The 50846-nt window shown below is 40.2% G+C and overlaps 2 long non-coding RNA genes across 8 annotated transcripts; one reads left to right on the top strand and one right to left on the bottom strand.

Annotated features, from left to right (window-relative positions):
* Window positions 1-3525: 3525 nt before the first annotated feature.
* Window positions 3526-8921, bottom strand: LOC129435322 (uncharacterized). Of its 5 annotated transcripts, none has more exons than XR_012368708.1 (7): window positions 8784-8920; window positions 8568-8667; window positions 7865-7904; window positions 6407-6475; window positions 6229-6266; window positions 4102-4155; window positions 3526-3780 (listed from the first exon to the last, which is right to left on the bottom strand). It is a non-coding gene; the product is annotated as an uncharacterized lncRNA (long non-coding RNA). The 5 variants fall into 5 exon arrangements; XR_012368705.1 differs by having other exon boundaries at window positions 8599-8667; XR_012368709.1 differs by having other exon boundaries at window positions 8568-8707; window positions 8784-8907.
* Window positions 8922-9577: 656 nt separating this feature from the next.
* LOC141363206 (uncharacterized) lies at window positions 9578-15587 on the top strand. 3 transcript variants are annotated; one of them, XR_012368703.1, is made up of 4 exons: window positions 9578-9798; window positions 11075-11245; window positions 12613-12672; window positions 14200-15097. It is a non-coding gene; the product is annotated as an uncharacterized lncRNA (long non-coding RNA). The 3 variants fall into 3 exon arrangements; XR_012368704.1 differs by lacking the exon at window positions 9578-9798 and adding an exon at window positions 15099-15587 and having other exon boundaries at window positions 10956-11245; window positions 14200-14385; XR_012368702.1 differs by lacking the exon at window positions 9578-9798 and having other exon boundaries at window positions 10960-11245.
* The last annotated feature ends 35259 nt before the right edge of the window (window positions 15588-50846 follow it).

Raw genomic sequence — 50846 nt, 5'->3', positions numbered from 1 at the left:
TTAACCATGAACATACCTGATAGGTTTTTGTAGATGAATTCTGGTGAGCACGTCAACGCAATTTAACACGAAAGTGCATCTGTTCCTATTAATAACAGATTTTAATTGCTCTTCTCCACATAGATTCATGTTAAGAATGTTGTCCCACCCAAGTTTTGATTCCTACTTAAACAAATGAAGTAATATAACCACACTTACAAAAAAGCTACACAATAATCCCGTAAAGCTGCTCTCTGTCCATCCTGACTAGACCCTGAAGCCGCCGCCAGGCGCTGACATTTCCACCATTTAGAAGTTCAGCTGCCTAATTTCCTAAGCCAAATTGAGGTGATAAAGTTTGGCTGAGCCGGCTAGAATTATTTGCATCAAATAATAATTCTATCACATAGAGACATACACACACAAAATATATAAACCAATACACGAGATCTATTTTCCGACTGGTTTCATAACAGCACAGTCTTGTGCTCGCTCGTTGCTACGATACACAGAGGCCATTTCTCAATCCAAAGGTTGCAGCGTGCGGAGGGCGCATATGCAGGCTGCATACGTCATCAAGCCTGGTTTATTTAAGTTAACTGAGCATTACATTCGCAAGCCATACGCATATTACAACAATTTATAATTAACTAAGAATAAACTTTATAATTGTTAATATTTTGAAATAAGACAGTCTTGATGACGTATGCAGCGTAAAAATGCGACCTCCGGAGGCTGCAGTCTTCAGATTGAGAAACGGCCAGAGACTCACAGGGATGACGACCAATTAAAATTGCTACAGAAGAAGCAATGCATTTTTTTCCTAATTCCTACTTACTTTTTTTTTTAACTTAGACCTACCCAGACTTTTGTTAAATCTTCAGGGCACAGTTGCACAAACCTGAATCAAAGATTGATGTTATGAACCAAATATTCTGGAACGGAGAGATTTATAGCACTGAACGTGATATAACTGCAGTAACAAACCATCGTTTCCACATTGCTAATTCACGACGCATGATTCAGTGTACATTGAAGTGAAATGTGCAAAACTTAGTTAATATATACTGATAAAATAATACTGATAACAGTGTGTGTTTATATTACAGTTTTTCTCAGTCTCATTTTCTCATTACCTGGAAAGATTGAGATCTAGTTAATCAGTATAACATAGACATCTGTAGACATGTAGTGGCAGCTTCAGTCATTTGCAGCTATGAAAAGTTTGGCTGCTGCAGTCATTAAGGTTTTGTCTGAGCCGGCAAGCCAGCCAATAACTTCATCAGCCAGCCATTATTCTCAAAACAAATGGCTTCGGGCTCTAATCCTGACAGACCATTTAAGCAGAATCATAGAAAATAAACAGATGCACTCTGAGAAATTAAAGGAAAGTTTACACACACATGACTTGTATTAACAAAGTCTGGTTCTTTTGGAAATATTGCCTTGTGTATGTGAACTGAACCAACATTGTAGACATGTAACCCCGGTTTCAAAACAAAGCAATCGATCTACAGGTCTGAAAACACCCTAAGATGAACTTTTATGATCCACTTTCAATGTTGACTATTGTCTATAAATCCATTACAGATGTTATGATCTCTATATAGTCTCACTATAATCTATATGTGATTTCTGTCTGAACATCAGATCACAATCTTACTTCAGTATCTTCAGTTTACAGTCAGGATTCTTCAGTACATCAGAGATCAGCTTCACTCCTGAATCTGTGAGATTATTATAAGACAGATCCAGATCTCTCAGGTGTGATGGGTTTGATCTCAGAGCTGAATTCAGAGCAACACAACTTTCATCTGTGATATCACAATCACTCAACCTGTAGAGAACAGAGACTTTATGTGAATGATGCAAAACTACAAAGTTTGTCCACAAATCTCTAAGCTCCATCTCTTCATGTAATGTTCCTCTTTCAATCCCTCAGTAACTGAGACACTGTGTGTTTAAATGTCAAATAAATCCATCACACAGCTGACTATTAGTGTTAGATAAACCACATGAACATTTCTTCATAAATCTGTATTGAGTTCATGACTCACACTGAATACTTGATCTTATTTCCTCAAGTGTTTGTGTTCATAATGGACAAGATATTGTCTGACTCTCAGCTAACAGAAAAAAGTTCCCTGAAAGTTACCAAAAATGTTCTGCCAACATAAAGTGTTCAGTTTTCTTGATGTTCTAAGAATGTTTCTGCCCAGATAGCACACGTACGTCGCGGAGATGTCTGCGCGATGTCTTGTTTTTCGTCTGGAAGACGTATTATTTAGGGCGTTTGCTCATCTGGAAGGCGTCGCCGAGACGTCCGACCCAGCTGTTTGCAAGACACCCAGCAGATCTTTACAAGATGTATGTGATTTAGAACGATGGCGAGCCGCCGTTTCCCAGATCTTTACAAGATGTTAGAACGGCAAGCCGCTCTTTCACAGATCTTTAGCAGATCTTTAAAAGATGCGGAGCCGCTCTTTCACAAATCTTTAGAAGAGCTTAGAAAGACGGTAAGCCGCTCTTTCCCAGATGTTTGTAAAATTACAAGATCCCTCATTAACAAATTAAATTGCCCTAAACTACAGCAAATTATTTCTACACACATCTACACATGCAAGCTGTGTCATCGATATTAAGTAATTAAAACAGCATTTTCAATTGATCTTAAAACAGGCAGTTGTTGATTTTATAAAACACATTTATTCAAATTAAACAATGAAAACTTTCATTCATTTATCTTTAAATATATTTTTTACATGACAGTATGCGAAAACAACAACATATAAACATATTTAAAATAATCAAAACCTTTCCGCGTCTGCTTTATTAATCTCCATTCTAAAATAAAACATTTCAAAAAATTACCAGGAAATAATCGTGAAAGGCTGTTCTTTCTTTATAGCTTTAATTAGGATCTAGAAGATAAAATTACCCGAAAGTGTTATCATTGTTAAATAAATTACGGATGTGCGTCTTTACGTCAAGGTCGTGATTCTACATAACAACATCCGCTTGACCTCGCAATGCCAAGAAGAAGAAAGGCGTGGAACATTTGCTTAAGGTATGTAGTAATAATGCATTTAAATAATAAACTGTTTGGTGTGGGATCATTTAAATAATACCTTGAAATTGGGTTGATAACAGTTATTCATGCTTTAATATTGATATTTCGCCCACCTGTCTGACGTTAATTTATTTTGATCGTTCATGTAACTGAGTCTTGTGTAAGATTCTAGAAAGATATAGTGGCTTACTTTTTTTTAAAACGATCAGTGTTATGGTTGATATTTGTATTGCACTTGTTAAAACATTTTTTGCCCCCATTTTTCATTTCATGAGCTGAACTTAAATATTTTCTATCTCCCCAAAAGGCCTATTTCTCTCAAATATTATTCACAAATCTGTCTAAATCTGTGTTAGTGTTGCGTTTATAATTGTGGTTAGTGTGTGTGTAAGGCACTGCCTGTGAAAACCCAGCTAAAGTCTTTTTTGTGATGTATTGTTTTCTACATAAAATCATCCTAAACAATGAAAAGAACATTTTGTAAAAATATCTTATCTTTAATATTGGCTGAGTAAGATTCTTTGTATAAACCCTCAGTCTGTTAATTTTGTCTCCAGCCTGTCAAGATCTTCAGCAGATGTTTGAGAAAAAAGTCATCATCCTCTTCGTCACTCTTCATCCGTATTTGGGGTAACAAACAGCTGCTTCCCACAAGAGACTGGACCGCTGAAGTCAGGTGGTCAGTCTTTATTTGCATTCATCCTAGAACCGTCAAGACTGCCTTTTTGCAGCTGCAATAGCAAAGATAAATGAATTAGGAGTGTAGCTTTTAAAATGCTTTTACTATTAAATGCATTATTTTGATTTATTTAAACTTAAGAATCAATTGGTGTGTAGTTTAGGTAAAATTCTTATAACTGCATTTGTCTGTTTTACAACAGATGTAACTAAGTATAAATTTACTGTTTTTTTTTTATGTTGGATGGATCATCAGACCTGCACCTTCCTTGAACATGTTGGTAAGGTAACACTTCATCTGAGTAAATGATGATGCTTTTTTATAAGAACTTTTTATAAATAAATATTATTATTGTTTTTTTTAGGTAACTTACTCTGTATTTGTTCACGGTGGTCACCCCAGGGTCTCAGGACTCAAAACGAGTGCTCTATGGATTAAACAGAAAATGTAGTATTAACAAGTGTTAAGTTATGTCTTCAAATGCCACTACTAATGTGTTTCTGTTTTCTTTCTCATTATGCTAACAAACGCTCTTTTATCCCTCATGTTAGGTGGATCAACACTCCAACCATCTGCATTAGGGACTGAATAAAGGATGCCCTCTGTAGCTGGGAATGTTAGATCAGGTAATTTGCATTTGATATATTTTTAAAGACACACACTAATGCTGCTTGTACACCGCCAGCGACTAGCAACACAATCTCATTCATTCCAATGGAAGCTTTGCCCCATTCAGCAACATGAGCAACTGTGACCATCGACAACAGGAAGTGGGCATGTCCAGCTATGCCACAACGTTGAGGAAAGTTTAACTTGATGAAGGACTTTTGGGAGCAACTACCAATGAGAGTGAAGCAGTGAAGTTCGTGTCATCACTCTTTAGTCATTTACTGAGAGGATTGTTACTCATTTATTTGTAGTTTTTACTAGGACAACCAGAATTGGGAACGCCTTCTGATAAACTCATTAAAAGAAATGGCTGAGACACAGTGACTAGGTTGTTGGCGGTGTGAATGCAGCATAAGGCCTTAAACGGTCTGTGGCAAATATTTTAGCACCCAAAATAAATAGGGGTGATGCTTTTAAAGGAAAACACCACAGTTTTTCAATATTTTACTATGTTCTTACCTCAACTTAGATAAATTAATACATCCCTATCTTTTATCAATGCATGCACTTAATATTTGTACAGCGTGTCGTGAATGTGTTAGCATTTAGCCTAGCCTCATTCATTTTTCAGAGCGCAGTAACATCATCACTCCTGACTACTCCCCCTCTTTTGAGTTTGAGCGAGAGGTGGAGTAATCAGGAGTGATGATGTTACTGTGCGCCGAGGTCGAAGTGCTGCAAACTTAGTGCTCTTTTGCCATACAATATAGTTCTCATTTTTAACCGCTTAAAAAATTGCCATGTTTTATTTTGTGCCACCATACTTACTCGTGTAACTACTTATGTAACAGTCTTTAAATAGGGAAAACATGAAAGGGTTGGGTGGCTTCTAAATTCATCCCTGTTTGGATCCTAAGGAATGAATGGGGCTAGGCTAAATGCTAACACATTCACAACACGCTGTACAAAGATTAAGTGCACGCATTGAAAAAAAATGGGTATGTATTAATTCGTCTAAGGTAAAAACATAGTAACATTTTGGAAAGTGGTGGTGTTTTCCATTTAAAGGGATAGTTCACTCAAAAATGAAAATAATGTAATTAATGACTCACCCTCATGTTGTTCCAAACTTGTAAGACCTCCGTTCATCTTCTGAACACAGTGTAAGATGTTTTAGATTTAGTCCGAGAGCTTTCTGACCCTCCAAAAAATGTATGTGCTGTATACTGTCTAATTTCCAGAAAGTTAATTAAAACATCATCAAAGTAGTTCATGTGACATCAGTGGGTCAGTTAGAATTTGTTGAAGCATCATTAATACATTTTGGTCCAAAAATAACTATTTATTCAGCATTGTCTTCTCTTCCGGGTCTGTTGCGAATGCGCGTGCACAATGGCGCTGCTGACGTGTTATCCTCAGAAATGTTTGCGAAGATTTTGTTTGCGAAGATTGTTTGCGAAGATTTTGTTTACAGCGTCTCCCTCAGACTGTAAACGAAAAAAAAGCTTGGGTGCACCAGATAACACGCCAGCAGCGTCGTACGGCAGCAGTGTCATGCACACGGTTCACAACAGACCTGAAAGAGAAGACAATGCCGAATTAAGTCGTTATTTTTGGACCTAAATGTATTTTTGATGCTTCAACAAATTCTAACTGACCCACTGATGTCACATGAACTACTTTGATGATGTTTTTATTACCTAACTGGACATGAGTATATTGTACAAACATTTTTAATGGAGGGTCAGCAAGCTCTCGGACTACATCTAAAATTTCTTAAACAGTGTTTCCGAAGATGAACGGAGGACTTTAGGGTATTATTTAAATCAACTAAAAGAAAAACAATCTTTAAATGGTTAGTAAAATTGAGGTCAGATTTTTGAAAACTTACTGTCTTGATGGTCATCCAAAGTTCTCGGTGCAGAAAATCTGTTTTGTATGGATCAGAGTTAGACATTGTCATGTAATATATAACAATGTAATAGCAAGTGTTATGTTGTTTTTGAAAATGCTGTGAAAATGAAAAAAAGCTATTTGTTTATCCACTATGCTATCAAATGCTCTTTTACCTTGCATGTTAGGCGGATCAACATTCCATCCATCTGCATTAGGATCTACCTTAGAGACACTCACTGGAGCTGTAAAGGGAAGCAGGTAAGTTGCACAACCCATCAAGCCTTTGTGGGGAACAAGGTTTCTTGTAGAATTCTTAGACTAGCAATTTTTGTGTGAGAACTTTAACATGATAGAAATTGTTAAACTACAAATATGGTCAACCATGAAGCCATCTGAGTCTATATTGTCTTAGAGAAATTCTTACTCAAGAATCTGCATATGGACTCTATGCACGCTTAACTTCCGCGTTTGACTCACGGCTGCTATTCAGTTTCCGGTACGGGATATTCAAAACGGATTGACGGCAGAATCGCTCAAATGTACTCGGTTGTTTGCTGAATTTACCCAAATTTACAACCTGTGGTTTGTGAAGAATTGTCCAGATGTGCAAACTCGAGAAAGGTTACAAGTTTTATGTGTCGTCTCTGTATAATCATTAAGATATGTTCAGCTAGCCTGTACTAGCAGAGCTTACATTGTGCTATTTTTACGATTCGAACAGCAGGCTAATCACGCTGGTAATATATTACGTCTTTGTAATGTTAAAGTATGTTAAAGTAATGTTAAAGTGTCAGGTTAAATAAGAGATTCATGTACACATCGATTGTCAAAACATTTTTACTTGGTTATTTTTGAGTTTTGTATCCTGACACATTTGAGAATCAAAAGAACAAAGCAAAAAAGGCTTAACTATTGTAAAGTCTGTTGTAGAAATCTATATTTTTCCCATTATTTGTTATCCCGTTTATTTAGTTTGTTGTATGTGTGTGTGTTTTTTTTCTTTCACTTAAGTTATTCTTGTTGTCATTGATATTATATTTCCATTTGTCTTTTGCATTTGTTATTAATAAAGAATACATAAATATCGAAAATATGAGTTTCAACTGTTCTAACATTTAGCTTGTATAACCAAAGATGTTATCTTTGCTAGTACTGATAATAACAGTTATACCAATTTATCAACAACAGATGAATAGCACTGTTATCAGTGCAATTTTTATCTAAAAGTATTGGTAATGCAGATACAGGGTAGCAGTGTAGAAGTTGGCATGCTTTCCAGTGAGTCGCTGTAAACGCTATGACACAGCAGTGGTGGCTAGAAGTTCGGTCCTAAAAAATATACTTTCATACGTTTAAATGTCATTATGGTATTAAGTGTGGAGTATAAGTTATTTCTATGTAAAGTAAACAAGCATCAACAAAATTTGCTGTGTTATTTTGGCTGTTTGTGCAACCAAACAGCCAAAATAACATAGCGCTCTATGACTGGCGGAAGTAGTCCAGCATCCTGAGATATCCCCGGAAACACGTCAAGCGCTGCCGTGCATAGAGTCCATTGCTATAGATATGCAGAGTACTTATCTTGAAACAGTCGTAAAATATTAATGTTTTTTGTTTTGTAGGTCACTTACTTTTCATTCGTCCTTGTCTCTAGAGTGAAAATTACTCAATCTATGGATTAAACAGAAAATGTAGTTTTATGAAGTGGTATGTTGTCTTTAAATGCCATTAAAAATGTGTTTCTGTTTTCTGTCTCATATAAAAAATACTCTTTAACCTGCCCACTGGAGCTGGGATTGGTTAGCTGCATTTTTTACATTAACAAATAAACACACTAAATCCTAGGCTTGAACCTGCCTTAGGTTTTAGCATCCAAATTAACTAGGGGTGCTGATTTTTAAAGGAACATGCCCACATTTTGGGAATTTAGCTTATTCACAGTATCCCCCATAGTTAGATAAGTCCATACATACCATTCTCATATCCGTGCATGCTGTAACTCTGTCTGACGCAGCCCCCGCTAGCTTAGCTTAGAACAAAAGACTGGTAGTGAATTTGACTATACAAATCACAACACATAATAGGAAAATGTTTGCGTTATTTTGTCATGTTTGGAAGCCGTATGCTAGATGGAGCCATTCACTTCCGGTCTTTGTGCTAAGCTAAGCTAGCGGGGGCTGCATCAGACAGAGTTACATTACGCACAGGGATGAGAAAGGTATGTATGGACTTATCTAACTCTGGGGGATACGGTGAATAAGCTAAATTCCCAAAATGTGGGCGTGTTCTTTAAGGATTTAGGGGTATTTTTGAAGTTAAATGAAGCCGTTTTACCTTTTAAACTGTCTCTTTTATAAGGACTTACTGAATTTCTTTTTTCAGCAATTTGGGACATTCTTCCAGTTGTCGGCAACTTTGTGAAAAAGGCTGGAAACTAAAATGCAGGTACTGTTTCATTCTTTTGTTTTTTACAGCTATGAAAAATAATGTGTTATTAATTGTACTGTCTATTAATTAATGATTTTATACAGTGTAACTGATTCTGCTTACCTGACTCATGCAGAATTCTGGCCTGGTGTTTGGTCCGTGCTGTCTTTGGCTCTTGCATCTCCATCATCCTGACCCTCTTTAGCAGCCTGTCCATGTATTTTTTTGGAGGCCACCATGAGCAACCATCTGCATAATATCATGACTTTGTTACTCAGTTGTCCATGCTCCTACAAATTCTACATTTTTTGTAAAGCTGCAACAAGTTGAAACCCTATAATTAATAACATTTGATTTTGAATTATGTAATTCAAATACATGAATAAGTAACAAAAGCAGAAATATATTAAGACATTACCTTTTTTGTTGATTGTTTACTGATCTATAAATCCTTTTGCATTCTCATAATTGATCATCATAACTTGGTATACAGTGGATGTGTGGCTGTAGATAACTTTCTGAAGTCAATTTAAAAAGGCAAAAGTTAATAAATGCTAAATTGGTCAAATATACATTGTTGTATTTTCACCATTTTGATCTTATTTAGGCATTTCATAACTTGAGGGAAATTTACGTATACTGATGTTTCAAATCAAATATTAATTTATTAATGACAGCTAATCATTTATAAAGATTTTTTTATAACAATATTTATTTATATAATATCAATTTAATACATTTATATCGTTACACCTACATCACTGAGCGCAAGGGAGTGCAGCCAACAAATACATTCAGGTGTGTTTAACACCGAGATGCGCAGACAGCACGTGGTATGACATCAAGTGCCGCGAGAGTTTGGGAAAGCCCCGGAAAAGGTTTGAACTCGCGGTACTTGATGTCACGATCGGTTTGCGCGTAGATCAGCATGAAGTCAAACACATCTGAGAGATGTGTGGGCTGCCTGAACTCAACGCTGCGATCATTCAATAGAGTGTAACCTCAATCGGTTTTTGCAGCTTCTGGGTCTCGTGTAGAACGATTTTTTGTTCTTTTCCAACTCGATTTTTAACTCCCTAAACTAGTAGGATGTTCCAACGGGTGAAGCAACAGTGCTGACGGCAGTTTCAGTGTCAAGGTAAGTTAATATGTAATGCGTGCATGTAAGTTAGTCGATCTACAGAATCATCGTCTTATATTAATGTTCTATACGCGATTAAAAGCTTATTAACGTTTATCAATGCAATGCTATTCAGGTCGCTGCAAAGTCCCGAAGCCACGTTGTAACGTTAACTTTACATGTTACGCACTGGTGTGGATAAACCAGCCAGTTTAATAGAGTTATTAAATGCCTCAAACCTTTCCCGCCCTGTAACGTTACGTTAAAGTGGCCCTTATACGGATTACGTTCATTTCAGTCAGACCTTTTCCTAAAAACCACTCAAAACCGTTAACGTTGTTCTATTGGAGTGGTTGAATAATTGTATTTATTAATTGTTTCAGTTATATCAGTTATATCTGTTCTTTAATTCGTATTTCTAACAATTAAAACCAGGAATGACAAGCTATAAGTTACTTACCAAGATTTTGACGATCAAACTGACAGAAAAACTAACTTAAAGCCGACTATTAAACCAAAAACATACTATTACAACGTGAAAAGGAACGTAATGTGTACAAATTTTATTATTTACAGGTTATTAATAATGTTATTTGCGACAAAAAAGTTGAGGGAACTCGAGCAAATAACGGTCTTCTGGTAAATATTGTGGTCACGTGATGGCCTCGCGACATATAAGTCGTTTCCGGTCGTTTCTCAAACGCACAGCTGCGTTCTTTTAAAAATATTTTTAATATATATTTTTTAAATAATAAGAAATACAAGTTCAGTCAGGGGGTACATTATACATATATAAAATAAAAATAAATAAGGCTGCGTCCATTTTTTTTTATTTTTAATAAGGCTGCGTCCTAGAATGCTGCATGTCTCGGCTGCCACGTCATCAAGCATCGTTGAAGGACATCTCAATCTGCTTGTTTTCTCTTTTGTTGTTTTAATTAAATTACAAAATGTTTAACTGTCCATGTTGTAAAGACTGTTGATACATGACTTTTATTCACTGTACTACAGTATTGGATTTTTTTTTTTGGTGATGCATTGCTAATTTTCAACTTCTCTCTTTAAAGTTTTCATGCCATGACCACTGGGGCGGAAACCATTATGACATTGCCTTGGACATCAAACTAAACCATCTCATTCTGGCTTTTGAGGTGGATTCTAACCATTTGTTGCATTAGGCAATAATATCAAAAGACATAAATTCTGAAAGAAATAAGATAATTTTCAAAGCATTAACATGAATATAAAAGCATTAAGTCATTAATGACCATCTTTTATTATTGTTTATTTACAGCGTCTTTTATTCTGCTTACCTGACTCATGCAGAATTCTGGCTTGATGTTTGGTCCACCTGTTAGCTGGCTCTGGTGCTTGGTAGTCTTCTCAAACCTCTGAATCAAGACCACCATGAGAGGCCTTCTGAAGACCATCATTACGCTTCAGATCCAGTTGTCTTTACTTTGAGGTAAATCTTTTTTAACTGCAGCATTGAGCGTTATGTGCGTCGTTAATGGCACTGAACGCCTTGCATTTTTGCCCCCTACTGCAACATGCTTTTTTGAAGGAGCGCTAAGAGCAGAAAAGCACCCGACGTCATTTGTGTCTTTCCATTGTCCAATTGAATATGGGGAGAGGCAGGCCTTCCGTTGTAGGACCGATGTTTACAGTTATTTGAAACAAACATACTTCAGTTACTAACTGTCTCCTGTGTGTTTATGCACCTCTCACCTTCGATCAAAGTCAGTGCAAGAGTCCTCTTTTTAAAGTTTCTGCTTATATGACAGTTAAGAGCAAAAGAGCGCTCACGCTTAGATATTTGATTGACAGGACAGCTGCCTCGGTGGTTGCCTAGCAATATAAAAAGCTGCGCTGCACTGCACTGTTTTTTATAAAGTGACCAAATAAAGGTGCACCTTGTGTTTCCACGTCTTTAAAACGCATTTGGTGTGATTGGCCCCCAACAAGGGTTTTTTCTGCCACTTTTTATTTTTTTCAGCTTTTGCCTTGATGTTGTATTTTACATTGGTAAATGCCTATGGACATTGGCTACTAGCGTTCTGCACGTGTAAATGCACATCGATGCGAACAACGACGCAAACGTGTAAATGAAAAGTGCCGCATAGCCTACTTGTGTAGAGGCATTGAGGTAGGTCTGACAAAATCAGCCTTAATGACAACTGCATCAGTCTTCAATGTTGGTTTGACTTTTACACAGATAAACACTCACTTTGTCTATCCAGACCTCAATGTTAGAGTTCAGACAGATTCAGATAGTTGGTTTTGTTCATTTTCTAAGTGTTTTGTTGAAATTTTAGTTAGGGATGCACCGATATGGAAATTTTGGCCGATACCGATAACTCTTTATAGTTAGGGGCCGATAACCGATATATATATAGGCCGATAAATATTCCTATTAATTTCACAATGAAAAACTCCCAGACTGCGGACATCTTGTCTTTGCGCTAGACTAGCATACTCTTCTTAAGCCTGCAACATGTGTCATCTTCGTGCTATGTCACAGAAAGCACCAATCAAAACTCCACATGGCCAGCAATGAGCAAGTGAAGTGGTTCAACAAACCAAAATAATCCATAATTTATCGGCTTTCATTTATCTGCCTAATTTTGCTATCAGACCGATAACCGATAATATTAAAAATAAGCAGTTATCGGCCGATTACGATATGTCGGCCGATATATCGTGCATCCCTAATTTTAGTCCTAATTGATTATGACAGATTTGTTACAGCCTTATCTGTCAAAATGAAAAAGTTTAATTCAACCTCTGTTGTAAAGCAGATTTTTAACTAGTCTTCTTCAATTGTGTCACTAGCCTACCACAATCCCTGTGCACCAGCTATGGAAAGTGCAGACCAAACTTCTACCTCCACCTGTGAGTCTCTTCCCATATTTAGTAAAGTAATGAATGCGGTCTTACTAATGAAAGGTTTTTTAGGGTACATTATTTTAATTACCAAATGATTTCTCGGATGAATTGGATAAAAAGACAATATTTTATTTTTCATTTATGAAAACTGGTTGTTGCTGCATGAACTCAAGCACATTTATTTCAAACACATCAACGCAACGTCATTGCTAAAAACCAATGCAGCTATTTTGGATAAAAGATAATGCGCCTCAGGTCACACAAATCAAACACGAAGAGTTGTCATACACAGTGTGTACAGTCAGTCATTCAAATTGGATATACACAAAAATCAGATTTAAACTGACAGTGTAAACATAGTCTATGAGATAAAACAAAAATGTTTAAATGTAAGCCTTGCTAAATACCTTATTACCCATAGTTTATCCTCTTTATACTATGGTCACTTGCTTTTGTTTATTTTGCAGTACAAAATAGGACAGGGCAGATAAGAAAAGAACATTTATTTTTATTAATTATTTTATCTAGGGGTCAATAGATCTAGTTCAATCAACACCCTCACCATGCTCTCCCAGCTTTAGGTGCTTAGACCTGTTTTGCTAATCAAACAATACAAGGGCAGATGTTTCGGCGTTATTGCCTTCATGGCATGAAAGATTAAAATCTGCATTTAAACCCAAAGGGGATATGATCTTTAAATAAAATTGCATTGTCATTTTCTTGATTACAACCATAATACTGAACAACTTTAAAGGTCCCGTTTTTCCTGTGTTTTTTGAAGATTTGATTGTGTTTACAGTGCGCAATATAACATGTGTACATGTTTCACATGCGGTATTTTTCACACAATCTACATATCTATATAGTCCTTTCACTGTCCTAAAAACGGACTGATGTATTCTTTGTCCTATGAAGTCCCTCCTTCAGAAATACGTAACGAGTTCTGATTGTGTAGCTTGTTTAGTGTGTTGTGATTCAATAGCAACTTATCTTAGCCAGGACGGAGTTTAGTCAAACACACTTGCTTTGACGTCATTCAACCGGGAAGTAAAGGGCTGGGCTGTAGTACAAACCGGCCGTTCGCTGTATTCTGTTAAAGAAAATACATCGCCTGGCTGGCAGTGAACTTTGAGCTTTATCATTTACAGGTATTATTTATGCTATTACAGCAACATTACACACTAACTAAAGTTTGAAAAATGGGATCAGGAAAAACGTGACCTTTAATGTTTAAGTATTGAGAAAGAAAGAATTCTTACTGTGGTGGAGATATTGAAAACTCTTAAAAAGAGGGGCATTTTGGGTGTTTTATTTAAAGACCATGTCCCCTTTTAGCCTGACTACATCAGACTTTGTACTTCCGCTCAAGCAAAGTAGCAGAGAATGGTATTACCAGGCTAGTCCCCTTTGGGTTTAAATGAAGATTTTGATCTGTCATGTTTTTAATATTTTGGTTTTTCTTTGGGTGCAATTTATATAAATGAAATACTTTGTCTGATGTGATGATGGTCTCATTGTGTTCTTTTGTTACAGATAGAACTGAACTGGAGTCTATGAACTAATGCTGTGTTCGAGACAACTTGGATGTTGGATATTATTGACCTTAAACCCGTAAGAAGTCAGGAACAGGAAACAAAGTGGAGTATCCGACCTCTCAACTTGGAACAGATCGATCAACACCGACCTCAACGAGATGCGTCATTTGACATTGCAGACAAGGTGGTGGCTAGCCTTTCACAGCCTTACATGAACCACAAACAAACTTTAAACAGCACGTAATATAGATGAACATGAATGTTAAATTATCCAGTAACCGTTTTCTGCCATAATTGGCACAAGAGCACAAACTTCTCCTGGCGTCTCATTATGTGGTAAACATGCAAATGTGATACGTGATTGACTGGAATGCATTGAGGTCGGAGGTAGGATATTTAATGACATAACATCAGAAATCAGAGTTGTCTGTAACACTGCACAATATTTCACCTAATTGTTACCACCTGATTATCATGTTTTTAACACAACCATTGATTGGTCACACGGATGAAGGCAGCAAGCAGAGACATTTGTCCTTTGTATCTCTCTCAAAAAAATTAATCTATATTTAATGTTAAAAAACACTTACAGTAGACTGTGTTAGATAACTGTGCTCTTGGAAGTCAGCTTAAGTGAACAAATGGTAATGTTAATGAAAAGTTCATTTTTGTCACTGTTGCAAACTAACCACCACACAGAATATGAAGAATAGCCAGAACTGTGGTAATAAGCTAGCCCTAAAATGTTGGGAGAATCTTGATGTATTGGACACAGGTGTGTAGTATCTGTTATATATTGACGGTTGACAGGTTTGTTTGCATGTAATTGCATTATTAATTTGGTGTTGATAGTCCAATGTTGATTTGGGAGAAATATTTAATTTCTTTTCTTTTTAGATCCTTTCTCTTTTTAATGCAGCACTTAAGGATGAACCACCCTGATCTACTAAGATGCACAGATTCAACTCTGGTCCAGCATCATCCCCATACCTCATCTGCCATCAGTTCAATTTAATGTCTGTCAATTGCAAATGGTATTTATTTCAGTTATATTACAACTTAATATTAAAGGAATAGTCTACCCTTTTGCCATATTAAACTATGTTATTACCTCAACCTAGATGAATTAATACATACCTATCTTTTTTCAATGCGTGCACCGTACAGCGCGTTGTGAATGTGTTAGCATTTAGCCTAGCCCCATTCATTCCTATGGTACCAAAAAAGTTTTATTTTGTGGCACCATACTTACTGGTATAACTCCTCATGTAACAGTCTTAAAATAGGGAAAACACGAAAGTGTTTGGTGGCTTCCCTGTTTGGTACCATAGGAATGAATGGGGCTAGGCTAAATGCTAACACATTCACGACGCGCTGTACAGTGCACAATAGATATGTATTAATTCGTCTAAGTTTAGGTAATAACATAGTTTAATATGGCAAAAGGGTAGACTATTCCTTTAACTTTGACAAACTCCAAGGCTAAGGATTTCTACGGGCTTGACACCAATTTCATGAAAAGGCACAAGGAGTCTCTCTTATACCCGATTACGCATTTGGTCAATCTGTCCTTCAGACATTCAATCGTGCCATCAGCTTGGAAGGTGGCCATGGTCAGTCCCATTTTCAAATCAGGGGAAAGATCTGAAATGGCCAATTACCGGCCAATTAGCATCCTACCTGTTGTGTCGAAGGTAGCCGAAAAATGGGTTGCTAAGCTAATGATTGAACATCTAAACACAGGCTGTAATCCATTACATCCTATGCAATTTGGGTTTCGAGCCCATCACTCCACTGAAACGGCAAACTGCCTTTTCTTAGAAAAGATCAAATTCTATCTGGATAAGAGCTCTTATGTCGGTGCTGTGTTTCTGGACTTGAAGAGGGCATTCGACACTGTAAACCACCAAGTTCTTTTATCTAAATTAACATATTTTAATTTTTCTGAGCAAGCTCTCCGCTGGATGAATTCATACCTGTCCAGCAGAAAGCAATGTGTCTGTGTTAGTAACATCAAATCGCCTCTTCTTGATTGTCCAGTAGGGGTCCCTCAAGGCTCCACACTTGGTCCAATTTTATTTTCACTCTACATTAATGATTTGCCTAATGTATGTCAAAATGTTAACATCCAGATGTATGCAGATGATGCTGTAATTTATACATATGGCAAAAATTATCATGAGGTTTCATCCACTCTTACATCTGCAATGATACAAATTGATGATTGGCTTACTAGGTCTTGTCTTCATTTGAACACCAACAAGACCGTTTGCATGGTATTTTCAAAACAAAACACAAAGGTGATACAGTCTAATGTGTTTCTTAGAAGAGAGGAGTTAAAAATTGTAAAGGAATTTAAATATCTGGGGCTGACATTGGACTCTACCTTAACATTCAAATGCCACATAAAAAGGGTGGCAAATAAGGTTAAATTCAATTTACAGAACTTCAAACAAATAAGGCCATTTCTCAGTCTAAGTGCTGCTAGACTGTATTTACACACAATGATATTCTCACACATTGAGTACTGTTTTACAAATTGGTCACTAACCAATATAACAACACTTAAGCCTATTGAAGTACTCTTCAAAAGAGCCATTAAAATATTTGATAAAAAACCGTTATCATTCCATCACTGTAGCATACTGGAAAAACATAAATTATTGAGTTTTGAAAATTTTATAAATTTTAAGTACGCCTGCTTTGTTTACAAGGCTATACACGATCTTGCTCCTCCCCCACTGAATGACTTTTTTTATAAAACTGAGAGTGAGGGTAGAACAAGGGCCTCTATAAAAGGGGACTGTGTAATACCCTTTAGGCGCACCACATTTGGACAAAATGTCTTGTCAGTAAAGGGAAATAAATATTGGAATAGTCTGCCCTCCACAATAAGGGAATGTTCATCATATATTAATTTTAAAACACATTTAAAATTCTGGCTTTTAGAAAACCAAAGCTGCACGCATTTTTAAACTGCCTCATGAACTTTATTATGTGTGACAATTATTTGTTTTGGTATTTTGCTGTTATTGTTGTTGTAAGTGTTTTATTGTGTCCCTCAAATTATTGAGGGTGTGTATGTTTGTATTTGTTTTTATGTTTTTATCTGCCTAGGGACTATAGATGAAAATTAGCTGTGGTGCTAACTCTAGCATATTTACATTGTGTACGTGTACTGATGTTCATTAATATGCACTGTCCCTATCTAAATAAATAAACTAAACTAAACTTTAATTGAGACTAGTATTGTGTAAAGCTGGGGTTTCCAAACTTCTCATTTCAAAACCTATTAGACAACTGTAATCTATTCTAGACCCACTAAAATATTTTTAAATATAAATTTTTTAATGGGGTAAAACACATTTGTTCTCTTTCAGTAGAGTCATTTTATTTTCATAATATTTCATAATGTAAAGTAAATATAAGTTTATTTGCAATACCAAATATTTTATGGTATATTCTTTCAAAACCATTGTCATTGTTAATTATTAATTTGGCCAAACTGTTGTTGCATCATTACGGTGTGCAACACACCTTAACCTACTGTGTGATGGACAAGTGGGTCCTCCTGACACACAATTTAAAATCCCCTGGTGTACCGAATGTTGTATTGTAATTAAAGTTGCATCTAAGTCTTGTGTAACAGTCTCCATTATTTGTGATTATATTCATAGTGTCACATGGTACTTTCAGCACTTACTACATCACAGTGTTTTTAATGCTTTCATTTTTAGGGTTATTATAAATTCATTCATTTTTAAAGAATTCCTTCTTTATGTAGAACATGCAAAATCTAAAATGTAAAGTGTCATGATCAGCTCTGGGTCTTGTGCAGTGATTAAATGAGCAGGTAGTAAATGTCATAGCTTTAAGTTCTGGATGTAATGAACATTCAGCACATAGGTTTCATAAATTGAATTTGGTAAACAAACTTGTCGAAACAATTCATGCTGTGATGCTGGATAATACCTGGTCAAATGAATACATGTATAATGTGTTTTAACATTGTATAAGGTTTCTTCATGAATGGTGCAGAGACTGCTGTCCAGGTTACAGTGTATTTGTTAAAATGTTGCCAGTAAGATTATTTCTGTGTACAAGGTACTTTGAGTACCTTTATGTGTCTTATTCTGCACTTAAAACATGAACGCAATTTATATGCAGGCGTCTCGTCAGAACTGCAAAATATGCAAGTGAAACTGGACTAAACGCAAATAAGGGTATGATTTCATGTTATATTACACGTGATATGAGGTAGGGTATATAATAATTATATTTTATGAATGCAAATTAAATGCAAAACTCTTAAAAAACTGGCTAATTATATGCAGCTGAGGGTTTTTTTTTTCAATCTTTTGTTTGTGTTCAATACAATTAAACAATGAAATGAGTTGAGCATTTCGGTCAGCTGATTCGTCTGCGTTTGCTCGGATTCAAGATCTCCAGAAGATGTATGCAGCTCGTAAAAATTTCGAATGTTTCAAGACATCGCCAAGACGTCTTGCAGAGATATTGCAGACGTCTTACTTTTCAATGTTCGCGGCCGATCTACAGAAGATGAAGCGATATTTAGCAGACGTCTCCGCGACGTACGTGTGCTATCTGGGAAATGATGATTTTACTTAAACACTGAAAACTGAAAATAATGTTGAAGTCTCTTAATGTTTTTAACGACTTTAAATATTGATAGATCAACTTGTTGAGAGTAATTTTAAGATAAGAAATGATTGAATTTAAAAGAGTGAATCTGTCCTTCAAAGAAACTATGAATGAGGAAGTGAAAAGCGTCTCATCTCACCTGAACACACCTGAACACTCGCTGTCATCACAATCTGACTGGATTCACTTTCTCAAAATACTACAACTTTAACATCAACTACACACACAAAAATACCTGTAAAGCTGTTTATACATGTTATATTAATCACTTTGATCATCGATTTGTTAAGAAATCAACTCTACCTGTTAAAATGGCGGAAGATAAACACAAAACAATTTACTTTCACTTTCATCTGTGACGTCACTATTGTATGAGGAAGTGTTTGAGGTGTTTCTCCGTCTGCTGACAGTAAACAAACATTAAACATCTGATTACAAATAATTTAACAGATTTAATTTATAAACGAGACTTAATCATTAATGTGAGTCAATATGTTTACATTCACTGCATGAAACAAAGAGCACATCAGCATTAACAATAATTAAACTCAAATCAAAATTACTCCTCTTTTGTTGAACTAATGTAAGCCTTATAAAGTCATATGAGTTTAATATAATGTAGACTAAGTGATACTTTATTATTTTGTTAACTACATTTACATTCATGTATTTATCATAGTGTGAACTTTATCAAGTGTTTGGTTTAAAAAACACAGCGAGGTCTTTAAAAAACGCACACTTTTAGTTTAAAAGATTAATTGTGGATAAAATATATTTGTGCTAACATAAACATTTCATTGAATAAAAAGACAAAATATCAAGATAATTATCAGACTTTATACATTAAAAGATGTAAAGAAAACTCCGCCTCCACTGCCACCTACAGGACATTTGTGTTATTACAGTTATTCTGCAGTGTGTCATAGACAATAGAAACATTATTCACAGTTTCTTTATTTTCTCCACTGAAATCTAAAGTGTGTGTTGAATGTGCAGATGAATGAAATGTATAAGATAACTGATGGTGCTGTTCTCAGATCAGATGCAGGGACACTGAGAAACATCAGCACCAGCACATCCGGCCTGTATCAGTGCACTGCGTCAAACATCATAGGAAAGAGCACCTGTGTCCTTAACCTGCAGGTTGTAGCACGTAAGTGTGTAAGGAGAGACATTACAGACACAAAGACTGTCACATGATCAGATATGAGGTCTGATCACAGCTCTGTCTCGTATCACAGCTCAGACACAGAGTGTGGGTCTGATCACCGGCCGACACCATCGACACGAGCGTTCTGGCTGTGATCATCTGATGTCTGCTGGTCACACATGTGGATTATACAGGACCCTTGAGAAAGATTTTGGTAGATTCTCATTCCAAATGGTTGGAAATTTATCCTGTAACAACTTCACAAACTACCATCATGAAAATGAAACTGTGTTTTATCACACATGGACTGCCTAAAATGATAGTGACCCCCGTTTCAAATCTCGACCTTTCCTTGATGAGACCACCCATGACACAATCTTCAGGAGTCTAACTGAGAGAATTCTGGATGATTGTTCACAGACTGTTCAGGTATTTGATTGTTTTAATATTAATATAATGAAATAAAGTGCTGTGTAAATCAGTTAGGCCTATTTAATTAAAGTCAGTATTTACTATAGTATCCTCTAGCATTAACTATAGTTAACTCATCAACTGGAGTAAATAGTATAGTAAATGTTTGAATTTATTCTAGTAAAGAAATAGTAAAATGTAGTTTGCTGTAGAAAATTTGTAGTGTGAGAGTGCAGAAATACAAGTTTACTGTTAACAGAGTAACTTACACAGACAACACACAATACTGTTTCACATCAACCAGTTTCTCTTTTTGACTGGCATACTTTATTTAAATAGAAACATTCTGCATTCATTCAGTCACTGATTAGGTCACATGACATACACTCTGCAATGTGATTGGCTGGCTCACAAAAATAAAAGTGAAACAAATCAAATATAAATGAGAGCACAATACTTATAAATCTTAACACTCACATTTCTATTTGATCATTTCAACAGAAGAAAATTCATACAGCAAACATAAATGAGTTAAATGTCATGATGTTTGTTGCTGGTTTTGTTAGTATATCTTCAATCATATCATCAGTTGGACAGTATCTCAGACTAATTCTGTCCTCCTTTATCACAGACCTCACAAAATGACATTTAATGTCCACATGTTTACAGGATTTGTTGCTGACGCTGTGACACCCTGACGGCGCATTCACACGGGGCGTCAGCGTTAACGCTTAACGGAAGGATTGTCTGAAGCGTGGCCAACAGCCAATCACAGTGGCCGCTACACATGCTCCGTTCTACCATAAACGTAATTGGCTGGCTCTGTCTAGGTAATTTGCATAAGGCGATCTGATTGGCTGACGCACGCGTTGCCGCGTGAAAAGTTGAGAAATGTTCAACTTCTGCCGCGAGCAACGGCACTGACGCGGCGCCGACGGATCCACAATTCAGTTCGGCAACGCATGACGTCACCCATTAAAAGTGAATGGGAAGCGTTAACGCTGACGCCCCGTGTGAATGCGCCGTGATTGTCTTCATAAAGTCTAGATTGATATTTCAGTCCATCAATGTTTTCTAACACTCGTGTACAGTCACAGTTAATGTCATAAACTCAGCTTCACATGTGGACAGTGTAACAGTAGACTGTCTTTTAGTCTTCATGAGATTAATGGATCATTTTTGTTCATGTTAATGCAGTAACTTGTAGTACTTCTTCTATCAATTATATCAGCTGCACATACAGTGATTTTTTCAGTTTATACACATCAGTTTTGTATTACTTTGAGATTTTACCTCGTAATCCTCTGGTTGTTTCATATAAATGTCATTCTATTGGCTCATGTAAATATTCTGTCTTTACATCCATTTGATGAACAATCATATTTTCCTGAACTGTTTTCTGTTTCAGTATCTCGTCATTCTGGCAGTTGTAGTAAAAGTCTCGTCATGGTTCACATCTCTCTCTTGACTTTAACCTTTGACATCATATCGTGCTTTGTGTTTGTCTCTTCATCACTGTTTTTCTTAATAGTGTAGACACACTTACCCCTCACTAATTCTTGACCTTCATGTAGACTAGTCAGGGTAAACGTTACACTTTACTTTAATGACTTCATCTCTTCATCTATAATCTTAACTCACTCTTCTGTCTTGATTGATTGATTTTATTTGACCACTTAAATATAAAAATATGAAACAGTACTCCGAGTCATACATTAAAATACATAAATAGTCAGGGATAACACAATAAAGCCCAAAGACTTATTTCCATTGTGGTCCCATAAGGGCAAAGGGGAAAAGACAAGTGGCAACATATCTCACAACAATGGGTATTTTGATGACACCCGGTGAGAGAGGACGCTGGCGTGACCTGTTCGCCGCTTCTCAAACCGAAAATTCGAAAATTCTCTGTAGTATAACGATTGTCGCTACGGTTGTTACAGTATAGCATACAGTAGAACGTTTATCGAACAGTACTACGCCTAGTAAGTTATACTGGCATCGTTGCTCACTAGCGAACATTGTGGACTTATTTATTTTGCGATACGGCTCTGTTGACTCTAGCGGTTGTTTACTTACCAGTTTTTTATCGCTTGGAGTTTACCGTATCTGTCCATCGCTGCTGCCGTGAGGCTTTCATCCAGGGTCACTGCTGACGATCCCGAGGTCTTCAGACAAAGTCGCAGTTGTTTGTTTGCTGTGTCGTATGGCTCTCCACTGTGCACCATTGACATGGCTAATGGCTAACAGAAAACTGTACACGACTGGCATGAGGATGTTGAAATATTCCGCCACACAACTGAAGAATCTCAACAACTATAACATTCCAACGTGTATATCAGTCATTAAACAACTTGGACTTCTTCGCCGGCCCCGCTACATTCACAAAGGTTGCAATCGAAAGTTTGTTTTCTCGCGGTCTGATCATCATAACATCACATCTCTCTGGTCTAGCGTGCGCACTGTCGCATCTCGAACACGTCATCAGAGCGCTTCCGCTCCTAGGACTAAAAACGTTGGAAAACGTGAAGTGGATTTCAGTCTACTCCAGCCAATACAGAGATTCACTGCTGCAACAAATATCAAGATTGGACTTTTTAATGCACAATCCATCACAAATAAATCTTGCCTTATACATGACCATATTATGGATGAGTGTTTGGATATGATGTGCCTTACAGAAACCTGGCATCAACCAGATGTTTATTTTTCTTTAAATGAGACCTGTCCTCCTGGCTACTGTTATTTACAGAAAGCCCGCAGCACAGGGCGTGGCGGTGGTCTGGCTGTCATCCACCGAAGTGACCTGATGTTGTCCCCTATAACCCTGCCTGAGCACTCTTCATTTGAATGCCTTGCATTTAAATGTAAGCACCCTCTCTCCACGACAATACTTCTTATCTATCGGCCACCCAAACCAAACTCAGCTTTCATCCCAGAGATATCGAATCTCCTCTCAACCATCTGCACACAGTGTGACAATGTCATCCTACTTGGAGATATGAATATTCATGTAAACTCCTCCACCTGTTGCTCTGCAACAGAATTTCTTCAATTACTTGACTGTTTTAATCTGACACAACTTGTCGATGCTCCCACCCATAACAGGGGCCACACTCTCGACCTAGTCATCACAAACTCTGCTCATCTTAGCGATCTCCTGGTGTATGACCTGGGCGTCTCTGACCACAAGGCAATCTCCATGAAGATGTCCTTACCAACGGTCCTCATCAAGCCCAAACGCCAAATCTGTTTCAGAAACCTGAATAACATCAACCCGGACATTTTGGCATCCGACCTTCAGCATTATCTTTCTGTACACAGTTTATCAGCTATGGATTCATTGGACTACTATAATAACACACTCAGAGGTATTTTGGACTTTCATGCCCCAGTCAAAACCAAAATTGTCACTTTCTCCCGATCAGCACCCTGGTTCACTGGTGAGCTGCGTAAAATGAAGACAGCTGGGCGTGCTATTGAGAGGAGATACAAAGCCACAGGTCTCACTGTACACAAGCTCGCCTTTCGGGAACACCAGAAAGGCTACTCAAAGGCACTCACAGAGGCGCGATCACAGTTCTACTCAAACATTATCAGAAACAATCCTGGAAACTCCAAAAAACTGTTCTCCACCATAAATCATCTTCTCAAACCACAAACTTCATCAATCACAGAAACTACAGAAGAGCACTGTAATAATTTTCTGGACTTTTTCAAAACAAAAATAGACTCAATTTATTCTACTTTTCCTGGGCACACTACCCTGACTATCCACCCACAGCTTGCAATATCTGAGCCACTCCATCATTTCCCAGAAATATCACAACAAGAGGTTGAGATGTTAATAAAAAGGTCGAATCCCACCACCTGTGCCCTCGATCCCTTTCCTACAGCTCTAGTAAAAGCAAACCTCTCTGCAATAAGCCCTTTGATTACCAATATAATAAACCACTCTCTTCAGTCTGGTAATGTTCCATCTGCCCTTAAAACTGCCATAATCAGACCACTTCTCAAAAAACCCACCCTTGATCCAGATGTTTTTGCAAATTACAGACCCATCTCAAATCTCCCATTTCTCTCCAAAGTTCTGGAAAAAGTTGTTGCCATCCACCTCCAGGAACATCTGAAACACAACAACCTTTTCGAAAAATTCCAGTCTGGCTTCCGTTCTGCTCATAGCACGGAAACAGCCTTGTTGAGAGTCACAAATGACCTACGAATGGCAGCTGATACTGGTTCGCCTTCCCTTCTTGTACTCCTCGATCTGTCTGCGGCTTTTGACACTGTTGACCATGGAATACTTCTAAACCGGTTACACCAAACCATTGGACTCACTGACACTGCTCTAAACTGGTTTAAATCGTACCTCACTGGCAGAACAGAGTACATTTCACTTGGAAGTACAAGGTCCCGACAACACATAGTCACCTGCGGGGTCCCTCAGGGGTCAGTCCTTGGCCCCTTACTTTTCATCACTTACATCCTCCCCCTCGGCCATATCATCAGCCGCTATGGAGTCTCATTTCACTGCTATGCCGATGACACACAATTGTACATGAAATCAGGAACACACAACTCTGCAGCTTCATCTCTACCATCTCCGTCTTCTGCACTTACTGCCTGTCTGGAGGAGATAAAAGCGTGGATGAACCTCAACTTCCTCCAGTTAAATAGTTCTAAAACTGAGGCAATTCTTGTTGGCACCTCACACCAGACCCAGTCCTCCTCCATAACCGGTATAACCATCTCTGGTCATGTCATTCCCCTCTCCACAACTGTCACAAATCTTGGTGTAAGATTTGACCCACAACTCACCTTCGAAGCCCACATCAAAAACCTCTGCAAGATTTCCTTCTACCATCTCAGAAATATTGCAAAACTCTGTTCCACACTCACATTAGCAGATGCTGAAAAGCTGGTCCATGCCTTTATCTCCTCCAGACTGGATTACTGTAATGCACTTCTCATCGGGATCTCTAATAAAAACCTGCAGAGACTGCAATATGTCCAAAATAGCGCTGCAAGGATCCTGATGAGAGTGCGAAAATATGATCACATCACACCCATTCTTCATTCACTTCACTGGCTCCCCATTCACGCCAGGATTGAATACAAGGTCGCGCTTCTCACTCACCAGTGCATTTATGGAAATGCTCCCTCATATCTGAAAGAATTAGTCACCATACAAACCACAACCCGATCCCTCCGTTCAACAAACTCAAACCGCCTCCTCCCTCCCAAGACCAAGCTCAGCACCATGGGTGATCGGGCTTTCTGTTCTGCAGCTCCTCGGGTCTGGAACGCCCTCCCCGACCATCTGAGGGTATCTCAACATACTGAGACTTTTAAAAAAGGACTAAAAACATTTCTGTTCAGCAGAACCTATGAATTTTAATTAACCTTTTTAAACTGTACAAAATATTTGGGAGTGTTTTTTTGATGTTTTTACCTGTTTTTTATGATATTTTTATGACATTTACTGTAGCACTTTGAGATTTGCCATAAATGTAAAGTGCTTTACAAATAAAATCTATTAATCATTTCATCATACATTAACACAACTATTAATATTATACCACAAAAACAATAAAAGCATAAAACCTATGTTTGGCACCTAAGCCATACCTTCAAACCCTGTTTAAAACTGCCTGTGCTTCTAACTGTCTTAAGTGTACTAGGTAACCCGTTCCAAAGGGTAGCTCCAACATAAAGAAAAGACTGTTTGCCCAGATTGGTCTTGACTCTTGGTGGTATAAAATCTGTTGCATTACCCCTTGTGGAATACCTGTGAACTTCATTTACTTTATTAAAATAATTTCTAAAATTTGGGAACATCCCCATAAACAATTTTATGTATCATACCCAGCTGCAACTGATGTACTCGATCCTCAACTCTCAACCATCCCACCCTTTCAAAGTGGCATGTTTCCAGGTGAGTTCTTATAGGGAGGTCTAAAATAAGCCTTATTAATTTATTTTGAGATGTCTGAAGCCTATGTTTTAGGTTGCTTGTGACACCATTGTACCATGAGCCACACGCATAATCAAAATAAGGCTGTATTAACGCTCCTGCCAGAATTATCTTAGTTCTTTCGTCCAAAAACTTTGATATTCTGGCCATATAGCGGGCTCTCTGGTTTACTTTGGTGATAACCTTTAAAGCCTGACCTACCCCAGACACGTGGCAATCTAACATACATCCAAGGTAACTGGTTGATTCTTTGGCAGTAATTACTGTTTCTCCAACACGAACCTCAAAACTTAAGGCTTTCTTTAACTTTATCTTTGTTCCAAATAATATGGATTCCGTTTTCCCTAAATGAAGGGATAATCTGTTATCCGCCATCCATATACTAACATTTAGAAGTTCTGCGCTGAGTATGTTTTCAATCATATTTTTATCTTTATGAGAGACAACTAAAGCAGAATCATCTGCATACAAAAAAAGGTTACATGAACATGCAGACTTTAGGTCATTTATATATAACAAAAAGAAGAGTGGACCCAAAATGCTTCCCTGAGGTACCCCACAATCCATGCCTGTTGGTTGAGACATTTTGCCTCCAATATCCATAACTTGCGTTCTATTCTCCAAATAAGAGCACACCCATTTCAATGCTTGTCCACTAAAACCCATAGCTTTCAATTTATACATTAAGACACCATGGTCAACTGTATCAAAGGCTTTTTGCAGATCTAACATAACCATCCCACAAAGATTTCCATTATCTACCTCCTTTTTTATATAGTCAGTTAGAAATAGTAAACAGGTATCTGTAGAATGTGATTTCCGAAAACCCGACTGAAACTCATAAAGTAAGTTTTTTGATTTTATATACTTATCAATCTGTCATCAATAATCAATGTCAGCTACATCACCTTGAAAACTACAAACATAATCACTTAAATAATCTGAACTTTTCCTCTCTCTGGCAGGATTTCTTCTTTGTTCAGGTTCATCATCTATTTGTGTTTAGTTTTCGCTTATTCACTGTTCACTACCTATGAGTTTTGTTTTTACATTTATTTTGAATTACATAGAATGTGTTGTGTTTTATTGTAAATTTATTATAAAGTTTGTGTTTGTCCACTAGATGGCGCAGTTTGACTCTGTCGTTCAGAAAGCGTCTGACAGATAATCAACAGCGATAGATCAAAGCTGAAATGTCAAGTTTATCATTTTATAAAACTTTATGTCACTCTATTGAAACTGTAAATTACGCTCATTTCATCTTTACGGTCATCAGTAGGACTGACATACAACTGATGTCTGCACAATTAATATCAGTAATATCAGATTAAACATTTGATTTGTTTTCTTTGTTAATAAGATTTAAAAATGATTGCATTGTGATTTTATTTACATTTCATTCAGTGTCTCAACTTTTTTGTAATTGATCACATAATCATCAAAAAGTCCTGCAGTCAGATCCTGAAGAACACAAAAGCAAAGACGTCCAATATTTGGATTTAGAGATAAATGAGCTGCGACTCTTCAATGTTGTGCTGAACTTGAACACATTTCAGTTTAAGATGAAGTTAAAAACCCCAACAGTGTAGAAGAAGAAGAATCTTGTCAGTATTTACTTCAGTTTATGATCCTATGAGATTTCTTGCTCCTCTTACACTGACTGATAAATCGCTCTTATAGGAAATGTGTAGACAGAAGCTGAGTTAGGATGAAGATTTACCTCCAACACTTCAAAGTCAGATTTAGATAAAGTCACATATCAGATCCTGTACTGAATAATCAACTCATACGGTTAAGAGGAAGTGATATCACTATTGTGTCTTCTTATTCACCAGCAGATCATACTGAAGATCAGACAGACATCCATTTTGGGATCTGTGGATAAGTCCTGAATAAAAATGAAAGACAATCAGATATGAGATCATCATCAGTGTCAGATGAAGAGACAGAAAAACAAACTATTAGTGCTGTCAGTCAGTGATAGAAATGAAATCTTCAACATAATAAACATGTCAACAATCTGTTTATCACATACACATGAGCTACAACAATACAAAAACACATTTCATCTATTTCCTCTGAATATTTGATGTCAATGTAAGAGATGAATGTATTGATATGTATGTAGTATAATATAATGACACACTGACAGTTTTATGAGTTCACACACAAACAGTAAGAAAATGAAGGTGATGCTTTATTTTAAAAGTCCTGGAGGTTGACAGTCGTGTAAATAAAGAGAAACAGCATCAATGTCAAAGCTCGACAGAGAGTTGTGTGAAGTGTCCATCAGATTTTAAGAGTTGACTTTCTCTTCTTTTTTCTAATCTTCATCTCTATCATTTATCATCTGTACTTTGTGTTTATCTGTTGTGTATATATTGTGTTTGTGTTGTTATTTCTGTCTGTATTCTGATGATTTAATAAATAATGCTTAAAACATGAAATAAAAACCAAGTTGTTATAAAAAGAGTTTAAGATGAACATCTAGTCAAGTGTGCATAACAATAGAGGTGTCGGCCTATCAAACAAACCACATTAACAAACATCATATATAAAGTGTAAGAAGAGTAAGATCACAGTATTAAATCCTGGAGTGAACAAACTCAACATCACAGTTAGTAAACAGACTCAGACATTGGATTGAATTCTTATTGTGTTGATCTGACAAAGCATCAAGTGTTGTTCATGTACACTTCATATTTTTTGTTTGTTGGGTTTAAAGGATACACAGCCTATAACAGCAGCAGATCAATTTACATTTATTTCTAATATTTATATTCTAGGATTTAAATGACACTGTATGAGTTTATTTTAAACATTTATTTAAATGAGCTCTACTCACCATACTGTCTGTAGTTTATAATGTGGATCATCTTTTAGATCAGAGATCAGCTTCACTCCTGAATCTGTGAGATTATTATGAGACAGATCCAGATCTCTCAGGTGTGATGGGTTTGATCTCAGAGCTGAAGTCAGAGCAACACAACCTTCATCTGTAATATCACACCAACTCAACCTGTAGAGAACAGAGACTATGTGAATTATGCAAAACTACAAAGTTTGTCCACAAATCTGTAACCTCCATCTCTTCATGTAATGTTCCTCTTTCAATCCCTCAGTAACTGAGACACTGTGTGTTTAAATGTCAAATAAATGCATCACACAGCTGACTATTAGTGTTAGATGTCCTAAACCACATGAACATTTCTTCATAAATCTGTATTGAGTTCATGACTCACACTTGTAATTCTCATCAGGTATTTGATGGAATATCAGCTGGACATAACATAACTCTGATCTTACATTTAAAGATGTTACAGTGTTTAAAGATCAATTTCACTCAAACTATAAAAACATTATTAATGTGTGTGTCAGTGTCAATGATGGATCAATGTTTTTAATCATCTTTATAAAAACAACACGACGATGAGAAAAACTCTTCATACACAATAATATCAGCAAAGATTTCATCAAAAGAAACACCAAACTACATTTTCTGACATTTTAAGAGGAGTTTTGTTGCATGTTGTGAAGGAAATTGAAATGAATCATAAGTAAGGAATAATTGACGACGGGCCATTGAATTATAAGAAAATAATGCACACCAAGGTGGCAATGCGGCACGACGCGAAGCGCAGGTGTGCATTATTTTCAAATAATTCAAAGGACCGGAGTCAATTATTCCGCTTATACCACGGTTACCACAAACATTGCTCTGGTGACTATTTTCAAGACATTTGAAACTTAGGTATGCAGTTTACAGAAAAATAATCAACACCCATAGAACTTTTCTCAGCCAATCAGAATGCAGCATTCAACAGACCCGTGGTATAACTAATTATAACTAACATGTCTTTTTCTTACAGGTTTGAACATTTGTACTGTATGCTTTTGACAACAAAATGTGTTGAAATAGATGAAGTACGTGTGGTATTAATGATTTCAATTTAAACTCCATGACTTGTTAAAGCTGAGGTCATCAAGAAAGTTAAATTTGGTTTTGTCTGCATGATAACAGAGAGGAGTTTCTGAATTGCAGATATGAAGAATAAATCATATTAGAGATAAATAATGTGTCTTTGTTCTTTATCTATCCTATATAAACTCTTATATTCTTTCTGATGAGGAGGATTCAGTCGTGATTAAATCATATTCAAAGACATTGACTGGAGTCTGTCAGGTTGAACACATGATCTTATTTCCTCAAGTGTTTGTGTTCATTAGAGGTGGGAATCGTTTGGACCCTCATGAAGCGATTCAGAATCGACATATATAATTAATATGTTAACCAGCATATCGATATGTAACTGTAACTGACATATCGTCTAATCATCATCATTATACACAGTGATTTTGGCAGTATTACTGTATTTATTTAATGCAGCACACGCAGCACCTCCGTCTGAATAACAAATGATGTGAATATTTTTACAGAAGTATATTCATGTTCTTATCTATATCTAAACATTTAGCGGCAGGTTTTTGGAAACACTATTAGCACATCAGATGAGTCTGTAAATGAAAGTCACTGTTTCTTCCTGTCGCTCACTGAACAGAGAAAAGGCAGATGAAGATCATCCCAACATGTATTTTGTTTTCTTGCAGTTTATAATGAGTCAAATAGGCTAGATGTATTTGTTTTTTCTTTTTCTACTTCTCGTGTAAGCTTCGCTCTGGGTGCTCGACCGGCGCACGCTCTCAAGCTGTCCGTATGAAGGGCCTTACAAGACAAATTTCATTCTGGCACTCTCACACACATTCATTCTCCTATCACATACAAATATTTTTTTCCTCTCACATACATGCATTCTCCTTTTACATACATGCATTTTTAATCGCACACACTCACATTCTCCTTTCACATACATCTATAGAATGTGTGTATGTCTGAAGAAAATGTGCCTATGTAAGAGAAGTATGTATGTATGTGTAACATGTCTGGAACGGATACCCTCACCCACAAAGACCACACAACCACTTAATGATGAGACCTGGTATTTTAATCTGTTGATAAGGAGAAATTATCAGGTCAAAACGGGGTAGCAGCTCCTCCCACTCTGACACACAGTGTTGTTTATAGGGAGGACCGCACGTGCATGCGTCCACCAACCTCATGTAGTGAAACTCAAATCAACAATAAAAAAATAAAATGTGAATAAAGAAAGAACTTTAACTATAGCATATGGATCCCCCCTGCTCATTTTAAACAATGTGCTAAAAATGTGCAAAAATGTAGTATGTTGGCATTACATCTAAACATTTTACACTTGAATCACAAATATGCACCATTTTATAATACAAACTCATGTGAATACACATTAAATCTATACTCAAATACTGCATCATACTCTGAATGAGCAAAATAATTACAAAACATACTTAAACTCAGTGTATGTAAACATTACATACAGAACTAGATAATGTGCTTAGTATATTTGCACAGTCATATGCAATCTACACAATGTGCATCACACTCAGCACAAATAAAATGGTTTACCAAATAAAACATTAAATAACAGTCTTACCTTTTTATAACACTTAACATAAAACACTCATTAACTATCATCCAACACACTTTACTTTATAAACCAAACAATACATATAGCATACCTGTTGATAAGGAGAAATTATCAGGTCAAAACGGGGTAGCAGCTCCTCCCACTCTGACACACTATAGTATTAGCACACAATGCTAATTAGTTAGCGCCACAATTATACTGACTACTTACACAAAATCACATTAAACAGTACATCCTTGTTGCAGCTAATACTATTGAATGTTGACACAATTTTAATTACATTCATCCAATGATAAATATACACATTCAGGCAAAAAAACATCAACATACCAGTGTTGTTTATAGGGAGGACCGCACGTGCATGCGTCCACCAACCTCATGTAGTGAGTGCCCCGCTGATGACACTCCCTCCCCAAACAGGTACTCAAAGAAAAGTTCCTCTACATTTTAGATATTTAAACAAAAATGATTCAAACGAAATTTCGTGAAGTTCATTACTTCAGCATGAATACACACATATGAAAAGTATAACATTAATCAAAAAATAATAATTTTAGAAAATAAAAACTTTAGTACAAAAATATATATAAATAAAAGGAAAACTCAAAACAAAAAAACTCAAAACAAAAACCTAGTCAAAGTAATTTTTATACCAGTTACATCCTCCCCCCTGAACTTCACAAATTTCGACTATAGGGATAATATACACTGGACTCAGACCAACTGCTATTTAGAATATTGTGCAACATAATGTTTCCCACTTACAGGGAAGGTAAGAACAGCAGGTTGATCAGGCCCACTGCAATCACCTGCAAAGGGTGCCTTAAACACCATTCATTTATAGATGAAACTTCATCTCAGATCCAGAACAACAGTGTACTGAAAACATTGACTCAAAAGGCACTTTACATTAAAGTTTAAATCTCTCAACAAAAAAAGTGCATTCTTACTTTAACAAAGATCTTATAACCCCACTAGCCGGATTCAGGGTTTTGATAGACTGGGTCATATTCTCAATTAACCTGTTGACAGGTTTCACTATCCTGCCCACTCTGGTCCTAACTCCAACCACTTCATGGTCTGTAATTGGTTCAACAATACCAACAGGAATATCATCATGTATAATCTCTGAAGAAATGCTGTTAGATTCATGAATCAGACCTTCGGTTTCTGGAGCTTCAGAATTACTGTCTCTCTCTATGGAGTCATCCTTTGATGCTGAAGGGACTTCTCCCAACACACCAGAAACTGTATCCACTGACACAATACTACTACTACTACTGCTGGGCAAACTCTGCTGAGGGCTCTCATGCACAGCACATTCTTCAACCCAACTGGCAACTTGGTCAGATACACTGGGCTCAATCTCGGGAGCACAATCATTTGCCAAAGAAGTTCTTACACCCATAGACACTGACGTGCTACTACTACTGGATGGTACATCAGAATCTTCCAGCTCCAACTGAAGAAAGTTAGCTTGCAGCAATAAGTTGCGGTGAACAGTTTTCTCCTGGCCAGTTTTAGTGTTATGTATACGGTAAATATGGCACTGAGGGTTTAACCCAACTACCCTGTAAGGTGTGGACTCCCACCTATCTGCCAGTTTTCTCTTTCCACGTTCACCTTTGTTGGCCAGGAGAACCTGATCTCCCAACTCAATATCACAGCCCTTTGTTTTCCGGTTGTACAATTCGGCCTGCCGCTGCTGGCTGGCACTGATGTTCTCTTGAGCAACGGTTAGAGCTTCTTTCAGGTCAGTCCTCAACCTCTTTACGTACTTGTCATAGTCAATGACATCACTGTCACCCTCAAGGTTACCAAACATGACATCCACAGGCAGCTTTGGAATTCTGCCAAACATTAGGTAAAATGGGGCATACCCAGTGGATTCATGCACGGTACAGTTGTACGCAAAAGTCAGTGTATAAAGCATCTGAGACCACCTATCCTTGGACCTAGGCGGCAATGCCCTGATCATGTTGCCCAAGGTTCTATTGAACTTCTCGACAAGGCCATTGCCCATGGGATGGTAGGCGGTTGTTCTGGACTTTTTCACTCCTGCGACCTGCAACAGCTCTCGAATCAACTGACTTTCAAAGTTAGCTCCCTGATCAGAGTGGATCCGATCAGGGAAGCCATACACACAGAAGTACTTGTCCCACAATTGCCTTGCCACCTGCCTCGCTGATTGATTACGGCACTGAAAAGCATGAGCCATACGAGAAAAATGGTCAGTAACAAGTAACACATCTACGTTATGACCCCTGGAGCTTTCTGCGGTCCAAAAATCAATGCATACAAGCTCCATGGGCCTTGATGTTCTCACACTCTCCAGCGGGGCTCTGCCTTCAGGTTCGGGCATTTTACTAACAACACAGCGTTGGCAACATTTGACGTACCTGCGAACATCATGTTCTAACCCGACCCAAAAGAACCTTTGTCTTGCCAGGTGCATAGTTCTACTTTGGCCCTGGTGCCCTGCTTCATCGTGAATGCCTGTCATCACCTGCGCAACTAAAGACGATGGAACAACATACTGTAACCGTTTCTTCCTGCCAGATTGTCTTTCCTTACACGATACAGAACACCATCAACCATCTTTAATTTGTCCCACTGCTTCAAAAGCCTGAGAACTTTATGAATCTCCCCAGCACGCTCACGGCGTGAGGCTCTTTTGCCCCTATTGATGTAAAACAGGACGCGGGACAGGCAAGGATCATTTTGTTGCGCATCTCGAAGTTCATCCAATGACAAAACTGGTAAAGGGCATTGCCCAGGGGGTGACAAATGTTGGATGTCTTGACCTATCAATGAGATTGCTCTGGATTCTACTCCTGCTTCCCAATGACTATGACCCTCTAACACCGCAGACACCTCAACACAAGAGAGCGGACATTGGTTTGATGTTACACAGGGAGGGTCCTCAGCACCCTGAAGTCCAGTACTCAGCCTAAATGCTTCCTGCACAGTGTCTTTCCCAAACTGTTCTGCTTCCTTGAGCAGTGAACTGTAAGGTTCACTCAGCAGTCTCTCGCTGAGCCGGTTAGGAACAAAGGGTTGACGACTCAGAGCATCGGCCACCACATTTTTAGGACCAGGTATGTATTTAATGCTAAAGCGGTATGGCGCCAACTTTGAGATCCATCGCTGTTCACACGCGTCGAGTTTAGGCTTTGTGAGGACATAAGTTAATGGATTGTTATGCGTCCATACGACAAATTCACTGCCTTTCAGCCAGTGGCTGAATTTGTCGCAAACAGACCACTTCAAAGCCAAAAACTCTAAGCGATGAGCAGGATACCTGGCCTGGGCGCGGTTAAGAGCCTTGCTAGCAAAAGCGATCGGCCGAGCTCTAGTCTCACCCTCTGCAAGTTGCGAAAGTACGGCACCTAACCCGTCAGTAGAAGCGTCAGTGGACAAAATAAATGGCCGGCTAAAGTCAGGATGCGTCAGCACTACAGAATTTACCAAAGCAGCTTTTAGCTGCTGGAAGGCACTGCTGTGCTCTTCCTTCCAATCCCCAGGGCTCAATTTCCTGAACGCAGCAACACGTTTATCTGGAGGCTTTTTGCCGCTTGGGGCAGCTGTCAATGCAAACAAAGGTTTTGCGATAGTGGAGCAATTCTGGATGAATCTCTGGTAATACAGCACCATCCCAAGGAAAGACTTTATTTTCCTTTGAGACGGGGTTACCCCATCCTCCATCATCAAATCAGACTCTGACACTGCCGCAATAGCACTGACCTTGTCTGGGTCAGTTGCTACACCTGTACTGTCAATAACATGCCCCAAAAACTGCACGCTTCTCTGAAGGAAATGACACTTTTTAGGAGCTAATTTTAACCCATGTTCACGTAGCCTACTGAACACCATCTCAAGTCTTTTGATGGCCTCACCCTCGTCCAGGGCATACACAAGTAGGTCATCCAGGTAACAAAGCAACGTCAGGAAATTTTGGTCGCCAAAGATATTCATCATTAGGCGCATGAAGCTAGCGGGGCTGTTACAGAGCCCCTGCGGCAGCCTGTTAAATTCAAATAGGCCCATTGGCGTTGTGAAGGCCGTGAGCTTCTTGTCCTCCTCCGCCATGGCAACATTATAAAAGCCGGAGGTGAGATCCATTACACTAAACAAAGCATTCCCACCCAGGGCCGCCAAGCAGTCTGCTTGATGAGGTAAGGGGTGAGCGTCCTTAATGGTCCGAGCATTAAGCCAGCGGTAATCAACGCAAACGCGAAGTTCACCGCTCTTCTTCCATACAAGGACCAGTGGGGACGCCCACTCACTACAAGACTTCCTAATGATGTCTTGCTCCTCCATCTCTGAGAGCACCTTCCTCAAGGTTTGATATTGGGCCGGGGGGACACGCCTATACGAAAGCCTAAAAGGGTGGTTGTCTGATAAATGAATCCTATGGACAAACTCTTTGGCCTTACCACAGTCTAGCCTGTGTTTAGAAAACACATCCTGATACTTCTGAATCAGCTGTAGAAGCTGATCCTTCCAGTACGCAGTGACTTCACAGGACCCTATGTCAAGGTCACCGAGGCCAAGCTTTTGCAGTACACTATGTATATCAGAAGGGGGGCTGCATATACCAACAGTAGAGGAGACAGACTGGCTCTGTACATTCACAGCCCCTCCATGACTATTTTCAAGTTGCACATCCAAGTCTTCAACTGCTAAAACAGGAGACACATCTGCTATTTTGGCATTACGTCTCAAAGTGAGCGGTTTATTAGACGGGTTAATAACCTTAACCGGCACCCATCTGTCACCTGGCAGTGTGGCTATAACACGCCCGACAAGAACACCCTTCTTGTGAGTCTGAGCCTTAGGTGGTTCGACCAGCACAGCACTGCCCACAGAAACAGAAGAACTGGCCGGAAGCCTTCCCCACACAAGGTGCTCCTGACGAGGTAGAAGTGTGACAGCTTGAGTAAGCTTAGCGGTACCGATGACGGTTGGGATGGTACTGCCCTGCCATCTGTCATGTCCAGATAACATACTCAAGATCCGTTGGATCTCTGGTTCTCCTGTAGGATTTGGCTGATTCATGACACACCAATAGCTTTGGGACTGCTTAAGTTGACTAAGAATGTATTTGATGACGTTAGTACCGACGATTAACTGGTCTTTTTGTCCTGGTACAACAAGGGTTGGTACAACAACTGAGTGGTCATATACATGCATTTTTAGCTGATAGATGCACTTGGGCCTGACCCGAACGCCACCACAACCTACAAGTAAAATATCAGTGTGGGGCTGATCAGACTCAAGGGTCCCACATGCATCTAGCAGCTTGTACTCCATTTCCTCGCTAATGGTACATGCCATAGAACCAGTGTCCAATAGGCCCTGGCATATGACTGTATCATTAACCAATACATCTGTATAGAATAAACTGTCAGCTTTTTCCAGTTTTGCAATGTTCTGGAACAAAACAATGCTGCTACTTGACTCAACTTGACAATTGCTGCTATAGATGACCATCGGATCATCTTCACTGGTGAGAGGCTGACTTTTAGCACTCACACCGCCCTCCCCCCAATGTGAGTGATCTAGTTTCCCTGATCGTCATTGGCTTGGGCCATGTCTTGCCCAGCAGCCCTGTGACACTGCTTACGCTGATGCCCAAACTCTAAACAATTAAGACATCTCTTTTCCCTCATGCAGTGCGAACGGGTTGAATGAGATCTGTCTCCAAATACTGCACATGGGGAAGCTCGATACCACTGAGACGGTTGAGGCTTTGGTCCTGGAGCAGGTAAGGTGGTGCGCTCGAGCACCCTTTCTAACATCTTTAACACACGCTCCAAAGTGCCAGATTCCGCAGATTCGTTTGTTTTAGGGTGTGGGCTTGCAGCACATGCTGCAGAGTTTACACCTACATCTTCACTTCCTACTGTTACCTGAGTGCTCACAGGTCCTTTAACAACAGCAGCCTGGTTTACTGCAGCTTTAAATGCAGAAGGAAGCTGCCTACGAGACCTAAAGTCCCTTTCATGCTCATCAATGGCCTCTTGGACCTCTTCGGCGGACCATTTGCTTAAGGGCTTACATCTAAAGACACTGGCAAGGTCAGAATTAGGGCAGTTCCGGATAAACATCATTACAATCCCCGAACTCATATTCTCCATCTTACCACCACATCTTTTCAGGTGAGCATCTGCTAGCTCGGCTGCTTCATTCAACCTGACCCAATAGTCAACAGGGCACTCATTGTGTTTTGGCTGTGTCGCATAAAAATCAGCTAACGGCTGGCATGAGCCAGGGCTCTCACTAAAATAGCGACGCAGTACCTCGTAAACAACTTCAGGGCAGAGTACTGCAGCCGAGCTGCTTTTTAGCTTAACCTTAACAATGCTCTTTGCCCTACCACAAAGGTGATTAAGTATCTCTTCTACGCTGTCTGCCTTGTTGCAGCCCTTTTTGGACAGAAATACTTCCATCTGTTCAATCCACTCCAGGATGGTACACTTATCACTACCATCCCCTCTGAACATTTGTGGGTCTTTAATGTCAGCTTTGACTATAAGGTTTAGCTTGGACAGATCAAGATTCAGTGATAAAGGCATTGTCATTGATGGAAGCTGCTCAGACGATGGAGCGGGATCAGGTAATATTGAGGCTTGGTTTGTCAACAAACGCGTAACAATAGAATCGCCTATTTGACTTCCAAGCTCACCAATGAGATCACGTAGTTGCTGTCTAACATTGTCACAACCAACATTGGCAGGCGGGGATGACTTTGGTTCGTTTATCTCAGTGTAGGGCGGAAACGAAGCAGTCGCAGAATCATAGACCAACATGCGCGGTTTACCAACTTTAGGCTCGTCAACTCCAAGAACGCCTCGACCCCTGCCAATGTGAGGTGTTACAAAACTTCCATTAAACCCTCCTTCTGCCATAATACCTGTGGTAAGTAGTTACAATGGAAAACATACACACACACAAAAAAATATCTTCACAGTTATCATATGCTTTAAGTCAAATGAAGGTAAAAACGGGAAACAAATGGATAGAAAGTCCAATATGTGGTGTGGTGAAGTGAGATTTCAATGACTGAGTTCAATTACTGAATTACTGTCAATGTCCAGACACTGATACCGGAATGTCAATGATGAAAATGCTTCGGACGTCGTTTTCTGCGTTGTGATCCTACGTCGTTGAACCCCAGCGACCAGCTGCTGCGGATCTAGTGCATCCGGTTCACGGCACCAATTTTATGTAACATGTCTGGAACGGATACCCTCACCCACAAAGACCACACAACCACTTAATAATGAGATCTGGTATTTTAATCTGTTGATAAGGAGAAATTTTCAGGTCAAAACGGGGTAGCAGCTCCTCCCACTCTGACACACAGTGTTGTTTATAGGGAGGACCGCACGTGCATGCGTCCACCAACCTCATGTAGTGAAACTCAAATCAACAATAAAAAAATAAAATGTGAATAAAGAAAGAACTTTAACTATAGCATATGGATCCCCCCTGCTCATTTTAAACAATGTGCTAAAAATGTGCAAAAATGTAGTATGTTGGCATTACATCTAAACATTTTACACTTGAATCACAAATATGCACCATTTTATAATACAAACTCATGTGAATACACATTAAATCTATACTCAAATACTGCATCATACTCTGAATGAGCAAAATAATTACAAAACATACTTAAACTCAGTGTATGTAAACATTACATACAGAACTAGATAATGTGCTTAGTATATTTGCACAGTCATATGCAATCTACACAATGTGCATCACACTCAGCACAAATAAAATGGTTTACCAAATAAAACATTAAATAACAGTCTTACCTTTTTATAACACTTAACATAAAACACTCATTAACTATCATCCAACACACTTTACTTTATAAACCAAACAATACATATAGCATACCTGTTGATAAGGAGAAATTATCAGGTCAAAACGGGGTAGCAGCTCCTCCCACTCTGACACACTATAGTATTAGCACACAATGCTAATTAGTTAGCGCCACAATTATACTGACTACTTACACAAAATCACATTAAACAGTACATCCTTGTTGTAGCTAATACTATTGAATGTTGACACAATTTTAATTACATTCATCCAATGATAAATATACACATTCAGGCAAAAAAACATCAACATACCAGTGTTGTTTATAGGGAGGACCGCACGTGCATGCGTTCACCAACCTCATGTAGTGAAACTGAGGCCAACGCAAAACGCACGATGAGAAACCCCGGATGTGCCCCGCTGATGACACTCCCTCCCCAAACAGGTACTCAAAGAAAAGTTCCTCTACATTTTAGATATTTAAACAAAAATGATTCAAACGAAATTTCGTGAAGTTCATTACTTCAGCATGAATACACACATATGGAAAGTATAACATTAATCAAAAAATAATAATTTTAGAAAATAAAAACTTTAGTACAAAAATATATATAAATAAAAGGAAAACTCAAAACAAAAAAACTCAAAACAAAAATCTAGTCAAAGTAATTTTTATACCAGTTACATATGTGTGAGAGAGAGTATAGTGGAAACGGAAAGCGTATGGTGGAAACGGAATAAAAAACGAATAAAGGCTTTGCACTTTATTAACGGTCATGCACTGCGTACATACATCTCCGTTTGCGCAATTATTCCATCAGCAGGGCTGACACTCATCCTTTAAAATACAGAATCATCCAGTATTTGAGAATTAAATAGCTCATCCGCTTTAAAATCAATGCGATGGCAGCTCGCGGAGGCCGAAGCTGGAGGCAGCTCGCGTCCATGTCCGAAAGTTTCAGAGCTGGGAGAAGTCAAATACAGGCTGGAAATTGTCCGTGGAAATACTGCACTATTTGTCAGCGAGTCTGCTGGTGCTGGAGATGCATCAGGAGAGCAATTCCCGCAATGTTAGAGCTTACAGCAATCACTTTATGGTTTCATGATTCTTCATGCCTCAAGCATCTTCAGAGGTAGCCTACATAACAGTTAATAATGTTAATGTAAACAAATCTCATCCCCACGTTATAATATTTCTTTTCTAAGGCTGAGTCATACACATATTTATTTAATGATAGTTAGAGAGATAATTGAATGATATTTTTTTTAAAATAGTGTGTTTTAATACTGATTTAATCAAATACAATGTCTATGTTAAAAAGTTTAAAATTATTAGTCTTGTTGTACGCCATTGATAATTCATTTTTTTTGTATTAATTTGTTTTCTTTTTATGTCAGTCTGCCTCTTTATCCCTGTTTGTTTGTTTTTTTTGAGTGTTTATTAGCGTTGTTTTGTGACTTTGTTAGTTTCACGTATAGGGATTCGTTTTCTGTATTATAAAGGAGCGCGTGCCACCCAACGTTTTCTATTCGGGTAGGTACAGTAGTGTGGGTTAGTTAGGGCGTCGTATGACGCAGAAGATTTATCTCATTACCTTTCCTTTGTAGCTCAGGTTAGAGGGTTTAAACTTTAGTTCCCTTTCAGTCGGTCACTACGACGTCACGTCGTGACCGACGAATTGGGAACTCGCATAGAGAGACCAATCAGCTTCGCTTGTATGTAAAAGAGCCAATGAATGTTGGCATGCAGTATTTGCATAATGCTGGCTCCACCCCGCCAGGTGGGTATAAATGCCAGCAGCAGACTGCATTCAGTAGCTTTTCGCTTCGGAGCCATCAGCTGTGTACTGCTGAATCAGAAGTAACTTGTGTGTTATTTAGTAGGAACCTGTGCGTGGTAGTTGGCGTGACAGCGCTACAGCGGCTTCCACTGCCTGTGTTCATTTTGAGTTTAAAACCAGAGCGTGTGGTTACTGTTCCCCTGTGTGCTTCATCTTCCATCTGCACTAAAAGAGTAGTTTCCTCACAAAAAGAGCTGCACAGTGATTTGTGTCTTTTTAAAGACTACATTTCTCTGTGCTCCACGGGCGGTTTCGCGTCTTTTTAAAGATGGCGTTCCGTCCGTGTGCTGCTGGATGCGGTCGATATATGGGACCGTCGGATGGTCACGATCGCTGCCTCTCGTGTCTGGGTGTTACACACGCTGAGGCAGCGTTCGTGGATGGTTCATGTTCCCATTGTGGGAAGATGACCATCTCGGAGCTGAAGACTAGGCTGTCTTATATCATGGGTAAGACGCCCCCCGTCCCGCTGCCTCGTTCGGTGTCGACGAGCTCCGGGCTGCCACGGGTGACAGTGGGAGTGCTCCCCGCAGGGAACCAACCCTCCGGGTCCTCTCACTCTTCAGCTCCGCTGCCAGCTGAGAGTTCGGAGGGAGGTAGTGGACCGAGTGTACCACACCTATCCTTCGGCTCTCCCGATGAGGACCGTATGTCGGTCGCAGCATCGGAGGGTGGGCAGTCACTCTCGGATGCCGGCTGGGACCCGCTGCCGCCGTCGGGGCTCGTAGCGCAAACCGAGTCAGATCCGGAGATGGCTGCCATGCTCGCTCTGGCGGCTGAGACGGTCGGCTTGGATTGGACTCCACCTCCACCACCTGAACCGTCTCGCCTCGACGATTGGTTTCTCGGGGCGGCTCGCGCTGGTCCATCCCGCTCCGCCCCGGTTCCTTTCTTTCCCGAGGTGCATGAGGAGCTTACGAGGTCGTGGACGGCTCCTTTCGCCTCCCGTAACCGGCCTTGTAAGCCTTCCCCCCTCACCACTCTCGACGGCGGGGCCGCCAAGGGGTATACGGCTATTCCAACCGTGGAGCGGTCGGTTGCGATGCAATTGTGTCCAGCCACTGCTGCCTCGTGGAGGGATAAGCCGTCCCTGCCCTCGCGGGCTTGTAAGTACTCGTCCGCTTTGACGGGAGCTGCTTACAGGGCCTGTGGGGAAGCGGGCTCAGCCCTGCACGCCATGGCGCTGCTCCAGGTCCATCAGGCTAAGGCACTGAAGGACCTGCACGAGGGTGGTCACGACCAGACAGCCCTTAAAGAACTGCGTGCGGCTACCGACCTGGCGCTACGGGCGACCAAGGTCACCGCACAGGCTGTTGGGCGTGCGATGTCCACCATGGTGGTCCAGGAGCGCCATCTCTGGCTGTGCCTGGCTGATATGAGCGAGGCGGACAAGACACGGTTCTTGAAGGCCCCCATATCCCAGGCCGGCCTCTTCGGCGATGCGGTCGAAAGCTTCGCCCAGCAGTTTTCGGCCGCACAGAAGCAGACTGAGGCGATCCGTCACATCCTGCCTCGGCGTCAGCCTGCTGCTACCATCACTGCGCCAGTGGCAGCGCCTCAGCCTGCTTCCCGCCGAGGGCGTCCACCGGCGGCTGCCTCCGGTCCCGCGCCGCCCCAGCAGCGACCTAAGCGGCGTCGTGGATCCGGTAGTCGGCAGGGCGCCCCGCCCGTCCAGGCTCCCGTGAACCCTGGGAAGAAGCACAGAGGTAAGCGGCCCTGAGACGGGCCACCTGGAGATGGCGAGGACTGCTCTTGGGGAGACGGTGACCGCACCGCTCCCTCCCCCGGAGGAGGGCCGGGTGGAGAATCTTTTGTTACAGTTAATTTCTGTTCAGCCGGCTTTTCAGCCGGCCCCCACAACTTCACCAAAAGAGCAATTTCCTATTCCTTCTCCAGGTTATCAGAGAGTGATGAGCATGCTGGGTGGCCCTCTGGAGCCAACCCGCCCGCTCATTCCTCCTTCGCCAGCGGACGTGCACGGGCATCCTCGCTGCCCCGCCGTCCAACAGCGGAGCCAACCGAGTGTTCCCATACGCTCGCCTGTCCCCTCACGGGCGCCTACACAGCGCACCGCAGTGGGCATCTCGGCTTCGCTTGGCTGCCCCACTGTGGGTACGTCTGTGGTGCCTCTAGTCCCGCTCGTACGGTACCTGGAAGCCTGGTCAGAGCTCCCCAGCCCGTCGCGGTGGCTTCTGCGCACCATCAGACTCGGCTACGCGATCCAGTTCGCCCGGCGTCCCCCCAAGTTTGCGGGCGTCCTCTTCACCACGGTGAAAGATGTAGATGCCCACGTCTTGCGTGCGGAGATCGCTGTCCTTCTGGCGAAGGACGCGATAGAGCCGGTCCCTCCAGCCGACATGAGGTCGGGGTTTTACAGCCCCTACTTCATAGTACCCAAGAAAGGCGGTGGGTTACGACTGATCCTCGACCTGCGTACTTTGAATCGTGCACTTCACAAACTGCCGTTCAAAATGTTAACGCAGAAACGTATTTTCCAATGCATCCGTCCAGGGGATTGGTTTGCAGCCATCGACCTGAAGGACGCGTACTTTCATGTCTCGATACTCCCCCGACACAGGCCTTTTCTCCGCTTTGCGTTCGAGGGGCGAGCATATCAGTACAAAGTCCTGCCCTTCGGGCTCTCCCTGTCCCCCCGTGTCTTCACGAAGGTCGCGGAGGGTGCCCTTGTTCCCCTCAGGGAACATGGCATTCGCATCCTTGCTTACCTCGACGACTGGCTCATAGTAGCACAGACTCGAGAGCAGCTTTGCGAACACAGGGACATGGTGCTCAGGCATCTTGCCCGCTTGGGTCTACGGGTCAACTGGGAAAAGAGCAAACTCTGCCCCACGCAGAGGATCTCTTATCTCGGTATGATTTTGGATTCGGTCGAACTTACAGCACGTCTCACAGAGGAACGTGTTCAGTCAATGCTCAGGTGCTTGAGTTCGTTAGATCACAAGACGGCGGTCCCCCTGAAAATGTTTCAGAGGCTCCTGGGGCATATGGCAGCGGCGGCGGCTGTGACACCGCTCGGACTGCTCCATATGAGACCGCTTCAGCATTGGCTGCTCGGCCGAATTCCGAGATGGGCGTGGCGCAGCGGCACACACCGGGTGCAAGTCACACCAGCGTGCCGTCGCACCCTTCGCCCGTGGTCAGACCCTTCCTTTCTCCGGGCAGGCGTGCCCTTGGAACAGGTCTCCAGGCATGCTGTGGTCTTCACGGATGCCTCGGCCACGGGCTGGGGCGCCACCTACAACGGGCGTGCAGTTTCAGGTGTTTGGACGGGGCCCCAACTGCACTGGCATATCAACTGCCTCGAGCTGTGGACGGTGTATCTTGCCCTGGTCCGCCTCAAGAGCGAGTTACAGGGCAAAGATGTTTTAGTCCGTACAGACAATACAGCGACCGTTGCCTACATCAACCATCAGGGTGGTGTACGCTCCCGTCGCATGTCACAGCTCGCCCGCCATCTCCTTTTGTGGAGTCAGAAGCATCTGAGGTCCCTTCGTGCCATTCATATTCCGGGTGTTCTCAATCGTGCGGCCGACGAGCTATCACGAGCGGTGAGCCCCGGAGAGTGGCGACTTCACCCCCGCGTGGTTCAGCTGATTTGGAGACGGTTCGGAGCAGCACAGGTAGACCTGTTTGCGTCTCCAGAAACCTCCCACTGCCAGCTGTTTTATTCCCTGACCGAGGGAACCCTCGGCACGGATGCACTGGCACACAGCTGGCCTCGGGGTCTTCGCAAATACGCGTTTCCCCCAGTGAGCCTTCTTGCACAAACGTTGTGCAAAGTCAGGGAAGACGAGGAGCGGATCCTCCTTGTGGCCCCATACTGGCACACAAGGACGTGGTTTCCAGAGCTGGTGCTTCTCGCGACAGCCCCTCCCTGGGGAATTCCCCTGAGGAAGGATCTTCTTTCTCAGAGAGGCGGCACAATATGGCACCCGCGCCCGGACCTGTGGAATCTCCACGTGTGGTCTTTGGACGGGACGCGGAGGTTTTGAGTGGTTTACCCATGCAGGTAGCAAACACTATTGCTTCGGCGCGTGCACCGTCTACTAGACAGGCTTACGCACTGAAGTGGAACCTGTTCGTCGAGTGGTGTTCCTCTCAGCAAGAGAACCCCCAGGATTGCCCGATCGGTGTCGTGCTTTCTTTTTTACAGGACCGGTTGGAGAGGAGGCTGTCCCCCTCCACCATTAAGGTCTATGCTGCGGCAATCTCCGCCTACCATGCCCCTATAGCAGGCAGGTCGGTCGGTCAGCACGACCTGGTCATCAGGTTTCTTAGGGGGGGCGAGGAGGTTGAATCCATCCCGTCCCCCCTCCATACCCTCTTGGGATCTGTCCGTGGTGCTAAAGTCTCTCCAGGACGCCCCCTTTGAGCCTCTGCAGTCAGCGCATGTCAAGTTTCTTTCTATGAAAACTTTGACCCTACTCGCATTGGCCTCGATAAAGAGGGTAGGGGACCTGCACGCTTTCTCGGTCGACGAGTCGTGCCTACAGTTCGGGCCTGCTGACTCCAGTGTTACACTGAGACCCAGGCCTGGCTATGTGCCCAAAGTTCCCACCACTCCTTTCAGAGATCAGGTGGTGACTCTGCAAGCACTGCCCCCGGAGGAGGCAGACCCAGCCTTAGCTTTGCTGTGTCCCGTCCGCGCTTTGCGACTGTACGTGGACCGAACGCGAAGCTTTAGGACCTCAGACCAGCTCTTCGTCTGTTACGGAGGACAGCAGAAGGGAAAAGCTGTCTCCAAGCAGAGGCTGTCACACTGGATAGTGGACACCGTTTCCCTTGCGTATCAATCGCAAGACCTCCCGTGCCCGCTCAGGTTACGGGCTCATGCCACTAGGAGCATAGCGTCTTCCTGGGCGCTGGCGCGTGGCGCCTCGCTGACAGACATTTGCAGGGCTGCGGGCTGGGCGACACCCAATACCTTCACTAGATTTTATAGTGTTCGTGTTGAACCGGTTTCCTCCTGTGTACTCACCTCTAATAGGTAGAGACACTGGGAGCCCCAGGTTCATGTGTCAGCTTGCCTTGCCGGTATGGCGTTATATTGGTGCCATAAATCCCAAAGAGATGTTTTGGTAGAGTTTGGTACTTCCTCCAACGCCCATGATAATCAGACGTGGCGGAGCGTTTGATGTCGGCTTTGCATCAGATGAATTCTTGAAAACCTGTGTTGAGCTTTGGCGTCCATATGAGCGACCCCTAGACAGGGGATCCCATGTGTGTAATGTCTGTGGAGCTAATTCAATCCCACATTTTTCCTTCAGCAGACTTTAAGTCTGCAGTCTCTGTATAGGTGTAGTCTCATTAGAAAGCCACCCCAGAGATTTTTTGATATGCAGAAAGCCCTATGCGGTTATTCCATATCGTAATATGCCGCCTAAGAAACCTTTATGGGATGTGGCTTCCGCAGTGTTCTCTGCTACCGCCAACGGGAACGCTCCCAGTGGTGCCTAGTGGTTACTGAGTGGGTTGGAACAGCAGTGACCGGCCTCCTCTGCATAGACCCAGGTTTCACTTACGTAAAGGGGTGAAAGGTTAATGCAGGGCACTGGAAGGGACAGCCTTCCGTGGCGTTTTGGTAGGGATTCCCAATTCGTCGGTCACGACGTGACGTCGTAGTGACCGACTGAAAGGGAACGTCTCGGTTACGGATGTAACCCTCGTTCCCTGAAGGAAGGGAACGGAGACGTCACGTCCCGTCGCCACGGCCGCTGTACCATTGCTGAGTCGGCCGGCCTTTTAGATGGCTCCTCAGCGAAAAACTACTGAATGCAGTCTGCTGCTGGCATTTATACCCACCTGGCGGGGTGGAGCCAGCATTATGCAAATACTGCATGCCAACATTCATTGGCTCTTTTACATACAAGCGAAGCTGATTGGTCTCTCTATGCGAGTTCCCAATTCGTCGGTCACGACGTGACGTCTCCGTTCCCTTCCTTCAGGGAACGAGGGTTACATCCGTAACCGAGACGTTAGTTGATTTGTTTTGTTTATTTCTTTGAATTGGCACTGCTCATGTCCTTCTCCTTTTTGTGTCCTTGTTATTTGTTTACTTGTAAATATTGTACATAATATGAACACATTTTCACTTGTCACCATCACCCTTTACTTTAATATAAATAAATTACAGTTTTTGCCACTATATAAGCTATGTATGTTGTCTTTTGTCCCTGACACACACGCACGCACGCACCAAATAATTAAAAATAACTAATATACTAAAACAAAATAAATAACTATTAAAATTAAACATATTTTATGTAAAATGTACATATATTATTTAGGTGTATAAAATAAGTATTTAACTAACAGATTATTTCTAATGGATATCCTTAATATTTCTTGTAAATTTAATCAATATAATTTGAGAATGTCACACTTATATATTTAAGTTTTTAAAACAGTGATAAATATTCAGTTCAAATTAATATTTTATGTAACATCAGCTAAAAAATAAGATTAAAAGATTATTAAGAGTTGCACAAATATATAAATAAAAGTTTTAAAAACTATAATTCTTACTTATTTTAAATCAATATTATTAGTATTTAACATCAACTAATTTTTTTGTTAGTTTTACGCCTAATTTCAACTATGATTTACTTAATATTTTTACATTGTATTATTTGAGTAAATGTATGCAAAAATTAAGCTTCTTGCAGTAAGACAAACACCTCAAAAGCTCCTCAAATATCCTGGTAAGTGTTGGGTTTATGACTACACATGTTTTTTATTGAAATATTGACTGCGGTCATGTTTAAACAACTCCTAAGACCCGAGCTTTGATTTGTCTTTTCCCCCCTTAGATTTCTTACAGCTATTTTGGGGGTAAGGAAGAACCAATTATTATAATAACCAAATATTTGTCTTTGATAATGAAGCCGTGTAATTGTCCACGTTTGTGTACAACAGGTTCCAGTTACCAGGGGCGTCATGCACCAATTTTTTAAGGGGGCACAGTGTGCACAGCTCACAGAAATTTGTGCATACACAGACATCAAACGAAATATTATATGGCCCTTACAAATCTGTTAAATTTACAATTTGAGCGCCCCTGCCTTCATGCAAAAACCTCCAAAATTAAAGTGTTGACTAACTTTTATATCAAATACTATTCAATCGGAATAATAACATAGGCTATTGGCATCATATTTACATCTGAAACGGCATGTTTTGTTTATTTACGTTTTGTTTAATGACTTGTTTAATTGTGTCATTCATGCATTTTGCACAACAACTGCATTATCATATGAAATGAATGTCATTTTAAATCCATAAAGTATATAAACAACGAAAATTACAAAAGCTATAGTTTAATGAGTTTAATGCTCAATAATGATTAAAAATATGTTTAGATAAAATTATTAGAGGGAACGGATTATTGCATTAAATTTTACCACACGTGTGATTCCGCGCTCCCGTGAACTCTGGCAAGCTTTGGCGTTGTACCAAGATGAATCTAGAAATCTCTACTAACTTTGAGACAGTCACATTTTAAACCATACATTTTCTACACATAGGAGGTTAACTGTACATTACCGTACTGGGGTTTGGAAATGTTGTGAGCGTTTCTTACACGTTTTAATTCCTCAGATAGCAAAATGCAGCAGCAACAACAAAGAGCTTGTGAGCGTGCTCAGACGCTGATGACGTCTGCGACTGTGCTGACTGCAGCACCGCCAGAATAATGTAACATAATCAAAACACTATCAAAATGGCAAAAATCTCTAAACAGTGACAAGGATGTAGCACAGAATAAATAATATTTTGCATATTAAACAGATTAAAAGACAAGTAACAGATTAATGGACGCTCCTTTGATTTTGAGGTTGCATGCAACAGTTTGAATGGGCATGACGCCTCTGCCTGTTACACAGAATTAAGTATTATGGTGCAAACAACAAAAAAAGTGATGTCCACATTTGTGGACATCCAGGTCATAAAAGGTTAAGGTGTATTTATCTGAATAATTTTGGGGCCATATTTCATAACTGGGTACAGTAACAGCTTTCTGTGCACATACTTCATCACTTGCGCGTGCTTGTACTGCGCGAACTGCATGCACAAAATGGCAGTGATAGTGCATGTCTCGTGGTCAATATTATCACATACAGATTGGCATTAAATCATAGTAATTTCATTAGAAATGTAGGGCTTTATGATTAACATATAAAGTCACTTTATGACTAAAATCCCGAAATAAAGCGAACTATTCATAGCTTAATTATACTAATAAAACAAAGTTTATATATTTAAAATGTATTAAAAAAATTCTGTATGCATGTTTCAGGCATGTGATTGGCTAAGGACAAAAAAGCAGGAAAATATATTAAGACCCCCCCCCCCCACACACACACGCGCCAATCAAACTGGTGGCGGATCTATACGGATAGTAAAGCAGGATCCATAACAACTTATTTGAACAAAAAACAAATTTTTATTTATTTTACAGTTAGATGTGCAACATGCAACTTTTTTGTACAGTATGACACATAACAACTTATTTGGTGGATGTGTAACAGAGGGAATCAAAAGCAAGTGTCTTGTCCACTGCTCCATCACCACCTCTCTCTATAACAACAACCTTGACAAAAAAAATATGTTTTAACTTATTTTTGTTTTACATTTTTACCCAACTTTAACAGCTAAATGTGCAACATGCAAATGTTCATGTCAAAAGAAGGCCTATTTTGCAGACATCCATATAAAATGTAGGCAATGGCTTGTAAAGAATGAATAAATCTTACAAAGATTTTTTTCATATCCACTTAGGTTTCTCAGGTTGCACTTTAGCATTTGTGTGATCCAGGTAACGTTAGCTTTGCATAAAAAATGGTTATCATTCGCATGGCTTCTTTTACTTTTATACTTTAAAAGGATAGATCACCCTAATATGAAAATTATGTCTTATTTACTCACTCTAATGTTGTTACAAAACTTTATAAATTTTGCTGTTCAGACGAACGCTCAGGAAAATATTTAAAGAAATGTTTGTAACCAAACTGTTCATGGCCCCCATTTACTTCCACAATATTCTTTTATTCCTACTATGGAAGTGAATGGGGTGGGGTCCACGAACGGTTTGGTTATAAACGTTTCTCCAAATATCTTCCTTTGTGTTCATCAGAACAAATACATTTATACAGGTTTGTAACAACATGAGGGGGAGTAAATGATGACAGAATTGTCATTTTTGGGTGAACTATCCCTTTAAGTAAATTTCCA

This window comes from Misgurnus anguillicaudatus, unplaced genomic scaffold, assembly GCF_027580225.2.
Source record: "Misgurnus anguillicaudatus unplaced genomic scaffold, ASM2758022v2 HiC_scaffold_33, whole genome shotgun sequence".
NCBI lineage: Eukaryota > Metazoa > Chordata > Actinopteri > Cypriniformes > Cobitidae > Misgurnus > Misgurnus anguillicaudatus.
Note: the sequence above shows the minus strand (reverse complement) of the source record. Positions and strands in the feature narration are given on the sequence as shown.